Below are 72089 nucleotides of genomic sequence, written 5' to 3' on the forward strand. Positions count from 1 at the left end.
TTTGGACTCACCTGGTTTCTTGCGGACTCGTTTTAGAAGCTTAGAGCAAAGGTCCACAAAGTCCTGGTCAGAGTCATCCATGATGGAGCACTTTGTCTCATATTAGAAGTCCATCCCTGCATTTCCTGCTACCAGCTAACGTTAGCTAACTGTTTATGCTAACCCTATATCCTCACACAGGTTTGATGCATTTTCTCTTTAGTTTTAGCTTTCCGCCTTATCACTGTTTATTCACCAGTGTAGAAATAGCAATTCTGGTTTATTTAAAAAAATATCTGCAGCATTATGTGTCAATTATATTGCATTTAGAACAGTCAAAAGGCCGCTAAAGTGGTTTGTTTTCATTTCAAAAGGAGTTACTCAACCGCTTTATTCTGAGCTTCTGGTCATGTGACGGTGAACGAGCGAATGATGGGCTCTCCAGCCTCAAGTCACGTGACTGCAACAGAGTGGCGAAGTCCCTCCCTTTCCGGTGGACCTTATTTCGGCATGAGAGAGAAAGACTATCTTTCGATCCCGCTTGAATTGTGCCACGAATTACACATATGATGTTTGTCAATTTAAAATATAATTTTGCCAGTCAAAAAAATTAAAATGTGTCGTAAAACTGTGAAGTAACAATTTGTTTTGTGTGAAACACTCAATGAACTACATCTCTGGTCTTGCACAATAACACACGTCACCAAGATGGCCGGTGTAAGTACCATCATAGATATCTATAGCCGCATTCACACCGCAGGACTTGCCGTACTTTAGTGCGGTTGTCGGTACCAGATGTGTTCGGGGTACCAGATGTGTTCGGGGTCCGTCTCTTACCAGTGACGTCATGACGTCAATGATGTCACGCATTGTGATTGGCTGTACGGTAATTTACCCACGCTGTCTATAGAGGTTTCTTTTGATCATTACATTACATTGCATTTAGCTGACGCTTAAGTGCATTGACCAACAACATAAACACTTGAAGAAATACAATACAAACATAATAGATTATCAAAAAAAGTATTTATTAAGTGAGGGATAATGTGCAGCAATCACAATCGAGTATTAAACTAAGCCATGTAATATGTATATATACGACATTTTCGCGCCATAGGTAATATGTAATATGTTCTTTTGTTATGTTCAGTGCCGTTGGTACTTTAGTTCAAACAGTAACAACGGAGTATTTTTCTTAGCGGATGCATGTACATTTCAATCAATACATACAACTATTTTTAAATCAATAAAATCATTTTCTAAATCCACAAAAGCATTTCAATTAATATTGGGAGTCATATCGTGACTTTGTTGAGAATGTGTCCATGTAATAAGCGGGATAATGTGCAGCGACTTGGTCATTATTGTGAAAAGAACACCTTCATGCCGATCTCGATCCCTCCGCTTCCCCATAATGACCGCGACATTTTCGCGCCATAGGTAGTATGTAATATTTTCTTTTGTTCTTAACTTTCATGACAGAAATGGAGAGCTTTTATACTGAGATAAAGCACTACGTGCTCAATGGTGGTTACCACGATCTCACCATCACCGCTGAAAAGCCTGATACAAGGAAGGCGTTAATTCGGAGGGCATCCAAACAATACCTGATCAAAGGTAAGTAACAGAATAAGACCATGGTTAAGTCATGAACATACGTTTTTTTTATGAGGTATAAACCTCACATCCCTTTACTTTTAGGGCTCAATAAAGTATATATCTATCTATTTATCTAATGGTGTTTTTTGGTGCAAAAGTGATCATACCTCTAATGGTTTATCATATTCCAACATTTTTCAGTAAATCGCAAGGACTCCACAGCTTTTTTCTCCTTTTTCTTTTTATTAGTATACACACTATTACTGTAGTTGTTACGTCTAAACCCCATTTGCCACTGGATTTCTTGAACAGCTTTTAGTCATAATGTCATCTCTACCCATGTCTAAATGATTATTTTTTTGTTCCTGATGTGCCAGCTGGAGATTTGTACTACACGTACAAGGACAATGAGAGGGTGGTTGTGTGCAACAAGGACCAAATTATCGATGTCCTGAAGGAGTGCCATGATAACCTGGGTTCCGGATGTCATGCAGGGAGAAGGCGCACCACCGAGAAGGTTTTGGCAACGTACCACTGGTCCACTATGCGGGAAGACGTGAAGAAATGGGTGGGAGTTTTTGACTGACTGATTATTGATCTACACGCAGAGGTGCCCAGTACGTCGACCGCGGTCGACCGGTCGACCGCGGGGGCAATGCTGGTAGATCGCGAGTCATTCATAAATTAAAAAAAATCCAGCTCCGTTAAAATAGACAAAACAGGTTTTGATCCCTCCTCCCTTGGCCTCCCTGCCACTTAATTCAGGAGTTGACTTGATTGACAGAAAAAGCGACCTATTGCTTTCCAGTCTGTTAACCCAGAATGCAAAGCGATACAAAATCAGTCAAGTGCCGGGAGAGACAAATAACAAAAATGAGTGCGGGAACGAGCAAAAAGCTAAAGACATACCACTTCCACACAGAATGGGAGGGAGAATCTTTTTTTTTGATGTCACATTCAAAGGTTATTTGCCTTATTTGTAAAGCAAGCGTCGCTCTGCCAAAGAAAGGTAACGTGGAGAGGCATTATCGGAGTGTTCACAAGGCATATGACAGCGACTTCCCTCCGAGTAGCGAGTTGAGAAAGAGAAAGGTCATGTATTATTGCTACACAAACATTATCTCTTAGTCTTAGTGTCGCCAACTCGTTTCTAACATGCAAAAAGACAAACAAATGCGTCTATGGTCGGTGTATTTTCTATCTTTCCAATCCAGAAGAGATCTCTCTCTCCCCCGTCTGTTTGCAAGGGGGCGGGGCAGTTTACACACACGCATCTGCTACATGCAGCAACACACGGAGGAGATGGTGGAGAGAAGCGCTCCAAGGTGTGGTTACATGTTACCCGTCTTGAGGTGGACAATGCTCGTCACCAAAAGTGTTTAGCATGTAAGGGCGGTAACACGAGCAATTTGTCTAAACATTTAGCAAAAGTGCACCACATTCAGACGGAGGAATGCACCGGGTTTGACTGTCTTTCTAGTAGCTCTGTAGCCCCATCCACGAGTAACGTTTCCACGTCAGGTGTTATGTATGCTAGCAGCAACACACGGAGTTAACTACATTATACAAACATGGGTTAATGATTAGAGGTAACTGAGTTATTTATTTTGTTAAAGTTTCAGCTATTCTGTTTACAGTTCTGTCATCAGATTATTTAATAAGATTTGTTAAAACATTGTTGTTTCTTTTGATGTGAAATATTATTTATTTAATTCAAATAAAAAGCAATGTTAATTTTGTTCACAATTTGTTAAGTTAATTTAATAATATATGTATTTTTGAATCAAGTATTCATCTTTATTGTATTCATTGTTAGTTTCCACATGCCTAAACCAACCTCAAACTAAATCTAAAAGTTGATGGCTAAATAAGAGCGTTTGAGAAATTGTGCAAGGCACACAGTAGTAGTCCGAATAGTCGATTAATCGTTTCATTAATCTATAGATTAATCGATAATCAAATTAGTCGTTTGTTGCAGCCCTATTGTAGTTATCCCATGTAAAAATAAAACGTGTTATTCAGCAACCCTTGCAATTTGGGATTTTATTTTTGGTTGGTAGACCTCGGTTAGCTGGTCATTTCAAAAGTAGCTCACCTGCCAAAAAGGTGTGGGCACCCCTGATCTACAGAAATGTGTTGTATGTGTACATTGAAACAGAGTGAGACAGTTTGAGCTCCATCAGAGCTGTCTAAAAACATATTTCAGAACTTGAACAGTTTAATTCTGTCTCCTCTGAAAGTTTTTTCTGTTCTATCATCTTTATACCTAAAGTTTGTTTTGCTGATTGAAAATGTATGATATTTGCGAAGGTTTATGAGTGTCCCCGCTGCCAGCAACACGAGGCCATTAAAACGGTTGCACCCGTACTGCATCCGATTCATGTTCCCGAGGCATGGACTGTCCTTGATGTGGAACTCATTGGCCCACTGCTAAGGGCAAAAGGTACTATCATGATGGGCTGAAGCATGTGTAACCTCCTTTAAAGGTTATAAACGTGAAGATTCTGGTTTAAAAAGAAAGGAAATAATTGACAGTGATTCTGTATGTATTTACAACATTCTGCATTTCATATTGCAGATACATTCTAACAGCGACCGATTTATTCACGAAGTGGGTGGTAGCAAAAACTCTCTACCAGAAAACAGCTGCTGAGGTCTCAAAAAAGATCATCAACATTCTTCTCGATTTCGGGCTTGTCGAGGAGATCATTACCGACCAAGGACGGGAATTTGTGAATGAGGTACAATAATCTATCTAATACAGTGTATGTGTTATGTGTAACAATGTAATACGATCAGGGTAATTGGTGTACACTAAACCACCTGCAGGTCAACCGTGGTGTTTTCGATGCACTGGGTGTAAAACACTGCATCACTTCAGCCTACCATCCCCAGTGCAATGGCCAAGATGAGCGTACCAACCAAACCATCAAAAAAGCACTTGCCAAGTACTGCGGAGAGGACCAGAATGACTGGGATGAACACTTGAGGGGCATTGTGGCCAGCATTAACACCTCAAAGCAGGTACAATGTTGTAACAAATGCAGATGGAAACAATTTTCAACAGAGATACTAAAAGGAATTTTTATGTTTTCAGAGGTCAACCATGTGCACGCCCTATTTTGCCCAGTATGGGAGGCACCCTCGCGTCCCGCATGGTGATGTTCCAGATCGCCAGCGTTTTCTCTGGCAGAATCCCACGCAGCTCACTAAAGAACATGTGTAGGTTCTCCTTGTAGGTATCAAGCCAAATGGAATGATACTGTCTCATCATGGCATGGTGATGTTCCAGAGGGAATATGAACATTTTTCATGAAAGCAGAACCCATTGTAAATGTCATGTTTTAGTTAAGCATTTCAAGAAGGAGAAGTGCTGATGAAAGCCTGTCCAGCTCCAGTCCCTGATACTGCTGTCCCCAAGGCCTTCTGGAACCTTTTTTAACAATGTGAGTATAAAACAATACATAATAATATTGAAAAAGTAGATATAATGAACACATACAGTATATAATGTTTCTCTCTCTCTTTCTCTCAGGTGTCCATAAAAAGAGCTACGTCTACATCATCCCATAGACCACCGTCTGGATTCCCCTGTGTCCTCCCTGGCAGCTCCATTGATTCCCTCTCCCCTTTCCTACTGAAAGATGGTGAGTGTACTCAGGGACAAGGAGTAATTTAACCAGCCGCCAGTAGGTGTCAGGCTTTAGTTTATTTTATATCCATATAGACAAAGTAAATCTGTTTACAGTTGTTTCATATGGATGTTGAGAGGTATCCATATATCTCTTCATTTTGCTGTCAAAGTGCACCAGATTGATGCATTTAACTTCAATATTTTAAAAAAAATCACTCCAAAGGGAGTGCTTGTTCTTCCTTCTGTCTGTCTGTATCTGTGTATTCTCATGTTCCGATTAACCCAGCCAAATTTTTCTTCTTTTGTGTCTATATCGACGCCTGCATCTTGAGTCGAGGCTGATCCTCTTGCTGTGATCCCGCATCCTGGATCCTCTATCCTCTATCCTGAGTTCTGGATTAAGTCGTGGACTTCGGGTCGTGGCTGAACCTGTCTCTGCGGTCCTGCCTGGGTCTCGTTGTGCTGCCTCCCTGAAGGCTCCCACAGGATTGTTGACATCTTCGTGGATTCATCTTCTTATTACAGACACATGCATTTCCTAACATTCGGTCAACCTATGCTGTAAAATGTATTATCTCTTTGATTTACACACGGCATCTATTGCACGTCTGTCCGTCCTGGGAGAGGGATCCCTCTTCTGTTGCTCTCCAAGAGGTTTCTCCCATTTTTCCCTTTAAACTGTGGGTTTTCTCTGGAAGTTTTTCCTTGTACGATGTGAGGGTGTCGTTTTCTTCTCATTCTGATATTCTGAACAAACTGCTATTGTACTAGCTGTAAAATGTCTTTACTGTCGGGTATTTTTATTATTTGTACAGCACTTTGGCTCGACCAAAAATCATTTATAAATGTGCTATATAAATAAAACTTGATTTGATTGATTTGATTTGAAAGGGTGTGCGCCAAGGTTCCATATTAGGACCAATAATTTCACCATATATGTAAATAATCTTTAATAATTTTTCAAATGCTGCTTTCCATTTTTATGCAGATACTGTTATTTATTGTTCATCCTCTTCTATAGAGCAAAGTCTTGATTTCCTCCAGTCTGCCTTTGATGTTATTCCATCTAATTTATGTCAACTCAAGTTAGTATTAAATGCAGACAACTCCAAACTCATGATATTCTCAAATGGCAAAAAGTTTCAAGGGACTGACATTGACATTGAAAGGGTCACTACATACACATACCAAGGTTTTATTATTGATCAGAACTTATCTTTCAAGTCACACACTGAAAATGTTGTTTTAAAATTAGGTTTCTCCTTTCAGAAAAGGAAACATTTGATCTCTGCAACGTTTTTACCAGTATTGGATTCTGGTGATCTGCTTTACATGAATGCCTCTGACCAGTGCCTAAAGAGTTTGGATACTGTGTACCATTGTGCATTATGTTTTATTACATATATATATATATTGTGAGTTTGGAATAAATATGTACTTTATGAAAATTATTAGTTGGTTACTGTTAGTAAAAAACAGTAAGGTTAATACTGGATGTTTGTTACACTTGGATATGTTTTCTGTAACACTTGTAACATAATTATTCTCCAGTTTATGCATTTGAGCGACTTGCAGTTAATGCTCGACATTCAATTCAAAACCTTTATTTATCCAGGTAAAATCCCATTGAGATCAATGATCTATTTTTCAAGGGAGACCTGCAGCAGTAGGTTCCACATGAAGACATAAAAACATAAACAGAACAACAAAAGGACATCATACAGCAAAAATTACAGGGATTACAATTTACATATCTATCCACATGTACAGGTACCAACAGCATCTGATTGTGGAGCATCCAATCGAGCTTTAAATGGTAAATGGTAAATGGACTGTACTTATATAGCGCTTTATCCAGTCTTTAAGACCCCTCAAAGCGCTTTACATACTACATGTCATTCACCATTCACACCCATTCATACAGAGCAGTGTACCTTACTCTATAGGACCTAACATTGACACACATTCACACACCGTTGGCCATGCCATCGGGAGCAACTCAGGGTTAAGTATCTTGCCCAAGGATACATCGACATGTTGACTGCATGGGCTGGGATCGAACCCACAACCTTCTGGTTGAAAGACGACCGCACTCCCTCACAGCCACAGTCGCCCCAAAAAAAAAAAAAAACATGTAGTGGTACCAGCTTGGTAATTTTACATTCTTTTTGCAGACTGTTCCATGTTAGTGGAGCTGCACATCTAAAAGCTTTCTTCCCTAAGACAGTCCTAGCACTTGGCACATTTAATAAAACCACAGCATGAGATCTCAGGCAATAAGTACTTTCAATTTGCCGAGAAATCAGGGAGCAGATATAAGATGGTACTTTATCCAACATGGCTTTGTAAATGAAAATGTACCAGTGACTGAGCCTCCGTTCAGTAAGTGATGGCAAAACAGCCTTGGTTTAGTGTACAGTGATGCGTAAGTGCTTTACAGTTTGTCACAAATCTCAGTGCACTGTGATAGTAAAACCTTATTGTGGTGTAATTATATATCCAAAGCAGTCAGAAGTCAGAAAATCATTAGTGATGTTTAACCACTCAGAAGACAGCCCATTAAAATGAACACATTGAGACCTTTCAGAGAGGTAGTTCACAAACCACCCTACTGCATGGCAGGATAAGCCAATACTGACTAGCCTCTGCTTCCAGATGCGATGATCGACGGGATCAAACGCTTTGGAAAGGTCAACAAATAGGGCTGCACAACTCTGCTTATTGTCTAAAATACTCGTCACATCATTCACCACTTTCATTGTGGCAGTGATGGTGCTATGTTGCTTTCTGAAGCCTGACTGATGTTTAGACAGGATGTCATTTGTACATAAAAACACTCACTAGGCGTTCAAGAACCTTGGCCAGAACTGACAATTTAGAGATTGGTCTATTATTGTTTAATAAGCCTCCCCTCCTTTCAGTAGTGGCAGGACATAAGCTGACTTCCATACTTTTGGGATTTTGTTCGTGCTGAGAGAGAGATTAAAAAGAGTAGTGAGAGGTGGAGCAATAATATCTGCAGCTACCTTTAAAAAGAAAGGTTCTACATTGTCCGGACCAGCCGGCTTTTTAGGATCTAACTTGTTTAATGCTTCATGAACAACATCAACAGTAAAAGGAGTAAAACTGAAAGGGTTTTCCAGACCACATTGTTCAGAGTCACAGACTGTGGTGTTCACAGAAGCAGAATGAGAAACAGAATCAAACAGAGAGCCACAGGACACAAAATGCTCATTAAAACAATTTAGTATGGTGGCCCTGTCCGATATAGAGCCAGATGCTGTGGTAATGCACGGAGGTAGCTCATTACGGATAGTTGAAAGTAAAGGACCCCTTGCGGAGGGGAGCCTCATCTGAGGCGCACCTATGCGCTTATGTGGCGCAATTAGGGTGGCGCGGCACGGTTTCGCTGCTGCGAGGCTCCACTATCACTCATAAAATAACTGTGCGTGCAAGCCCGCCTTAACCTGCCATCAGGCCCTGGGGCTGATAGTTTTTGTAGGCCCCCTATTTAAACAACAAATCAAAGTCATTTATAGCCTGGGCAGGCTCTGTGATCGCACTTCTCCACTCTGCTCTACACGCGCCTGGTCCTCTCCTCCATATGAGTGACGTATCGGGCCTCCCTCATGTATTTGTCCGGTTGCCGTTGGCTCCCCTCCACGTAGCAAGTCCTCGTCGTCCTCTCCATCTCCTCCAACAGATAATGTCCCTCCTGTCTGTTTTTCCTCTCCCGCTACTCCATCGCTATCAGAACCAGACGGCCTACTTGTCTCCGAGGCCCCGCGGCCGGCACCGCTACCGCTCGGTACAGAACTCATCTGTCCTTCCTCCTCATCCTGGCCTACAGGTTTAAAATAACCTGTAAGCTTCGGCATTTTTTGTAACAGCTGCTTGTCTCGAAACTCCTTTTCCCTCAACAATTTCCTTTTCCGAGTGCCACTCTCAAACTTTTTCTTCACTCAATCACTCGCAATTTGAATAAGTCACATGTGAAACATATTCTCATTCTGACGTGTGTGTGTGTGTGTGTGTGTGTGTGTGTTTGTGTGTGTGTGTGTGTGTGTGTGTGTGTTTGTGTGTGTGTGTGTGTGTGTGTGTGTGGGTGTATATTTGCGTTTGTGTGTATTGTGTTTGTTTCCCGGGGAAAACACTCACGAGAAACACCGGCTGTTGTTATGCCTGCTGTGACGTCAAGTTACTCCGTTCTCCGCTTGTAATTATGCCGTTACAAGCTTCAAAGTTGTATTTATCACCTGAATTTACCGAAACAAGTTTAATATTCTGAAAGCCAAGACTTTGTTTTTTTAAAATCAGATGAAGACAAACTGTAACGGACCTTGCCGTGTTATCTATGATTACTATACGTCTTACATTCATAATTTCAGTGGAGGGAGGGGGGGCGGCGCTGTGGAACAGCAGAGTGGCGAGGGAGAGCTGTTGTCTTCCCTTTACAAGCTTCAAAAATGTATTTATCGTGTGATTTTGGAAATGAAAGTTTCATATTCTGAAAGCCAAGACTTTGTTTACTTAATATTTCTTTTAAAAACACCCGAAATAAAAAAATAAAAAAATGGAATTTTTTTTTTTTTTTTTTAATTGGCACATGATAGGCCCCCGATCTCCGTAGGGCCCTGGGCTTCAGCCCAGGTCAGCCCGTGCATTAAGGCGGCCCTGTGTGCGTGGGGCCTCAAATTGGTCCCTGGCCCTGGTTATTCTTGAAAATACTTCATCTGCAATATCTTTTTGGGCCATAAATCCAGTGGTTAATTTGAGCCGGATCCTGCCGGAACAGGATCCGGCACCTCTTCATTTTGGCCACCCTGTGTTCCGGCACCTATTTGGGCAGATCCGGTACCTCTCACAAAAAATAAAAATAAAAAATGGTTAAAATGAAATAAAATATGCAGATATTAATTTACAGAAAAAATCCCAAGAATTTCATGTCGTTTATTAAGATTAAGATTTGAAAGAGTCGGAGATCTGTGTTGACGCACTGAAAAGCTGGACCAACGGACAAACGTCTTTCACTTTTGAAATTCGCCACATGAGGAGCACGTCGCAGAGAGGAAGAAACGGTGATTCAATGCAAGCATGTCAAAAAGACAGTTACATTTACTGTCTTTCTTCAAAAAGAAAGAAGAGGTAATAGACACTTCAAAACGAGTCAGAAAAGCCTCCACAAGCAGCGACGAGGGCAGCTGCAGCGGTCATGTTGATGGTCAAAACCAGGAGGAGGTTAGCGCCGCAGCTAGCTAACCGACAGCTAGCCAAGCCCGGGCAGCGGGTCAGGTTCACCGCCAGCCGGAACAGGAGCCAGCTACCGTCAGCCAGGTGGACCACCAACAGCAACGGGTGGGTACCCTGGCATCAACTAGCCCGGTACAACAGCCGGAGCAAGAGGCGAGCGGAACCGCGACATCAGCTGGCTTACAGCAGGAAGATTCAGTAGGAGAGGAGAGCGCATTGAGCGTAGAAGAGTGTGGGACGTCCAGCGACAGGTCAGTTTTTTCTAACTGTGGCCAAGAACTTGGAGGACCGTATGTTATCTCAAGGAGGCCGGATGCCAGATAAAACTGGATATAACAAGTTCATTGAGGAGTTGAAGGTGCTTTACGCACAATACTGGTCCGAGGACGCAGGTGCGCTGTATGGAGAGACTGAGGTCGAGTCACTGTGTCAGCACTTCAACATTGCCAACCCGCGCGCAGTCATACGGGCCTACAGAACGTACAGAGACTCAGATGGTAAAGACACCCCCGATGAGCTGATGGAGTTACTTGTTGCTGTCAACAGCATTCCCATTGCAAGTGCTGAATGTGAGCGCGGATTTTCTCAAATGAACTTGATTTGCACTCCCAACCGTAGCTCTTTGCTCACATCTACCATGTCATCTTTACTCTTCCTAAATCTTGTTGGACCCCCCCTGGCTAAATTCAATCCAGTCCCGTACGTGAGGTCCTGGGTGGCCAAAGGACACAGAACTGCCACAGACACACGCAGTAAAAGCAGAAAAAAAGAGATAGAGGACAATCCGGACATGCTCGTGATGTGGGGTGTTTTAAACAACTAAATATGGTGAGCAAACATACTGTCTATTAATAGGCCGCCGTGCCAATCTTTGAATAGGCCTAATAAATATTTTTTTTACACGTTAAACCTGTTGAGAAATTAATTGCTGGCTGTATACTGAAGTCCCACCTGTGGTGATGTGGGCATTTGCCTATGTTGTGCGTACTAGCCTAAAAAATTATAAATTATCGTCATAACATTTATACCATGGATACTATTTGAAATTGAGGCTTGTAAGTCCCACAGCGTTGCAAGTGGACATTTTCATGTTGTTTTCAGCACCTTTTCTGTATACGTTCCGGGACCTGTACTTTGCGTTCCGGCACCTTATGATTTACAAATTAAGCACTGCATAAATCTATATACTTATGTTATTATAATGTAATTTTAAGTTTGCACATCTTTATCATTTTTTCAAAATGTACATCTCTTCAGTTCAAACCCTGAACGCATAGTGTCCACCTGAGTGGACATATAAAAATGTCTTTGAAAAAACTAGATAAAAAAAAAAAAAGTTCAAATCTTGTTTTTCATGCCCCAAGAGCAATAATAACACTTGGTAAAAAATCCTGACTGAGGCTTTCATAATTCAGGCATGAAAGGGTTAATAAAATACTCAGGGGAGTTTCCTGAATATTCATGCCCAAAGCCGAGCACTCGGCCCTGGGTAAATTAAGAGGCTGATCTGGGGCACTTTTGTCCACTTTCCCTAGTGCTAGAAACTCAAGTCAGGCATCCCTCGTATCGTCTCAGAGAGTAGATGATCAGTGGGGCCTTTTTTTTTTACTGAAACATGATGTTTCGATGTATATTTCCATTAAAAATGCTAACCGCTAGCCGCAAAGCTAGCATCGCAGCCACTGCTCCGTTTTCGGAGACTTTGCACACGTTATTCACAAACATTTTCACACGCTAGGAGTATGGGAGTATTAGTGTAAACATAATTATGTAAATAACCCAATTTGTGTTCTGTGAAACGGAAAAGGATTCTATGGAAACAACATCACGGAGAAAAAAGTTATATCTTCTACATATAATAACGGACAAAGTAAAGAATGAAGTGTAGGCTATGTTTAAATGTTCGGAATTTGACCGTGTATTATGGTCTTCTTGAGTTGCCGTACAGCCAATGGCGTACAGCCATTGCTCCGTTTTCATGTTTTTTTAACATGTTTTTCTCAAACATTTTCACACGCTAGGAGTATAGGAATACTTCAATTCGGTTCGTCATGATCTGTAGATGTGATTTCCCCCCGAGCACCCCTGGGTAAATTACCGTACAGCCAATCACAATGCGTACAATGCGTGACGTCATTGGTAAGAGACGGCCCCCGAACATATCTGGTACCCCGAACACATCTGGTACCGACACCGGTATCTGCCACAGAGGCCTCTACTCCGTGTATATGGAGTATATGCCAGAGATGTGGTATCTGTGGCAAGTATATGCCACAACTTGCCGTGGCAAGTATATGCCACAACCATGCCACAACTTGCCGTAGCAAGTATATGCCACAACTTAGCCTATATATGCCACAACTTGCCGTGGCAAGTATATGCCACAACTTGCCGTGGCAAGTAAATGCCACAAGTTAAGAGTTAAGAGAAGGTTTAGGTTAGCTGCCACTCGCCTTCCGTGGCAAATGCTGATATTTAAACCCGTATTTATCGCGTAAAATGTCGCTGTTTTGGCATGACTTTATCGGACTGATCTGTACACAAGACTGATGATCTGTTACTGATGGTCCGATCTCTATTTTTCAAAAAGATTAAACATTATATGTTCTATAGATTTTACTTGGAGAACGTGGTTTGTTAAAATAAATAAACGTGCTATTTTTATGATAATACTCGAGATATATTATTATAAAACATCATCCTTAAAATTATTTTTTAAAATGTATTTTTAATGTTCTAAATTTGAAAAAACTAGATAAAAAATAAACTAAAGTTAAAATCTTGTTTTTCATGCCCCAAGAGCAATAAAAACACCTGGTAAAAAAATCCTGAGTGAGGCTTTCATAATTCATGCATGAAAGGGTTAAGAAAGACAAATATATGTTTCTATTGGTTTTAGTAAGATGGTTTATTATAGTGTATTCTTACATATTCAGTAGGCTATATTGTTTATTCTTTAGATACTCTGTAGATAAATATCTACTCATAATGTGTAAATTATTTCCTGTTTCTTTTTATTATTATTATTTTATGTTTCCTATCCCTTATCACTGCTGTAACGCAAAGATTTCAACATTTTAGATAAATAAAGTAAATACAACGTATCATATCAAAATCTGTTTATGTTAATTAGCAACAGAATGATTTGATATTTGCATGCGTGACATATAACCTTTTTACTGATGCACAAAAAAAGTTTTAACAAGGGTGTAATCATATTACATTGTAACCCTCTTTCCTCAACATATTAAATCAACTTTATACGGTTAAATGAGGATTGCTTGGAGTATCATGCTTAAGAGAACATTCTTCATGTTTATTTAAGTATTTATCATTCTCATGGTGCTGCCCTAAGTCTGTAGCCAAGTCTAATAACACCATTGTACACGTTGCTGTGTCAATACAGATATATATTTTTTTATTATTTGTCTTTACTAGTAAGAATACACCTGGTTATCGTAGCAAGCAGTGGAAACTCCCCTCAAGAAGCGACAATTGCCAAGGGCTTGCGTTGCAACGCTCACTTGCCAATATTTCTTTTTTTATTACAATATAGGCCTATGTTTAGCTTGCTATCATAGATATAGCACGTTTGTTTATTTTAGCAAACCACGTAGGCTATTCCAAGTAAAATTGAATATAAATGATAATTTATTATCTTTTTGAAAAATAGAGATCGCACATCAGTCCTGTGTACAGATCAGTCCGATAAAGTCATGCCTAAACAGCGACATTTTACACGATAAATACGAGTTTAAATATCAGCATTTGCCACGGAAGGTGAGTGGCAGCTACTGTAAAACTTCTCTTAACTCTGGCATCTTGTGGCAACTCCCCTTTAGCATGCGCAAATGCCACGGCAAGTTGTGGCATATGCTTGCCACGGCAAGTTGTGGCATCTGTGGTTTATACTTGTGGGAGATGCCACAAATGCCAAGGCACATGCCACAGCGATTAGTGGCAACACTCATTGTGTTCTAGCATGATAAATAAAATAACATTGTACTGAAAATCAATGCATTCGTTAATTTGACACGTTGGTGGTTTTAGGTAGGCTATACAGCGACCCCTGGCGGTTCTAGTGTGAAGTAAAAGTAGAAGTAGCCAACCTAAATGTTGGAATACTCTGTTACAAGTAAAAGTCATGCATTAAAATGTTACTCAAGTAAAAGCGCTAAAATGATTAGCATAACAATATACTTAAAGTGCATATTACATGTTTCATTATAATGATTGATCATGAAAGTGTTCTCAAAGCTGGTAAAGGTGCATCTAGTTTTAATGACTTTGTATACTGTAGTAGGGTATCTTGTGAATTTACTCCAGGAGTAACTATAAAGTCTGATTTAAGACTTGATTATATGTATCATCATTATTCAGAATCTGTAGTAAGTAACTAAAGGTAGCGTATTAAATAAATGTAGGGGAGTAGGCTACAATTACACAATTTACCTCTGAATTGTAGTGGGGTAAGTAGCCTACTACGTAACATATCATTTACATACTCAACTAAAGTACAAGTAGGCTATTTCTAAATCACAACTACAGTACTTGAGTATACAAGTTAGCCTATTTCCCACCTCTGGTCAACAATGTTAGATCTTTATGTCAAATTACTAATAATATATCTTGAGTATTATCATAAAAATAGCACGTTTATTTATTTTAACAAACCACGTTCTCCAAGTAAAATCTATAGAACATATAATGTTTAATCTTTTTGAAAAATATGATCGGACCATCAGTAACAGATCATCAGTCTTGTGTACAGATCAGTCCGATAAAGTCATGCCAAAACAGCGACATTTTACGCGATAAATACGGGTTTAAATATCAGCATTTGCCACGGAAGGCGAGTGGCAGCTACCGTATACCTTCTCTTAACTCTTAACTTGTGGCATTTACTTGCCACGGCAAGTTGTGGCACATACTTGCCACGGCAAGTTGTGGCATATATAAGTTGTGGCATATACTTGCCACGGCAAGTTGTGGCATGGTTGTGGCATATACTTGCCACGGCAAGTTGTGGCATCTGTGGCATATACTTGCCACAGATACCACATCTGTGGCATATACTTGCCACAGATACCACGGAGTAGCGGCCTCCGTGGCAGATGCCGGAAGTACTTGCCACTGCCCGCAGATGCCACGAAATGCGCTTGCTGTCTCTCCCCTTCTGACAGCCCAGCAGCAGCAGGAGACGTGGGGAGAGGGAGGCGGGCTCTTTCATCGTTATCAGAAAATGATCATATAGGGCACACACGGAGCCGTTGGACCCCCAGAGCGTTGCGTATGCCGGTCTACCCACCTTGGGACCCGTTACCGTAGTCGTTTAGTTTCCCCCCCCCCCCGCACACACAGAGAGCGGAGCAGGGCAACGAAACTTAAAATAATAAGCAGCATTTTACGGCGCGCTATGCATGGGGCCGCCTTGTGGGGTTTCCCGACATGTCGTTTCAGTAAATTAAAGGGTGTTTCATGTTGTCGTTGCTGTGAACCTTCTTAATACCTTGCAAAATGCCAGCCGCAGACCCCATGTCGCCTCTTTATGTGCGTCGCTAAATTCCTCGTACTTTTTTGTGTACTTTAAAGCGGCACGGCATCGTTTACAATTTGCGAGCGATTTTTCAAGTTGACCATCTTTCTTGAAAAATCCGAAGTGTTTTGTCAAACACAAGTTCAACCCAAACTGTATAGCCGATGTGCACTCTTTCAACCTCTTTCAACTCGCATCTTGAACGTTTATGCCGGTGCACCGATGCGAATCGGTGAATCTTAACATCCCTACCGTACACGGTATCAAATCCAGCCTTTTCAAAGGCATTAGGCTTTCCTCACTTTTCTTGTAATGTAGCTCTTGGTCTATAGTACCCTTTAGGTAACTTCACCATCAGTGTCAAAATGTAACTTTAACTTATTTTCTGTAGACACAATGATCAGCATCATTTTACACAAACCCATTCTCTGTAAGATGATCATGCAGTTACTTGTTCCAGTTTTGCCCGGATTGCGTTTAAACCATACAATGACTTGTTAAATTTTCACACGGAGGCCCAATCCCAAACCACGCCCTACACACTACCCCTACACACTCCCCCTCCGTGACGGAGTGAACTCCGTGGAGTGACACATGAGGCTCCCTCCTGTCAGATGGAGGGAGTAAATACAGCGGCAAGCTTTGGGACAAACTCCCCTCTCTCCGGCAGAAACAGGAAATGCCATAACTGTATGTAACAACGGTTTCAAATCAGCATCTCTTTGACAAAAAAATGTAAATTAATAACTCAAATAAAACTCCAACCATCTTTCATTGAGTTACTTTTTTGTAAAGCTCTTTTAGTTTTACACCTGATGTTTATAAGCTTCTTAGTTTTTGCAACAGTCTGTAAATATACACAACTTTATAATAAAATGCACACATTTACCTTTTTCTAGACTAAACACAGACCCTAAGTTAAAAAAATATGAGGTTATCATGATGTTGTTAACATCGCAATTTATCAGTGGATGTTTGCTGGAATTGTTTGGCTGTATCCATAGATCCATGGTAACCATTAACATCAGGGGCGCCGCCAGGGATTTTGGGCCCCATGGAAATATATCACGGCCCCACCACCAGGCACTGGCCACGCAAACCAAGCACAATTGCTGTAACCACACCTCCAGAACCCAACCCACTCATTTATGCTTTAAATAACTCTACCTGTACAGGCTTGCATCTATCTTGTAGTCCAATACTAACTGCACAATATTTACTGACACTGAGCTGTGAACATATAACACTGTGCAGACTGCAAATTCTACTGCAACATTCTTCTGCAGTAGAATTCACTATTTGATATAACACTAACACTCCTGACAATAGACCTCAATAGTCATCTTTTATGGTGTACATGCCTTTTTAATAACATTTTTTAATGGAACCTTCATAAATCAAAAATAAATATAACTTAAATATACATGACCACTTAAATTAAAATAAAGTGAACATTAACACCAATATTATCTTTTATAAAAATGCTATCACAAAAAAAATAACATAAGCAGCAGATTTTCTAATTAAATATACATACCAACTACAAAATAAGCAGGTATTAAAGTGTGAACGGACAAAACGGAAATGGAAATGAAAAGGCCTGATGGTGGTGCTAAATCAGAGCAAAACTGGGTGACATACTGTCGCTCTCTCTTGTCTTTCTCTCTTTTCTTTTTTGAAAGCCTGACTTTGTTAGTCGTTGAGACATCGTACACACGTAAGTACTCGCATCCCTGCCTCACATGCTCTCACTCTGCTAGAAAGAGCGGTGCCGCACAGCGTTTGGAGACAGGACCAAACCATTACATGTAAATAGAGGGGGGTATACAGAGGCTTTGGATAATTAACTTTTCGAACAAAAAAAGTGAAATGAATCGTAAGTTTAGTGAGTATATTATCAATATAATGTTATATTAATGTTCATTATTGATGATGGATGAAAGGCTACTTAAACATTTTTTCTTAATGTTCTCCAATTTTTGGGGCCCCTGTCAGTCACGGGCCCTTAGAATCGTCCTAACTTTTCACCCCCTTACGGCGCCCCTGATTACCATCCTCTAGTCCAGGGGTGGGGAACCTTTTTCCTCTCAAGGACCATTTCAATTTTTACAACATCCTACGAGGGCCGTACAAATTATTGAACTCAACGTCTGCTTAAAAAACTCAAATCACAGCCCATTCATTTCACGTTTCTTTCATGCTGTGCACAAAAAAAGCAACCTCTTAATCCAGATATTTGACCATGACCCGCGCATTCATGCACCGTGGCATGACCACCAAAACAGAAAGATATGGACACAAGATGTGTGCAAATGTATTTAGTTTCATATCCATGTGGACATGATTTAAGTGTATCCCTCCAGTTTTAAAGGATATTGTTGGTTTACTGTCCTAAAAGCCTATTCTTGATTTATAAAGTGTTCACAACCTAATTAATAAATGAATTACAAACTATTCGTAAACCCTTTATAAGGGTAGTCTTATTGTAAAGTGGTACCGTTTTCGTTAACTCATTTTTTTAATTATTTGACTTTATCTTGAATTACTTCGGTTTAACCATACATGATGTAGCGGCCAAAATCATATAGAAATAAAACAGATAATTAACTTAAAATAATACAGCCGCTGAGGCACTAGTTAGCAGATCTTACGCAGGGCAACGATCCAGGTCCAGACAAGATTCTCCGTTGTACATTTACTATGATCCAATATCATTGACAATGAACAGGTTTCCTATGGTTTGTTCCTTAAGCCTTTCCTATGGCTTTCCTTTCCTGTGGTTGGAAAACCCTGTGGCTCGAAACACCCTGGTAAAAAACCGTTTGCCAACTAGTGCTCTGGCTTCCACTTCCACCTGTCTCCAATATATACAATTACACCAGGTGCTCTAATCACCCAGTGCCCAAAACATGCCTTCAAAATAAAAGCATAGAAACTACTTTAACTTATGAGACTAACTAAGAATACATTTACAATAAAGACTATAAAACAGCAAGAAAATAAATGTTAAACTAGTAAATAATATAAAGATATATAGCTCCAACATTCCGGCCCCTAATTGTGGCCTGTGTAAACACACAATAACTTAAATATATATAAATGGAGCTATACTCTATCTTTATCCTAACCATACAAATACTCGTCTATAGTCTTCAGGTAACAGCTTCCTGGAAAACAAAGAGAGAAAGAAAAATAGTCTAGAGAAACAGAAAGAATAAATGTTCATGATGCTACGCTGCTGCATCCAGGAGCAGGCGGATCTTCAAACAGGTCTCTCCATGACACTGGTCTTCATTTGGGGCTTGCAGAGCTGACCAGTCATTGTCCGTCCTTCCCTCATCCAGGGTCCACTTGTATTTGCAATAAAGAAAATATCTCCTGTTGGAAATTCTTTTCTGGGCCTTCTCCATTCGCTCCGTCATCCAAATCCTCTTCATAAGGAGGCTCCTCTGTGTCTCCATCACTGTTCACAACATCTATCTGGAGGTCGGATTCCATTTCTTCATCCTGTGTTTCAGTCTGAGGTTTAGGACTTTGGTGAGGCTTTGATGTCTTGGAGCTCGTCTCCTCTTTGTGATCTATTTCTTGCTCCTCACTCTCTGTGTGCTTTTCACATTGCACTGTTGATGTTTTTTCTTGTAAATCCTGATGGGTCTGAGGTTTGATGGACATCTTTTCTTGTTGTTCCAATGCAAGCTGAGAGGTAACAGGGCAGCCAGAGCTGAATCCATTGTCCTCTCCAGGTCCAACGGCCCCAGTATGAACACTTGTCTCTGACTGTCCAGATGAAACATGTGCTTTAATTAAGGATGTGCCTGAATCCTCATCTCCAATCTGAAGGGCTGACAGTTGCTTCTGGTGACACACACTGCACTTCAAAAATCTCCAATAGTCTTATATTATGTGACCAGCAGGGCAAACAAAACTAGATCCATCCACCTTTATGGAATTTGTTTCCTCATTTTCTATGTTCATATTGAAGCTTGAACATGTATCCTGTGAGTGATGGTTGTGTTGGAGAGGAAAACAGTTGTCTGGGGCAGAGGGAAACTTTATCTTTTCAGATTTCTGTTTACCATTTTCCACAGATCCTTTTGATCCACGCCTCGAGTGGATTTTCAGTATGTCAATTTTGGCATTGAGTGCAGACAGTTTTAGTTAAAAAGCAAGTTTTGTCTTTTCTTTTCTAAGCTCCTCGTCTTGGGCTTCCAATGCATGCTTCCTCTTCAATGCAGCCATGCGTTCTTTAATGACTGCTAAATGTGCTTCAGCTTTGATTATTGCAGATGAGCGGTATGATAATCTGAACGATTTCTGTGGTCTGGAATCATTGTTCTTTAAACATAACATGTGTGGTGCAATGTCCTCAGGATTTACCTCGTCAGAAGATCCACTTCTGTCCTTTGATGCGACTTCTTGCATCATCCTGAATTGTCCTTATTTAAAATTTCCACATGTGTTATTTTTATCCACAGGAGAAAACGCTGCCTGCGCATCAGATTGCTTAATCACTGTGCGCACCCGTTCCCAATGTCCGACTATTCTTTAGACTTTTTCCACTGTTCATTTATATGCGGCGAAACAATGACTCCAGCACTCCAATAGTGAGGCCGTTTTCCTATACAGCCACTGGAGAAAATGTTCACATACCGCCCATATTCCTGTGCCGTTGTTGAAGTCCGTCCAGGGCCCGGTGTGTCTTTTAAAGGGAAATCCAATACTCCACTTCAAACGCGGGCAATACAAAAATCCACAAAAAAAACCTTCAAAAAACAAGTCCGCTTTGACGGCACGGTTTTTTACTTTGTAGCGGCCAAAATCATATAGAAATAAAACAGATAATTAACTTAAAATAATACAGCCGCTGAGGCACTAGTTAGCAGATCTTACGCAGGGCAACGATCCAGGTCCAGACAAGACTCTCCGTTGTACATTTACTATGATCCAATATCATTGACAATGAACAGGTTTCCTATGGTTTGTTCCTTAAGCCTTTCCTATGGCTTTCCTTTCCTGTGGTTGCAAAACCCTGTGGCTCGAAACACCCTGGTAAAAAATAGTTTGCCAACTAGTGCTCTGGCTTCCACTTCCACCTGTCTCCAATATATACAATTACACCAGGTGCTCTAATCACCCAGTGCCCAAAACATGCCTTCAAAATAAAAGCATAGAAACTACTTTAACTTATGAGACTAACTAAGAATACATTTACAATAAAGACTATAAAACAGCAAGAAAATAAATGTAAAACTAGTAAATAATATAAAGAGATATATAGCTCCAACACATGACTTGTACTTCACCCTAAGTTTAAGTTTCACCCTGTAAGGAGTTGATTCAACTTCTTAATGTCAGTATAAATAATACAATGATGTTGGTGCATCATGTCATGTGGCTCATTAAAAAATGAGTACAGCTATTATCTACCTCTTGTTTAACTGGTCGGCCCCACCTGCATTAGCAGTTAAACACAATGGACGAAACAAATACATTAAAGTAAAACCACTTTCCAGCAGTCAAAAAAATCTTAAACTTAGAGTGAAGTACAAGTCATGTATGGTTAAACCGAAGTAATTAAAGATAAAGTCAAAGAATTAAAAAAAATGAGTTAAAGAAAACCATAATGGTACCAAGAGCTGTAAACCATACATGACTTGTACTTCACTTTAAGTTTAAGATTTTCATCTCAAATGAAATCAATATAATATTGTTGGCATCCTCATGCTCTCCATTTAATGGAAATATATGTTTCTTTCACAGCTGTAAGGAGTAGACAGACGCATGTGTGGAAGCTAGTATCCCAGGGTGAGAGAAACAGGTCTGGCCTGCTCTTTTTTCAGTTGAGGGCGTTTACCGTACACGCTGTCAAATCCAGTCGAACTTGTTACCTAGCACTCATGGGTTATGTTTGCCATCAGTACATCTCTCTCTCTCTCTCTCTCTCTCTCTCTCTCTCTCTCTCTCTCTCTCTCTCTCTCTCTCTCTCTCTCTCTCTCTATACAATTTGATTCAACATTATGCGATACGCAAGGGTGTAACTTTGGTTTGAGAAGTGGGGGGGGACACAAAACAGGGTGTCCTCCGCAATGAAACATTGTTCTCGATTTAATTCCATTTCCTGCCTTTCTACACATATATATTAGGGACTATGGTGTTAACTTCAGTAATCCAAGAAAAATGTGTAGTGTGTATAATGAGTGTGCAAACTTATCTATCCATGAACCTGTTTTATTTGTGATGACCTCACATCTTACAGAGGGGTCAAGGGGCATGCACCCCGGTAAGATTTTTTTCTTTAAATTGAAGTTAAATGCATCAATCTGGTGCACAAATTAAGAGATGTATGGATACAGCTCTCAACACTCATATGAAACAGACATGTATATATTTCAATACTCCAAAAAGCATTAAAATATTCTCACAAGCAATAACACATCATTGATATACTACTCCCTCCTATCTTTATCTTAGCTAGTCTGCATTCTTTTTTTAAATGTATGCATATTTGACTAATCACTCCCCTTTCAAACTGTGTTTTTAATTATTTACTGACATTGGAATAATTGTTTTACTTACTTTGAACAACTATATTAAATAGATGGACATATTTGTTTAGACCAAACCGTTTGAGACCCACTGAGACAACTTGGACTAAAGTTTACAATATAATCACTCAGCGAGTCCTTTACCTCCCTGAGCTGATGTTACCTCAGCCTCTCAGTCCGACAGGAGAGGACTCTCCCTCTCCTTATTGTTGAAACAGCTTCTAATCTCCGTTAGCTCCGAGCTAGCACCAGATGCTAAAAACAATCCCCGTAACTCTCTCTGTCTCTCTCTGTCTCTCTCTCTAACACAAAATGCGCTCCTGCCACGCACACACAGACGCTCCTCCATGACCACTTTTACTTGCGTAAAAAAAAAAAAACACATTTGAAAAGTGGGGGGGACACAAACTGGATTTTGAAAAGTGGGGGGGACATGTCCCCAGTGGAAATTACGCCCATGGCGATACGGGGCGATACGATGCGATTCAACACGATGCAAAATAACACATCCCATCATGCTGTTTTATTTTTGAAGTTTTTTACCTTAAAAAACTCTCCAGAGTACAGAACAATTCTATAACACCTCACAGTTAAACAATTTAAGGATGCATTGCCCATGATTAACAATGTGCAAATAACAACTACTATAGTGCAATGCCCATACAGCTACCAGCCTGATGTGCTTAACACTCATTCATAGGCTAACTCACCAGTGAGCAGAAAGCAGTGGTGTGGTTTCTATATATGAACAATAAAGAATACAAATAACCTTTCACAAACAGGTATTTCATAACTGCTTACAATTGTAAGGAAGACATTTAAACTATTATTGGCAGTCACAGGCTGCTGTAAACTAAACACCACTCTCTCTGACAGAACACCTCACTGAGTGATTGAACTCGTCAGGTTTTTCTTTTCAGCCGCACACCCCATGTCGCCTCTTTATGTGCGTCGCTAAATTCCTCGTACTACTTGTGTACTTTAAAGCGGCACAGCATCGTTTACAATTTGCGAGCGATTTTTGAAGTTGACCGTCTTTCTTGAAAAATCCGAAGTGTTTTGTCAAACGTTTGATTTGTAGGTATTTTTCGGCGCGCTTTTTTACCGATGCAAAGACGCTACAATCGATTCATCGCGAGTTCAATCCAAACTGTATAGCCGATGTGCACTCTTTCAACTCTTTCAACTCTTTCAACCTCTTTCAACCTCTTTCAACTCTTTCAACTCGCATCTTGAACGTTTATGCCGGTGCACCGATGCGAATCGGTGAATCTTAACATCCCTACCGTACACGCTATCAAATCCAGCCTTTTCAAAGGCTTTAGGCTTTCCTCACTTTTCTTGTAATGTAGCTCTTGGTCTATAGTACCCTTTAGGTACCTCAACAGTTGTTTTGCTGCAGCCCAATGTTGTTGTTGTGGTTCTGCTAAGTGTTGTGATAGTTTACTCACAATCCAGCTCAGATCAGGTCTAGTACATGTCATAAATGTATATCAAGCTACCTACTATCTCTCTGTATCCTGTTGAATCGATAACTTCACCATCAGTGTCAAAATGTAACTTTAACTTCTTTTCTGTAGACACAATGATCAGCGTCATTTTACACAAACCCATTCTCTGTAAAATGATCATGTAGTAACTTGTTCCAGTTTTGCCCGGATTGCGTTTAAACCATACAATGACTTGTTAAGCTTTCACACGGAGGCCCAATCCCAAACCACGCCCTACACACTACCCCTACACACTCCCCCTCCGTGATGGAGTGAACTCCGTGGAGTGACACATGAGGCTCCCTCCTGTCAGAAGGAGGGAGTAAATACAGCGGCAAGCTTTGGGACAAACTCCCCTCTCTCCTGCAGAAACAGGAAATGCCATAACTGTATGTAACAACGGTTTCAAATCAGCATCTCTTTGACAAAAAATGTAAATTAATAACTCAAATAAAACTCCAACCATCTTTCATTGAGTTACTTTTTTGTAAAGCTCTTTTAGTTTTAGACCTGATGTTTATAAGCTTCTTAGTTTTTGCAACAGTCTGTAAATATACACAACTTTATAATAAAATGCACACATTTACCTTTTTCTAGACTAAACACAGACCCTAAGTGAAAAAAATATGAGGTTATCATGATGTTGTTAACATCGCAATTTATCAGTGGATGTTTGCTGGAATTGTTTGGCTGTATCCATAGATCCATGGTATCCATTACCATCCTCTAGTCAAAGAATAACAAAATGAGTTAAAGGCAAGATTTTAGCTGGTTCATTTATATCTTATTTTATCAGTTAACATTTATTTATTTATCCATATTTTGTATCCCTCCAGTTTTAAAGGATATTGTTGGTTTACTGTCCTAAAAGCCTATTATTGATTTATAAAGTGTTCACAACCTAATTAATAAATAAATTACAAACTATTCGTAAACCCTTTATAAGGGTAGTCTTATTGTAAAGTGGTACCGTTTTCGTTAACTCATTTTTTAAATTATTTGACTTTATCTTGAATTACTTCGGTTTAACCATACATGACTTGTACTTCACTCTAAGTTTAAGTTTCACCCTGTAATGAGTTGATTCAACTTCTTAATGTCAGTATAAATAATACAATGATGTTGGTGCATCATGTCATGTGGCTCATTAAAAAATGAGTACAGCTATTATCTACCTCTTGTTTAACTGGTCGGCCCCACCTGCATTAGCAGGTAAACACAATGGACGAAACAAATACATTAAAGTAAAACCACTTTCCAGCAGTCAAAAAAATCTTAAACTTAGAGTGAAGTACAAGTCATGTATGGTTAAACCGAAGTAATTAAAGATAAAGTCAAAGAATTAAAAAAAATGAGTTAAAGAAAACTATAATGGTACCAAGAGCTGTAAACCATACATGACTTGTACTTCACTTTAAGTTTAAGATTTTCATCTCAAATGAAATCAATACAATATTGTTGGCATCCTCATGCTCTCCATTTAATGGAAATATATGTTTCTTTCACAGCTGTAAGGAGTAGACAGACGCATGTGTGGAAGCTAGTATCCCAGGGTGAGAGAAACAGGTCTGTCCTGCTCTTTTTTCAGTTGAGGGCGTTTACCGTACACACTGTCAAATCCAGTCGAACTTGTTACCTAGCACTCATGGGTTATGTTTGCCACCAGTACATCTCTCTCTCTCTCTCTCTCTCTCTCTCTCTCTCTCTCTCTCTCTCTCTCTCTCTCTCTATCTCTCTCTCTCTATCTCTCTTTCTATACGATTTGATTCAACATTATGCGATACGCAAGGGTGTAACTTTGGTTTGAGAAGTGGGGGGGACACAAAACAGGGTGTCCTCCGAAATGAAACATTGTTCTCGATTTAATTCCATTTCCTGCCTTTCTACACATATATATTAGGGACTATGGTGTTAACTACAGTAATCCAAGAAAAATGTGTAGTGTGTATAATGAGTGTGCAAACTTATCTATCCATGAACCTGTTTTATTTGTGATGACCTCACATCTTACAGAGGGGTCCGGGGGCATGCACCCCGGTAAGATTTTCTTCTTTAAATTGAAGTTAAATGCATCAATCTGGTGCACAAATTAAGAGATGTATGGATACAGCTCTCAACACTCATATGAAACAGACCTGTATATATTTCAATACTCCAAAAAGCATTAAAATATTCTCACAAGCAATAACACATCATTGATATACTCCTCCCTCCTATCTTTATCTTAGCTAGTCTGCATTCTTTTTTTAAATGTATGAATATTTGACGAATCACTCCCCTTTCAAACTGTGTTTTTAATTATTTACTGACATTGGAATAATTGTTTTACTTACTTTGAACAACTATATTAAATAGATGGACATATTTGTTTAGACCAAACCGTTTGAGACCCACTGAGATAACTTGGACTAAAGTTTACAATATAATCACTCAGCGAGTCCTTTACCTCCCTGAGCTGATGTTACCTCTGCCTCTCAGTCCGACAGGAGAGGACTCTCCCTCTCCTTATTGTTGAAACAGCTTCTAATCTCCGTTAGCTCCGAGCTAGCACCAGATGCTAAAAACAATCCCCGTAACTCTCTCTGTCTCTCTCTGTCTCTCTCTCTAACACAAAATGCGCTCCTGCCACGCACACACAGACGCTCCTCCATGACCACTTTTACTTTGTAAAAAAAAAAACACATTTGAAAAGTGGGGGGGACATGTCCCCAGTGGAAATTACGCCCATGGCGATACGGGGCGATACGATGCGATTCAACACGATGCAAAATAACACATCCCATCATGCTGTTTTATTTTTGAAGTTTTTTACCTTAAAAAACTCTCCAGAGTACAGAACAATTCTATAACACCTCACAGTTAAACAATTTAAGGATGCATTGCCCATGATTAACAATGTGCAAATAACAACTACTATAGTGCAATGCCCATACAACTACCAGCCTGATGTGCTTAACACTCATTCATAGGCTAACTCACCAGTGAGCAGAAAGCAGTGGTGTGGTTTCTATATATGAACAATAAAGAATACAAATAACCTTTCACAAACAGGTATTTCATAACTGCTTACAATTGTAAGGAAGACATTTAAACTATTATTGGCAGTCACAGGCTGCTGTAAACTAAACACCACTCTCTCTGACAGAACACCTCACTGAGTGATTGAAATCATATGTCAGGTTTTTCTTTCAGCCGCAGACCCCATGTCGCCTCTTTATGTGCGTCGCTAAATTCCTCGTACTACTTGTGTACTTTAAAGCGGCAAGTTATCGTTTACAATTTGCGAGCGATTTTTCAAGTTGACCGTCTTTCTTGAAAAATCCGAAGTTTTTTTTGTCAAACGTTTGATTTGTAGGTATTTTTCGGCGCGCTTTTTTACCGATGCAAAGACGCTACAATCGATGCATCGCGAGATCAACCCAAACTGTATAGCCGATGTGCACTCTTTCAACCTCTTTCAACTCTTTCAACCTCTTTCAACCTCTTTCAACTCTTTCAACTCGCATCTTGAACGTTTATGCCGGTGCACCGATGCGAATCGGTGAATCTTAACATCCCTACCGTACACGCTATCAAATCCAGCCTTTTCAAAGGCTTTAGGCTTTCCTCACTTTTCTTGTAATGTAGCTCTTGGTCTATAGTACCCTTTATGTACCTCAACAGTTGTTTTGCTGCAGCCCAATGTTGTTGTTGTGGTTTTGCTAAGTGTTGTGATAGTTTACTCACAATCCAGCTCAGATCAGGTCTAGTACATGTCATAAATGTATATCAAGCTACCTACTATGTATCCTGTTGAATCGATTAATTCACCATCAGTGTCAAAATGTAACTTTATCTTCTTTTCTGTAGACACAATGATCAGCGTCATTTTACACAAACCCATTCTCTGTAAGATGATCATGTAGTAACTTGTTCCAGTTTTGCCCGGATTGCGTTTAAACCATACAATGACTTGTTAAATTTTCACACGGAGGCCCAATCCCAAACCACGCCCTACACACTACCCCTACACACTCCCCCTCCGTGACGGAGTGAACTCCGTGGAGTGACACATGAGGCTCCCTCCTGTCAGAAGGAGGGAGTAAATACAGCGGCAAGCTTTGGGACAAACTCCCCTCTCTCCGGCAGAAACAGGAAATGCCATAACTGTATGTAACAACGGTTTCAAATCAGCATCTCTTTGACAAAAAATGTAAATTAATAACTCAAATAAAACTCCAACCATCTTTCATTGAGTTACTTTTTTGTAAAGCTCTTTTAGTTTTAGACCTGATGTTTATAAGCTTCTTAGTTTTTGCAACAGTCTGTAAATATACACAACTTTATAATAAAATGCACACATTTACCTTTTTCTAGACTAAACACAGACCCTAAGTTAAAAAAATATGAAGTTATCATGATGTTGTTAACATCGCAATTTATCAGTGGATGTTTGCTGGAATTGTTTGGCTGTATCCATAGATCCATGGTATCCATTACCATCCTCTAGTCAAAGAATAACAAAATGAGTTAAACGCAAGATTTTAGCTGGTTCATTTATATCTTATTTTACCAGTTAACATTTATTTATTTATCCATATTTTGTATCCCTCCAGTTTTAAAGGATATTGTTGGTTTACTGTCCTAAAAGCCTATTATTGATTTATAAAGTGTTCACAACCTAATTAATTAATTAATTACAAACTATTCGTAAACCCTTTATAAGGGTAGTCTTATTGTAAAGTGGTACCGTTTTCGTTAACCAGTGAGTGAAACCAGCTGCATAAGAACAAACAAAGGAGTGCTTTGAATTTGCATTTCACAAAATGGCGATTGCCCTGTGTTTGTTTTCAACATGAGGGCAAGCCAAGATGGCAACTGATTTTTCAACCTCTAACCTGAAGAACAAAGGGATTTGGAAACACACCTCGTTGCTCTCACAGGGGAGTTGAAATAATGGAGGGGTGATCTTTAGTCTAGAAAATTCAACACAAAACAACACTATAGTTTAAAACAACATTTCTATGTAGTTTACAAGGATAAATGGGCCTCATACCCTTACGTCATAGCCCTCAACCCATTCTTCGTAATTTTTGGCTTTAAGAGCCAGTATGGTCATCTCTTCTGTTTAAACACGCTATAATGGGACAAAATGGGACGCTATCCAAACACATTATTATTATACAATTATTATTGTAAAGTGGTACCGTTTTCGTTAACACATTTTTGTAATTATTTGACTTTATTCTGAATTACTTCGGTTTAACCATACATGACTTGTACTTCACTCTAAGTTTAAGTTTCACCCTGTAAGGAGTTGATTCAACTTCTTAATGTCAGTATAAATAATACAATGATGTTGGTGCATCATGGCATGTGGCTCATTAAAAAATGAGTACAGCTATTATCTACCTCTTGTTTAACTGGCCGGCCCCACCTGCATTAGCAGTTAAACACAATGGACGAAAAAAATACATTAAAGTAAAACCACTTTCCAGCAGTCAAAAAAATCTTAAACTTAGAGTGAAGTACAAGTCATGTATGGTTAAACCGAAGTAATTAAAGATAAAGTCAAAGAATTTAAAAAAATGAGTTAAAGAAAACCATAATGGTACCAAGAGCTGTAAACCATACATGACTTGTACTTCACTTTAAGTTTAAGATTTTCATCTCAAATGAAATCAATATAATATTGTTGGCATCCTCATGCTCTCCATTTAATGGAAAGATATGTTTCTTTCACAGCTGTAAGGAGTAGACAGACGCATGTGTGGAAGCTAGTATCCCAGGGTGAGAGAAACAGGTCTGGCCTGCTCTTTTTTCAGTTGAGGGCGTTTACCGTACACGCTGTCAAATCCAGTCGAACTTGTTACCTAGCACTCATGGGTTATGTTTGCCATCAGTACATCTCTCTCTCTCTCTCTCTCTCTCTTTCTCTCTCTCTCTCTCTCTCTCTCTCTCTCTCTCTCGATTTGATTCAACATTATGCGATACGGGGCGATTCAACACGATGCAAAATAACACATCCCATCATGCTGTTTTATTTTAGAAGTTTTTTAACTTTTTTACCTTTTTGCAAAGACGCTACAATCGATGCATCACGAATTCAACCCAAACTGTAACCGATGTGCACTCTTTCAACCGGTGCACTCAAATGTTGAACGTTTATGCCGGTGCACCGATGCGAATAGGTGAATCTTAACATCCGTACACGCAATCAAATCCAGCCTTTTCAAAGGCCCTTTTCACAGCAGCCATTTTGACATCAGCCAACACCCAAATCTGCCTCTGCCCACAATACAGAAACCCTCCCACATCCGGGAGGTGCAGCGCTTTAAGAACCCCGGTCACAGGCAACAACCGCCTACTTCTCGTCCTGCTCTCCACTAGACTACTACACTACTTTCACTTGTTTAGTTTTTACCTCTTTGTGGTCAAAATGCCTTTAAAGTTCGAGCTGTGTCCCGGTAGAATGATCGGAGGGAGTAACCCTTGCTTCATCATTGCTGAGATTGGACAAAACCACCAGGGAGACATTGGGATCGCCAAGACAATGATAAAAATGGCAAAGGTATGACTATTGAAATGCATGGGCGTAGGAATCATCCTCAATGTGGGTTGGACAAATTGATAGGGGGTGTGGGCAGGTGGTGTACCTCACCTCCTCTAGGGGGCTCCCCCGTGAAGATTTTTTTAAATGTTGAAGTTAAATGCATCAATCTGCTGCACTTTGAGAGCAACATTAGGGACTACATTTATGGATACATCTCTCATCAATACCCATGTGAAACAGAACTGTAAACAGATTTACTTTTTCTTTATGCATATTTTACAAATCACTCCCCTTTTAAACTGTATTTTTGTGTTACTGTCCTATAGTATGAGTTGGAATTATTTCATACCTGTTATTCTCTTATTTAGTATAACTATAATGATCATATGAAGGTGTGCCTTGGAAACACTTGTTTACATACATGATTACCAAACCGTTTGAGACCCATTAGACTAAACGCATACTTGCCAACCCTCCCGATTTTCGCGGGAGACTCCCGATTTCATAGCCCTCTCCCGGTTTCCTCCCGTTGTCATATTTCTCCCGCATTTCTCCCAATTTCGGACAAAATCAGATTTACACACGACTGTTTCCACTCGGACTGTATTACAGCTACACCATTGTTTGGTTTCCATGGTAGCGTGTCTCTTTATTAGCGTGCGCAACTAGATACTCACAGAAAAACCGAACAAAAATGGACAACTCGACTCTCTGCCCACTCCTTTCCTGGTCTGTTAAGAAAAATAGTCCATTGTTACTGTTTGAACTAACGTAGCAACGGCAGGAACTGCTTCGATAGCGTTTTTGAGGAGCTCTTTGATTACAGATTTGAAAACATCGTTGCTTGCTTTAAAAGTAGCACAATTCATTATGTCAAACCTTGGAAAGTATCTAGATATCCCTGCCCTAATGCCAAAGTAACTGGCAACTGAATATGTGTCGCCGTTTGATGTCTATGTCTGGACCGCTGCGTAAAAAGGAGGGTTTCTGCCCCATCACTTCTCTTCTTACTTCTATAAGAATAAAACACGGAGGGCGGAGATCTCTTTTTCTCCCCCTCTTCTGACAGCCCAGCAGCTGATCTCAGAGCACACTCCCCTCTCCTGCAAGGGGGCGTGGTCAACTGCAGCTCACAGAATCAGCCCCCTGCAAAAACAGCACTGTAAAGAGCAAATTGAGCGAAATGAGGCATGGCTAAAATGCAGGATCTGTTTGGTGTTTTGAAAAAAACAACATATTTATATACTTTATATAGGTATGGCCCTACAATATATTGTTCAAATATAGCATGATAGCTCACCTTTAAGGAGTCATGGTAGAAGCCGTCATTTATTCATTATTTCCTCAACATTTCCTTAAAATAACTACAAATTTTTACAGCACTGACAGAGGAAATAGAGACACGGTTGTGAGTTATTGTGTTGAGTTCATAAGCTTTTCTTTATTGCTTGACAATTTTTTTATTAAAAAACTGTTCCTTTTCAAACCTATTTATTCATTATTAATATATTGGGATTTGTATTCAACTTTGATGTAAATTGGAATACTATGCTTTATTTTAGAAAGACACATTACCGTAATTTTTGCATGTTTATCTCGTTGTTACACCAGCAATTGATTAAAAAGGATTAAATAATGAAAGTGTATTAATTGAACACGATTGTATCAACCTTCACAGGACTGTGGTGCTGATTGTGCCAAATTCCAGAAGAGTGAATTGGAGCACAAATTCAACAAGCAAGCCTTGGAGCGCCTTTATACTTCCAAAAACTCCTGGGGAAGAACTTATGGTGATCACAAGCGCCACCTGGAGTTCAGCCACGAGCAGTACAGGGAGCTGCAGAAGTATGCAGAGGAGGTGGGGATCTTTTTCACCGCCTCTGGGATGGACGAGGTAAGAAAGACAGTTTTGATGAAGCCTTTAAGACATTTTAATCAGGTTTAAGTTTAATAATGACTTTTATTTTCTTTAGATGGCAGTGGAGTTCCTCGATGAGATCAATGTGCCTTTCTTCAAAGTTGCCTCTTTCGACGCCAACAACTTCCCCTATCTGGAGAAGTGTGCCAAGAAAGGTGAGACTGGACCTTTACATCTGGGGAAATGAATACATGTGAGATGCAGTGGCGGCTGGTGGAAAATATTTTTGGTGGGGCTGTTGATATAGTGAGTACAATTTTTTTTTGTGGGAGAAATTACCCCTTAAATTGGGACTTCTGGTGATGTAATGGCCCCATAAAATCGTGGTTCTAGGGCCAGGAACAACCAGACTGAGTCGGGCTGAGTATGCTAAACTAGAGAGAGAATCGCTGTCAAGGGGGCTACAACTACAACAAGATTAACATATTCGACCGTGATTTAATTGTAATACACGTTTCAAAATGATGCCGAAGTAACAACATACTGATACCGGATAGTAAAAACCATGAATTAAGGCTTTGACAAGTCTGCAGACAGACGGCAGGCGAAAAACCTTTTAAAATGCGTGTTTTCTAATGGAGATTTGTCTAAGCTAACGTTGTAAATGCTCCGACCGTCCACACTCACAACAACGGCCTATACAGACATAAATAAACCAGCGACTGTATTCGCCAAGACACAGACAGTATGTGGTTTGTACTTGTTTAACTTTTGTCTAGTTTCTGAACAGATATGAAGAGCTGTGAGCTCTGAGTGCTAAGAGCTAACGGCTGTGTTGTTTTTCTGGGGAGCTCATTGAAGATGACGTCACGGCTCCGCCTACACTGCGTTACTATAGATCAGGGGTAGCCAACGCGGTGTCCGCGGACACAAAATCGCCCGCAGGGGGGAAATTGTTCGCCCGCGTGCATGTTCTAAAAATAGCACAAGTCACCATGGAGCTCCGTCTAAAACAATTATTGAATACATTTTTAATTTTTATAATGACAATATTGAATATAAAAATTTAAAAGCACACATTTTGTATGTACATATGTAAGTGAAATGGAGATTTGGTGCGTGAAATTGAACTCTGACCCCAGATAGGTTCAGAGTTGAACTCCACGCACCAAATCTCCGTTCCACCTCTAGCTGAGACAAGCTAGCATGACCAGCTATGATCATGGGCCTCATCGCCACACCGCAAACAGACACACACACACACACACACACACACACACACACACACACACACACACACACACACACACACACACACACACACACACACACACACACACACACACACACACACACACACACACACATAGCAGTGGTGAGGATCTCAGCCTGCCAGTGACGTTCAACCAGAAAACATCAGCAGTTAGCTGTTAGCAGTTAGCAAACAGAGATCACAGCTCCTCATATCTTTTCAGAAACTGGACAAAAGTTAAACAAGTACAAAACACAGACTGTCTGTGTCATGGCGAATACAGTCGCTGGTTAATTTATGTCTGTAGGCCGTTGTTATGAGTGTGGAATGAGCATATACAACGTTAGCTTAGCCTGGTCGACCCAATCTCCATTCAGAAAACAAGCATTTTAAAAGGTTTTTCGCCTGCCGTCTTGTCTGCAGACTTGTCAAGCATTAATTCATGGTTTTTACTAAACGGTATCAGTATGTTGTTATTTCGGCATCATTTAGAAACGTTTATTACAATTTAATCACGGTAAAATATGTTCATTTTGTTGTAGTTGTAGCTCCCGAGCCAGCGCGTCTTGTTTGAATGATGCGAATGACAGCTGGCAGCAGCGGTGAAACTCAAGCGATTAGAGCGAAGTCGCGTCCGGTGTGAACGCAGCATTACAACGACCCCTGATAGATGTCGCGAGAATGTGTATAAATATAGATACATTTTCATAACAAAACAGTGGGGTTGCTATAGCAATGGTGAATCATTGTTAATAATTATTGTGAGTGAGGAATAATTAACATTAACATGTGATCAGACAGTCCTTCACATAGAGTAAATTAATATGTATTCTGATTATTATTAATAATAATATTATCATTAAAGGTGAACCGTGCAATTATGTTATTCAGGAAGTTTGTATCAAACAAGTAGCCCTTCCTATTACTCAGTACCCTTGAAGTAGCACTCGGTGACAAAAAGGTTGGTGACCCCTGCTATAGATAGTACCCCAGTTCCTAAACTGTAATGGAAATGCGCCATAAGGTGAGCCAGTCCTAACGAGGGGGAAGGAGAAATTGAGGCTTAAAAATATGAGAAGACTGATCAATACCTCCATAATCTTCAGTGTGGAAAATATTATTTATCAACCTGAATATCTACCACTGTGCTAGGAATTTGTATTCTCAGAACTGGTCTTTGTTTTTTTCCTTTCTTAAAACTGTTCATGGTTTATGACCCAACACCTCCACCAAGTGTCTTTATAGTGAACTGCATGTGGGATATAAAAACTGTAGATAATGTGTTTCTGGTCATTAATAGCATCTTTTCAGTAGCATTAATTATAAATATTTAAGTGGTTCAATGCAAGTCACTACAGCATTTCAAACTGAACTGTGAATAAATGCAATATAAAAAAAAAAAACACAGCACAAAACGTAGAGCTTTACATTTGTATAAGACTTATAAAAAAAGAAAAAACAACACATTAACCAAGGCATGTCATACATTGTGTTTTTTCTGTTTCTCTGAGGATTATTTACAAACAGGCCGATTGACATATAGCATAGCAATAACTCTGAAATGAAAAAGCTACATCATCTAACACGATCAACCAGTTAGCATAATGATAATATATTTGTACAATGTAACTGGCAAGGCTAGAGCAAGAAAGAACATAAAGAAGTTTGCAAAAGGTTTAAATAACTTCAAGTATCTGTCTTCAGATTTCGTGGAGGTTTTAGTCCGATGGGAAGCAGATTTAAAGCGACACCGAAAATAAACCAAAAATGTGGTGAAGCTGCAAACCGTGTATTGCAAGCATGGAAAACAGAAGACAGCATTTACCTTGTTGCATCCAGCTAGCCAAGCCTTTCTGGTGTACCAGCTACGTGTGAAACTTCGCGTATATGATTTGCTTTTCTCACGAGCATTCTGTGATATGCACAAATCGGGTTGGTCCGGTCCAAGGTCTTTAAGTATAAAAGACCCTGTGCATTTAATAACTATTACATGAAAGGCATATCTAAAAAGATTAGATAAGCTAAATATTTGTACAAATGCCTATCTTTGCAGAAATTAGTTAAAACTGGGATTAAAGTGAAACAAGCTTAGTTCTGAACTACAGGGATTCCTGAAGGCATTTAGCCTTCTGCCCATGTTGGCTAAGATGTTTACCAAGCTTATGTTGTCTGTGTCAGGACGGCCCATGGTAGTGTCCAGTGGGATGCAGAGCATGGAGACGATGCGTCGGGTCTACCAAACAGTGAAGGAGCACAACCCTAACTTTACCTTCCTGCAGTGCACCAGCGCCTACCCTCTGGACCCTGAAGATGTCAACCTCAGAGTTCTAGAGGTGAGAAGAATTTATTTTTACTATTAATAGTATTACTTTTATGAAACGGTTGGCACAAAACAACACATTATTAAATATATTTAAATCAGATCAGATAGTATTACTGCATTAAGAACTACTTTAAAAATGATCTATTTTCCCAAAAGATAGATTCCTCAAGATCTCTCTCATATCTATATTTGGTTTTTGTATTGACAAAATGGGTATAAAGTGTTGATTATTGACCTTGAGTTGATGGTAAGCAGATGTTTTTACTTTTATTGTCACTGTCATGCTATTTGTACACAATTGTTTCCAGTCTTAATGCTAAGCTAACCATTTTTGTTAACCAAAATCAAAGATCAAAGATTTATGAGTCACATTTGTACCATTCACCACAGGAATACAAGAAGGAATTTCCAGATATTCCCATTGGATATTCTGGCCACGAGACTGGGATCAGTATATCAGTTGCGGCCGTAGCTATGGGGGCAAAGGTCATCGAGCGACATGTTACTTTGGATAAGAAGTGGAAAGGAAATGACCATGAAGCCTCGCTGGTGCCCAGTGAGCTGACCGAGTTGGTGCGCTCCATCCGACTGGTGGAGAGGGCCATGGGGACCGGCATCAAGACTATGTTACCCTGTGAGAAGGCGTGCCACGACAAGGTGAGTTATCATCAAGAAAAGCATGCATAATACACATTAAGGTGTTTATTTGACTAACTTTGTCTATTTGCAACCATAGATTTCACTTACATTAGCCACAGGCTGGCATGAGATAAGGACATAATTGCATACATAACATTTCATCAAGTGATACAACATTTTTTGTCCTCTTATCGTCCTTGTGTGGCCGAACCGTCTATATGATAGAGAACTGTAGCGGATATGACCATTATCGTCCTTGTGTGGCTGTGGTCTAATATACACCAAACTTAACAGTGTCAGTGTATTTCAATCCTCATGGTTTTTTAAAGACTGTTGTCTTCATATACTGTTTAAAGCCTGATTTATGTAACATAATTTATTCCAGATAAAACAGTGAAAATTGAAGTATTTTCGGATTTATGGAGCAATAACAAGACATATCCCAAATTTCCTCCGTTAAAAAAAACATCTTATATGTCGACAAAATGAAAGGGGCTATTTTCGCCTGGCTATATTATATTTTTTAGATTTGTGCTCTGGAAATGTATGCAAATTGGTAAATTCTTGAAAAAATAATTCCTAATTTGCATATTTAAAAATAACATATCAGAAAACTTAATTTGGTAAAAAATAGGTGAGAGGTGTCTCCATGTAGAAAAACATTGGAGATGTTGCTTTTCATATTTTTCGTTCAACCTTGGCCATGATAACAATAAGAGTGTTGTTCCTTGTCTTCCAGCTTGGTAAGTCTGTGGTGGCGAAGGTAAAGATCCCCAGGGGAACTGTCCTGACTCTGGACATGTTGACGGTGAAAGTGGCCGAGCCTATGGGCGTCGCTGCCGAGGACATCTTCCAGCTGGTCGGTAAGACCGTGACGGAGGACATGAAGGAGGACGACAGCGTCTTGCCAGAGGTGGTGGTGGGTTACTGCAAAAAGTGCTAAGGATGGAAGATTTGAAGTGGGTTGAAAATGGCAATATAATCAATTTGATCTGGGGCTAATTCAGAAGGAGCTTGTGCAATGGTCAATTAGCTTATTGCTGCTTAGGTTCCTGACATTAAAGTGATGGAGGATCAGTAACTACCTGCATAATTACACAGTTTTAAAGCTTTTACATTTTCTAAAAGCTGCATTTATATAATATACTATCTATCTGGATCAACAGGCTGTTATTTTACAAATGTTGCACTATAGTTTTAGCCCTCACTGAAGACATCAAATTAAGATCGAACACACGAAGCTCCCCATTTCACAACAGTATGAACAAAGACCCAGTTTGCCAAACATTAGGTGTATTTTTTCTCGTAACAACTCAGTCATTTTAATTGTGTGATGTCAAGCAAAGTTTGTATTTGGAAACATTTTTTAAAGTAAGACTACTGGAGCCAGACACTAAACAAAACCAAAAGAAGAAATATGTACACATCCGGGACACGGCTGAATTTCTTCTCTCAATATGAACCTTCTTTTGCTTCTTTCGTCTTTATGCTGACACCAACAACTCCTCTAATCACAGTTGCAAGATGTAGGATGTTTACACTTTACTTGACAAAATCTGAGATCTATGATGTGCAGAAAATAAATAAATGTTGCCAGAGCTTCCACCTTTTCCGCTTTGGTTGTCTTTAATGTTGCTTTGATGCTCAGATCAGCTCTGTGCGTTCCACATTCATGGTGTACTCTCTTTGACATGATTTTGTTGTTTGTTTTTATAGATGTGAAGTAATTATCTGGAGATTGGCACAGCATGCTATAATTTGTGTATTGCGAAAAGTGTTTTAAAATCTAGACTGCAGATGGAAATGAGCCTCTATGGCTACTCTGGCACATTTAAATGATGGACTCCGGTGCTCATGTTGATTAATGTGCATTGTTCCTCGTTAAATAAATAAATACAAATGTATAAATATAAACGCAACACTTTTGTTTTTGCTCCCATTTTTCATGAGATGAACTCAAAGATCTAAAACATTTTCTATATACACAAAATAACCATTTCTCTCAAATATTGTTCACAAATCTGAAAAAAACTGTGATAGTGAGCACTTCTCCTTTGCCGAGATAATCCATCCCACCTCACAGGTGTGGCATATCAAGATGCTGATTGGACAGCATGATTATTGCACAGGTGTGCCTTAGGCTGGCCACAATAAAAGGCCACTCTGAAACGTGCATTTTTGCTTTATTGTGGGGGTCTGGGGGGGGGTCCGAAAACCAGTCAGTATCTGGTGTGAGGGTTAGGGTTAGGGTTAGGGTAAAGTTGTGAATCGAGTGGCCTGTGTTCATCGTCCATAACACACGCCTGCCCATACCATAACCCCACCACCACCATGGGCCACTCTTTTCGTAGTTTTCACAACAAAGAGAAGTTTGGAGATTTGGCCACTCTTTTTTTGGCATAAATAGTAGTTTCGGCCCCAATACTGACCCCTGGGGGACAACGCATGTAATGTCCAAATATGAAGAACAACACTCTCCCAGCTTCACAAACTGTTGCCTGTTGGTTACATAATTCCTTACCCATTCCAAAACTATTAGTAGAATATCGTCTATCTAACGCACGAATGCCGCATTTCTTTCCGTAATTCACACACAATGATTAAAGAGTATACTCCGGACTTCCACAGAATCTTATCACCAATTAATAACTATTAGTCCTAAACGATAGCTGGGGATTCTGGGTAGTGTAATGTCTTCTGCCATCCTTTACTCCGAAAAAATATTTGTTTCTCCGAATCAAAGGGGAAAAATACAAAAGCATTGGACACAATTTAAACCAATCAATGTTGTGTAATTAACAAGGATAATCTAGTGTTTTTTAGTCGATGAGTAGTGCAGATATCACTGAAAAATCAATCGACAGTAAGGGGAATACTTACTTCTGGGTGTACAATTCTCCGTTATCCAATGGGAATGGACGCTCAGATTGCCTTTAAGGGCAGCCGACACAAACGAATGCCGTGCTTCCATGAGCGTCAAATCCCGCAGCAGATGGGAATACATTGCAATCATTTGAAAGCTATTTGTGTCCCTTTATGAAGCTGAAGGAGCCTAGGAGCGTCACAACTGCACGCCACGGGACCCTGACCAAACGTCGCTCCTGGACTATTATGGAGTGAGAGTGTGTTGTATGGATACATGCGATTTTCACCCATTTAGTAATTACATGTTTTAAATTTGTACACACCAATGTGTTTCCTATCGCCTAAACCCCAAGGGCTGTACACAGTTTAATACTGTCAACTTCTAATTTTGGGAAAAACGAAAACGTCTTTTAAAACTACGATTCCCAGTAGAGACGTGCCATAGAGAACATGTTGCAAAACACCCAGCATGTGTATTTCTGGGGGGGCGTTCAAGTCCAGTTTTGAATAGTCTGCCGTGGTTTCGTTCCATTTCAAAGAGCTTGACGCTATGCGTAACCTTGTCAACGGGACTGTAGTCCCAAACGATAGCTGGGGATTATGTGTAGTGTAGTGTCTGCGGCCATCCTAAACTGCATTTGTTTTTCGGATATCATATCGCATTAACAATACCACATCTGGCGTCACAGAGATCTTCTGTTACTGTCCTTTGTTCTTAGAGGAAGTACAGAAACACGTAACTCTGGATTTTTTAAATGTTTGAGGTGCAATAAAAGACACAGCAGCTTTTTGGCATGTTAAAACTATTATTTTCTGCCTCGCTCATGAGCTGGCGAAATTACAGCCTCGCCTACTGATTTCAAATGTGTGCTCTAAAATGATATTTATAAATGACTATTATCATTATTATAAGCAAGACAATAAATGGCAAAGATATGTAGAAAATAAATGTATTTAAGATACGTTCATAAGAAACGTAACGTGGGAGAAAATATGTTTCTAGTGTTAACTATGTTCGTTATTCTCGCGTCCAGGAGAGAAGCTTTAAAATGAGACTAATGGAGTCTCTGGCTTAAGGTTCAAATGGGTACTTTAATTAAAATGGCGCGGTAGTGTTACAAGCAGAATATTGTTCAGGTGAGGAGAGAAAAGCTGCAGTCCCCTCTCGCAGTCCTGGCCGTGAAGAAGAGACCCCACAAAGCTCCGTTACCTGACTATATATCTAATTTGGCTCCTCCTCTTCAATGGCGGCTGTGGCGTAATCTTCCGTCCTCCTTTCACCAATGTCCGATATCGCACATAACAGAGGATTTTGACATTGTACATTGAATACATAACTAAACACGCCTTTTCCCCTCATATTCTCTTTAATTACTTTTCATTCATTGCATTTTAACGGCTACAATCGTTACTTTTCCTTAAAACCTGAAGTCAAGCTACTGTTGGTATTTCGGAGATCTTTTCCGGAATAGCTTTTCAAAATAAACTTTAACCACAGGCGGAAACTAACCGGAAGTATTTTCACAATAAAACTGTTATAACATTACTGGTGTTTAATCTATGTTATATCATTAAATATTGATTTGAAATTCTAACAATCCCTCTTTACAGACCCTTTAGGGCAGGGGTTCCCAAAGTGTGAGGCGCGCCTCCCCTGGGGGGCGCCAGAGAGCTTCAAGGGAGGCGCAGCTGCCAAAAAGAAGAAGAAGTGAAATGTATGCGAGCGGCAAAATATGGATATATTTTTTTGTGAAGTTACCTAAAGTGAGAGAGGAGACAGCGTCTGTCAGAAAACGGATGAAGTATGACAATGATTATTTGAAGCTAGGATTTTCATGGACCGGTCCTGATGACACTCCACTGCTACAGTGTGTTATCTGCAACGAGGTACCTGCTAATGACAGTATGAGACCATGTAAACTCCGGCGTCATATTGAGACGAAACACCCATGTTTGGTGACCAAGCCACAGGAGTTTTTTGACCGGAAGCTCAAGGAATTGCAGTCACAGAAAAATGTCATTGACACATTTAGCACTGTGAATACAAAGGCAACAGAAGCATCATACCGACAGGCGTTAAGGATAGCTAAGGCAGGTAAACCTCACAACATTGGTGAAACGTTACTCCTCCCTGCTGCTAAAGACATCTCCGTCGAACCTATTTCTCTCCGAGTGCAACGTATGAGGAAGCTGCCATCCTTAACCTCAACATGTTTAAAACATAAAGATAAAGAGGTTTTAAAAAGCTATTGTTTAATGTTTTAAGGAGGTGACGCTCAGCCAATCAAAAAAAAGAAAGGTAGCGAAAACAGAGCATTTTATGACACTTTCTCTTACTGGAGTGGACCTCTTTGAAATGCAATTGAATACCCCTGCATTATAGCAACAACAATAATAATAATAATAATAATAATAATAGCAATAATAATTGGGAGGGGGGGCACGGCTGTGATTATGTTCTCTGAGGGGAGGCTCACCTTCCCACACTTTGGGAACCCCTGCTTTAGGGTATGTAGATAATACTGAAATCAATGAGTTCTTCATCGGAACTTTGGATAGTACATAACTCATATCATATCAATACTTTGACTGGTTCAAACATAAAAGTTTTCCCTTGTGCATGACTTCTAGTGTTAACATTCAATATCATTCTTCAAAATAGCAGCAATGACTTGGTATTAGAACATTTCTTTCTCCCTCCTTTCACAGAAACCGTTCTCATACCACGCTCAGTGTTAAGGCACTTGTTTTTACAAAGTGAAAAGAAACAAATCATTTTAGAATAGGAATGATTTATAAAACATGAGATCCACCATATTAGAATAGTAGACAATAATAAAGAATAAAATAAAATACCTTGGATGGTGTAAAGTAAATTGAAAAATTAAAATAAACTATCTTGGATTAGTGTAAAATAAATTGAAATGCACTCCATTTTTAGCATTTTAGTTTGCTCACTTTTTCACATGATTTCATCATTTAAAGAATCACATCGGCTGGACATTCATTGAACAATCTCATCTCTGAACATCCATATCATTTAAACTAACTCATCATTTTCATCAACATCTGTATACGGGGGTGGGTCGTTTTGTTCTGCTAGCATTTGTAACTGTCTCCTCATGAGAAATGTACCCTCCCTCCTTTCATACCATTTAATCTATGAAAGTAATATGTTCTAATAAGAGGCCGTCGTGATCAATCGGTACGTTAGAACAGGGGTTCCCAAAGTGGGGGTCCCACTCGGGTTCGCAAGATGATTACAAAATAAAAATGGAAAATGAAAAAAAAAAAATTATAAAAAAAAATTGATTAATTTTTTTAATTATTATTAATAATAACGTTTGCATAGAATTTTTTTTCTTTGACAATCTACTAGCACTGGGAGAAGATTTTGGTCAGTTACAACAGTTGTAGAATTTCATCACTTAAAAGTTCCTACTCGGTACCTTTGGGTGGTCTGTTCTAATGTAGTGATAAAGTCCCTGAAATGGTGTGAAAACCGGTGGAATATCAATAACTCATTATACCAATTTATCTTCAATTCTGGTCTAGTTAAATAACTATGCTAACCCCTTTAACAGTGTGTGGAACTTTGGGTGCCGAGCATTTGATAATTACTCCCTGCTTTAACAAGGATTTTAGAAACAGAAATCATTTCATTTGATGGTTTGTAGTTCAATTCAGGAATTTTCCCCTATGGCAGATATGTTTCTCCTTTAAATAACATCTCTAAATGTCAGGTCATCACTGATTAAATGGATGACCTTTAGGAGCTGGTGGCACTTGTCTTTTAAAACTCATACTCTGGTGCCGTGCGCTCCCTGTGAAGCTGCAAGATTTAAAACATCTGCAGGGTGGGTCGAGCGACCCCTTCTCCCTGAACGATATTTGTTTTAAAAAATATGCACCATCACAATGAGTGATCCAAGCATGTATTACTCCCAATTATATTAGTTTTTTTTGGACGACAAACAAATGTTATTTCCACCTTTAACAGTTCTCCTGTGGTAATAACAATGCTACAATGGAGAAATCAATACTTTAGATTGGAATACTATCTTTGGCTTGGTACTAGCTCTACCTTTAACATTTTCCATACACATAAAGCTTTGTCTGCTTTTATAGAGTGGTTACTAAAAAACTGTAGATATATATTGTAACAAATTAAATCTTCCCCAAATTCACACATGAATAAAAATATCTTAAAGAATAATTTGTTCGTATGATGAAAAGATTGAATAATATGTTCTACCCTCAGTGTGTTTTTAGGGTTATCTAATAGTTTCCTCTTTCTTTCTTTATAAATTCACCAATTGATTACCGTAATATATGGCTAATAAATCTTTTTCTTTACGTATTTCTCGTTGGAGAATAAGTGTGTTTATGTGTAAACTCACTCACTCCCGTTTTCCTTCTCTCCCCCTCTGGTTGTCAAGCCACGACCCCCTCACGTTCTGCCGGACCATGCCAACTCCTCCGCCCTGTCTTCTCCTCCGTCCACCTTCTCCTCAGTCCATCCGCTCTTGGATCCTCCCGCTGTAACTCTTTTCAGTGGCCCAACTGCTTTGCATTTCATCTCCTCCTTTACAGTCTCTACTGGTTGCATGGAGGGCGTATTCTGCTCTCATGTCCCACACTCTGCTCTTGTGCCCAATCCCGTGGCTCAGCTTGGAACTTCATGTCCTGTTGGGGACCGATGAGAGTGTGCCTTTTATATCACCTGTAGTTCTGGATTCCTCAGGTGGACATGGTTCTGGATAAAGTCTTGTCATTGTTGGTTCAGCTCTGGTTCTCTGTCTGTTCGATGGAGAAGGAGGAGTCTGTGGGGTCGGAGAGATAGAGAGAGAGAGAGATCTCGGGACGCATTACCTATAGTTAATTTTAACACACTGAGGTAAAATAAATCCAACCTTTTCCACTCTATTTTCCTAATCTTACTATCTATCTTAGTTGTTAAATGTCATCTAAACACAATTCATGTCTACTAATAATTTTACCATATCCCTAAACATTGCTTTCACCCACTGTAACATGTTTACTCCAATTAACTCTTTCAGGAAACCATTTTCTTCTATAAATTGAAATACCTACATGTTTCAAGCACCACATATTTCACACACTATAAAAGAACGTCTCCATATTTTCTCCATCATTTTAAATCTCACTGTTATTTAGAACATAAGTAACTTTTGTGACTGGACATATCTGCAATGTCGCCACTATCTGCTGGGAAATTTTGTTCATAGAGTTTGTACGCACAAAGCTGTACTTGTGGGTTAGTAGCCTGTTTCAACTGTAATCATTTTCAATAATTTTGCTCAGGTCACCGGTCGGTTGTTCATAAACTTAACAGGGGGTGTTTCTGGTACAGACTAAAACATGGATCCAGTGTATTTAGAGATTCCCCTAATCTGTAAATCCCCATCACTTACATATCCCGATCACTTAAACCCATCTCATCATTTGATACAAGAACTGCATATAGGGGGGGTGAATCATCTTGATTATAACCGCCTCACCTTTGGGAACGAGTATTTCTAACTCCTCCTCTTGTTGCTCAGCTGATCTTTTGGCTCTGGGGATAAGTGAAAGTCTCTGAAACACAGCTGGAGTTTTGTTAGTGATGTGGGCATTCTCTATGAGTGAACTAATGGTTCCATGTCTTACTTGATATTGTACTCCCCATCCAACCAGAAAGGTGCCAAGTGTACTGAGCACAATCAACAATGCTATTCTAACTCTTATCCCTAGGGGACCCCACAATTGGTTTGGCTTTGTTCTTGACATCATCTCTATTTTATCCCTGGTTGTGTCAGTTACAGAATTTAAATAATGAGTACAAAAATAACGTATACAAAAATTGGACTATTTTTCAGATGTAAAACAAAAAAATAGGTTTTCACATTAATGTACAATCTATACAAATCTAGAGACAATTCGTCTTTCTATTTATTGTTTTGTTCCAGCTCTGCCAAATCAGCCCTAACTCCCAATCATTTTCTGGAAGTTGCCAGTGAAGGGTGACAATGTGTGAGGTGGTGTCAATTTGCTCCTTTTTCTTTACCTTTAAACCGGAGCGCGTGTGAAGTTTGTTACAACTTTTCACGGTTCCGTCCACCGGGATCAGCGCACTGTCTTTTATGAACTTTCACCCTCACCCAATCACCTGGCCGAACAGGAGTCTCTTCTGGTGTCTCGTCTGGTATCGCTGTAGATTTCCTAGCCTGCGTAGACAAAACTTGGATAATATTACTCAGAGTTCTGACATATTCATGCACTTCTATTCGTCTAATATCTAAAAATGGACCACTCCCTGCTTGGAGAAGGCCCAAGCTTCGGCATACCGCTTGTTGTTATGAGACCTATTGTTGTTATCATTTATTAACTACAACGTCACTTAAATCAACATATCTGTATAATCATGACACCCCCTCCTTTGAGCATAAAATGCTCAATTAATATTGCAATATGCAGACTTCACCACAGCCGAATCAAGTTTCTGTTTTCAGGTCTCAACAGCTCCCCGTCAGGTGTATCGCCGCCCCTTTAACTGCAGTCGGTGTAAACAGGAGGACTTGGTAAGGATCCTCCTTCTTGGGCGAGTACCAGGTTCCCGTTGTCTTATTTTGGGCGGAAACCCATCGTCTTGACCTCACCAGCTGGTTGGACACAATAGTTTTCTGTGTAGGGGAACAACATCACTTGTAATCTCTTTCCTTCTCATAATTACAAAAATAGTCTGCTAAATGTTCTAATCTGTGGATGCTTTATATGTAAATGAAATATTCTACTCTCGATTTTTTAAATAACATTAAACCTCTCCCTCCTGTGGTGACAGATATGGCTCAATGTAACTGGTTTTCTAAATACCCTTGTGCTGAAGATGCATCACCTGGTGGTCTGGCCCTCTGAGCTTCCTCATTGTTGTGGTTGCTACCAGGCTGTCAGTGGCATTTGGTTTATGTTTGGCACCCCTGTTCGTCTTTGACATCTCTGGGACCCCCTGCCTCCGTCGTCATCATGGAAACCTCCCCTGGGGTAACTGCATGGTGGGCCGTTGTTTGGTGCAATGTTCTGCTGACACTCTCTGGACCAATGTGTCAGCCGACCACATTTGTAGCAGCCTTCATCTCTTCTTCCTCTTAATTTTTGCTCTCCTCTCCATTGTCCCTTTTGTTGATGCTGTATGGGAGTGTATACCTGTGCTTGCGGCTGTACTTGGGTAGGAGAATATGCAGGTGTTTGCTGTTGCCGAAATTGTGTGGGAAGATATTCTGGTACCTGCAGCATCCTTGCGGACAATATCTGGCCCAATGTGAGAACTGACCACATATGGAGCATCCTCCACCTTGGAAACCTTGTCCTGTTGATCGATTATGTCCTTGGAAACGTCCTCTTCCTCTGCTACATTGTCTTCCTCTGAAAACTCCTCCCCCTCTTTGTTGATTCTGCACCTGAATCTCTGGCGTGTCGGGAGGAGAGTCTTCGGTCAGGCTTGGATACTGCCTTGGTGTTTGAATAACTGGAGCGTCTTCTGTTATTTCTGCTATGTCTTCCCTCATTGGCAGGTCTGCTTCTTGGAACACATCCATGCTGTCTGCCGGTCCAATACTGACATATTTTAGATGATGTAACAGACCTATGACTCTTGATTTCCTTTGGTTGGCTTTCACCCGTGCACTTTGTTGTTGTTGGAGTTCTTCATGTTCACAGTCAAACACTGCTATTACATGGGCTTCTGTTGGTCCAGGCTTATCATCAGCTGGAAACAGTCCTCTCATTTGCCACTGTTCCAACAGTTTCTCAATTTGGTTCCATGTCTTCTGTCTAAGATTTGGAACTGTTGTAGCATCTGATCTGATTTTCATCCTTTCCTTGATATCTGCAGTTGAGCCTGGCTCTGCGTCTGGTCTCAACTTAGTTTGTTTCGGTGGCATGTTCACTAACTATTCAAATGAAATTATTAAGTTATCAAAGATTGAAGTACTAATCCTCCGACTCGCACCTTCGTTTCTGATAAATAATATCCTATGTCATCCGAACTTAACTTTAAATCTGGTTTTGTTTGTTTTTTTAGTTGCTAAAGGTTTTTGTATTTATTTTAAATATATTAAATATTTTTTTAAGTTATAGATTATTTATTTTTAAAGTTTTTTGTAAAATATTAATAAAGTAAATTAAAATATAAAAATTATGCACATTTTAAAATATGAAATGTTAAAAATAAAAATTGTACAGTGTATGGTTTTGACTTTGAAATATGAAAATTAGAAATCTGGTGAAAATCTACTGTGTACAGTACATACCGAAGTGTATGGAATTATGTAAATGTCATAACTTGTGTTAGCTTCAATGCATTTGTTTGAATATTCTATAGTCTTATTTTAAAGACTATTATGTAAAGTTTCTTATCTTATAATTAGAAACCACTTGCAATTCTATCTTGGCGATGAAGCATGTGTTTATTTAATACACTCAAATTAAACTTCAAATGTTATTGAGTGTTTCCTCTATCTGTGTAATAATTCTGTACTACCAGCAGAGTGCGCTATTGTAATTTCCAGCTCAATCCACTAGGATAGCTGTTGCAAAACTTACTTCTATTTACATTACATTACATTGCATTTAGCTGACGCTTTTATCCAAAGCGGCTTACAATAAGTGCATTCGACCAGGAAGATACAACCTTGAAGAAAACAGAATCATATAAGTACATCAGGTTTTAAAGAGCCAAACATTTCAAGTGCTACTCAACTGGCTTTAGAAAAGCCAGCCCTTTATTAGTATATAAGTGCTTTGTTAGTAATTCAATCGCTCGAAAGTGGAGTCGAAAGAGATGAGTTTTCAGTCGTAGCCGGAAGATGTGTAAGCTTTCTGCTGTCCTGATGTCAATGGGGAGCTCATTCCACCATTTTGGAGCCAGGATAGCAAACCCACGTGTTTTTGCTGACGGGAACTTGGGTCCCCCTCGCAGTGCGGGTGCAGCGAGCTGTTTGGCTGATGCAGAGCGGAGTGCACGTGCTGGGGTGTACGGTTTAACCATGTCCTGGATGTAGGAAGGGCCAGATCCATTCGCAGCATGGTACGCAAGTACCAGTGTCTTGAAGTGGATTCTAGCAGTTACTGGAAGCCAGTGAAGGGAGCGGAGGAGCGGCGTGGTGTGGGTGAATTTTGGAAGGTTGAAGACCAGACGAGCCGCTGCATTCTGGATGAGCTGCAGAGGTCGGATGGCACATGCAGGTAGACCAGCCAGGAGGGAGTTGCAGTAGTCTAGGCGCGAGATGACGAGAGCCTGGACCAGAACCTGCGCTGATTTCTCGGTCAGCTGGGGACGTATCCTCCTGATGTTGTAAAGCGTGTATCTGCAGCAGCGGGTTGTAGCAGCAATGTTTGCAGTGAAGGACAGTTTGTTATCTAGGATCACACCCATATTCCTTGCAGTCTGAGTCGGGGAAACAACAGAGGTGCCGATGTTGATTGTTAGGTCAAGAGTGGGACAATCTTTTCCCGGAAGGAAAAGCAGTTCAGTCTTGTCGAGGTTGAGCTTGAGGTGATGAGCAGACATCCACCGAGAGATGTCTGCTAGGCAATCAGAGATGCGTGCGACGACCTGGGTCTCTGAGCGGGGAAAGGACAGAATTAATTGTGTGTCCTCAGCGTAGCAGTGGTATGAAAAATCATGCGGGCTAATGACAGACCCGAGCGAGTTTGTGTACAAGGAGAAGAGGAGGGGACCAACAACAGAGCCCTGAGGGACCCCTGTAGTTAATTGACAAGGGTCGGACTCGGACCCTCTCCAAGTAACCCTGTATGTGCGGTCTTTGAGGTATGAGGTGAGGAGGGAAAGTGCAGTGCCTGAAACTCCAAGTTCTTGGAGAGTGCGAAGGAGGATCTGATGATTCACCGTGTCGAATGCAGCAGACAGGTCCAGAAGGATGATGACAGAGGAGAGGGAGGCTGCTCTAGGAGTGTGCAGTTAATCAGAGACAGCAAGGAGAGCAGTTTCTGTTGAGTGACCTGCCTTGAAACCAGACTGGTGCGGATCCAGAAGGTTGTTCTGATGGAGATAACAGGAGAGTTGTTTAAAGACAGCGCGTTCAAGTGTTTTAGACAGGAACGGGAGGAGAGAGACAGGCCTGTAGTTTATAACATCAGACGGGTTGAGAGTGGGTTTCTTTAGGAGAGGGTTTACTCTTGCCTCCTTGAGACTGTTTGGAAAGTGACCAGAAGTTAGAGAAGTGTTGATGAAATGGGTGAGAAACGGTAGAATATCAGGAGCGATAGTCTGAAGGAGGTTTGAGGGGATAGGGTCCAGAGGACAGGTGGTAGGACGGGCAGAGGTAATGAGGGTAAGAACCTCACTTGGAGAGAGAGGGGAGAAGGAGGTTAGTGTGTGGGTGAAAGGTGGGTCTGGTGACCCAGCGGTGAGTCAAGGTGAGTCAGAAAAAGAAGAGCGAATATCATCAACCTTTTTTTCAAAGTGGTTAACAAAGTCGCTTGACAGAAGGGAGGAGGGGCTTTGGGGGGGTCCAAGAGGGTGGAGAAGATAGAAAATAGATTTTTGGGGATTGGAATAGAAAGATTGGATCTTATCTTGAAAGAAAGGGCTTTTTGCCTGAGAGATGGAAGCAGAGAAAGAGGAGAGGAGAGCCTGATAGGTTAGGAGGTCGTCATGGTGTTTGGATTTCCACCATTTCCGCTCTGCTGCCCGAAGGATGGTTCTATTAGCACGCAGTGCGTCATTTAGCCAGGGAGCAGGAGGGGACTGACGAGCCGGCCGAGATGTGAGAGGACAGAGAGAGTCCAGAGAGGATGAGAGAGTAGAGAGGAGAGTTTCTGCAGCAGAGTTTGGAGGCAGGAATTGGAACGAATCAGAGGAATGGAGGGCTGAGAGCACCGATGAGGCAAAGGTAGAGGGGGAGAGGGAACGAAGGTTGCGGCGGACAGGTGCAGAATTAGAAGAGATTAGGTTGTTATGTTTGGAAAGGGGTAGAGAGAATGAAATGAAGAAGTGATCGGATGTGTGAAGCGGGTTTACAGAGAGGTTAGAAGTAGTGCAGTTCCTTGAGAATATGAGATCAAGGACATTGCCAGCGTTATGAGTTGGTGGGGATAGAGACAGTGAGAAAGCAAAGGTGGTTAACAGAGATGTTAGTTCGTCTATCTTCCCTGTCTGGAGGTTGAAGTCTCCGAGAAGTACAGCGGGAGGGCCAGTTTCAGGGATGTGTGAGAGGAGATTATCTAATTATCTAATTTAACAAGAAGAATGGTATTTTCCTTCTTATGGTGGGAAGAAAATTACACTATGGTTAAACAACACAGCACATAACCGCCAAAACACATTTGCAAACAGGAATACTTAAAAAACCGCCAAAACACATTTGCCAGCAGAATTACTTCAAAAATCAGCCTGGAGTTTTTTGAAAATCCAACAATCCTTCCCTTTAATATCCAAAACCTGATTCAGCCTTCTAGTTCCAACTGTGACAAGAAGTATGATTCGTTCTTCAGAAGATGGAGGTCAGGAAAATGCCTCATTGGAGTGAAACCAGCTGCATAAGAACAAACAAAGGAGTGCTTTGAATTTGCATTTTACGAAATGGCGATTGCCCTGTGTTTGTTTTCAACATGAGGGCAAGCCAAGATGGCAACTGATTTTTCAAACTCTAACCTGAAGAACAAAGGGATTTAGAAACACACCTCGTGGCTCTCACAGGGGGGTTGAAATAATGGAGGGGTGATCTTTAGTCTAGAAAATTCAACACAAAACAACACTGTAGTTTAAAATAATATTTCTATGTAGTTTACAATGATAAATGGGCCTCATACCCTTACGTCATAGCCCTCAACCCATTCTTCGTAATTTTTGGCTTTAAGAGCCAGTATGGTCATCTCTTCTGTTTAAACACGCTATAATGGGAAAAAATTGGACGCTATCCAAACACAATCAGAAGAATATCGTCTATCTGACGCACGAATGTCGCATTTCTCGTCGTAATCCACACGCAATGTCTAGTGGAAAACCGAAAAGAATAACCACTGAAAGCTTTAAACTTTTCAGGCCTTTTCCTCGAAAAGGACTTTTTTAAAACAGCCTCACACTGTCGTTTAAACAATCACTCCTATATCCTCAGCTTCCAACTGTGGCTGTGTTCTTGCCTCAAACAGTCCCAACTGTTTAATGGCCTAAAACCATTCACGTTAACTTAAAACGTAACAAGAGACACTTATTGAAGTGATTGGCCTCATCACACAAAGGACTTTTTTTAAAACAGCCTCACACTGTCGTTAACACAAACACTCACTCCAATAACCTCAGCTTCCAACTGTGGCTGTGTCTTTGCCTCAAGCAGTCCCAACTGCTTAATAGCCTAAAACCATTCACGTTAACTTAAAACGTAACAAGAGACACTTATTGAAGTAATTGGCCTCATCAAACAAAGGACTTTTTTAAAAACAGCCTCACACTGTCGTTAACACAAACACTCACTCCAATAACCTCAGCTTCCAACTGTGGCTGTGTCTTTGCCTCAAGCAGTCCCAACTGCTTAATAGCCTAAAACCATTCACGTTAACTTAAAACGTAACAAGAGACACTTATTGAAGTGATTGGCCTCTGGCCGACATGTAATAACAGACAAACGAATAGCATGCAAGGTTAAATTTAAGAAAAAAAGAAAGTGAACTCACTCTGCCTGTGACAAAGCAACGCCACGTGTTATAGGATACCAATGTTTATCATTTATTTAGGCTTGTTTTAACATTAGTTTAGGCAGTCTTTCTCAGGAGTCCAACTATAGAGGAATGTTAAGCCCTCCCACTATTTTCCAAGAGGGCGTTGCCAGATTTTCAATTTCAGGTTTTAACCTGAGGTTTCTCCCATTTTCCCCTTTAAACTGTTGGTTTTCTCTGGAAGTTAATCCATGTACAATGTGAGGGTCTAAGGACAGAGGGTGTCGTATTGTCATACTGATATTCTGTACAAACTGTGAAGTCCACTGAGACAAATGTAACATTTGTTATATTGGGCTATATAAATAAACATTGATTGATTGATTGAGATGGCGCTTCATTCACAAATACAGAAAGACAAGTTTCATGGACTTTCAGTTGTGTTTTGAAGAGCATTTGAACACATCAATATTTTAGATAAACTAAAGTATATCTAATCTTGTAATTCAATAATATGTAGTCTTTATATATTAAATAATCATAATAATAATGTAAATGTTTACATTACACTTCTTTATTTGTTATGCTCATACTTTTACCTTTACAATCGTTTGCTTTAATATGCAGTATATTTTTTGTATATTTTTGTGTTTGCTTTCTCCTGCTCCCTTTCGGACACATACTGTATGATTTATTATTATTATTAATATGAAGATATTATTAAGATAAGATAAGATGTTACTTTATTTATTGAACATTTTAGTTTAGAATGTGCTGTCCCACGGTAATTCAGAAGGCTCACAGGTTATGGGATTAGTTTTGTATCATAAAGATAAAGCAACACTTTCTCAGAATAAAGCAAAACTATGAGATTAAAAGAAGAAAAAAACGAAGTCAAGCAAAATAAAATAAATTTCAAAAATAAAACTATAAGTTGCAAACAAATCATTTGTTTAATCATGTAAACTATAAGTATTTTTTCTTTGTTTTAACATAGGTTTTTGTTTGCAGTTCTTGTTTCTTCTTTCTCAATGATCAGACTTTTGCTCTCTCTGCAGCTCTTCTCGTTTACGCTCCCTCATTTTTTGTTAGAGATTTTGACACAAACATCCCAGGTGGGCGGGACTTTCAGGGGTGCGTCCCCATTGGCTACTCACTTTTTGAGTGACAGCCCACTACACCACAGATCAAACTCGGGAGTCCACTCGTCCACGTTAGTGTCGGTGCCTCCTTTGGAGTTTTCATGAACATATCGGACTTCTCTTATGGATTGCTGTGCATTATACTTGTAATGTGTAGTTCATACTTTATTCCAACTTTACATATTTTAATACCTGAACACACTGCTGCTGTTAAATAATTTCCCAATTTGGGATTGATAAAGTGTCTGTCTGTCTATTTATTAGATTAAAAAAACACATCTATGTATTTTCAAGCTAAAGGTGATACACAATATAAACTGTATACTATTATTTTTCAAAGACATGTTACATTTCAAAAGCATATATTGCTATGTTTAGACAAACAATTAAAGACTGCTTTAATTTAACAAATTCTGCAATATAAAAGTGGCAGATTTGCTTTATTAAACAGACCAGTTGCATACCAACACAATTAGGAACATGCTCACATATCACTATATTGGTCTGAAGAGCTGAAGCATTCATACACAATGGATAAAACCGGTGTTGTTTCATTCTATATCTTGTGAGAAAATGATATACATTTAGCATTAAAAACTCAACATACTATTCCTAGCCTGAGGAAGATATGAATAATCAACAGATTTGAATGGAATCTCTAACATTTTCATGTGGAATAAAGACAAAAGAATGATTATACAAATTAGATTTATTGAAATTTGAACCAGAAGATGAAGTCTTAAAAAATGTTTTAAATAAAAGGACATAAAACAAAAAGGTGGATAATAATCCAATCTATTAAATGTATATGTAAAGACATTTTGTCAAATGAAATGACACTGAGCAGGTGATAACAGTAACGCCAGCGTGGATGAAGCTGGTGCAGTTCTTTCTAAAACTAATCCAATAACAGGTCACATTCCGACCATTATTTAAAACAATACTGTAGGTGCTTTCCCCCCGTCTACAGTTTGATGCAGTGGTCGCCAACCAGTCGATCGCGATTCAGAAGGCTCACAGGTCACATTCCGACCATTAAACCATTAAAACAATAGGTGCTTTCACACCGTCAGTTTGATTTGCATAGAGGGATCTCTGTGGCTGAATAGCCAGCGATTAGGTGTGGCGCATTTATCATAGGTGATCAGAGCTAACTGCCTGCCGTCAGATTTCATTTAAAAAACAGATCTGATTTTAAGACTATTTCTGCGCTCATAAAGAATGATAAGAATAAGAATAATGCGTATTAAACTGGTTTCATTCATTAGTGAGTTTATTTAACACTAGAACCGCCAATCGGGTTAATTTGTGTGATGTGTGTTGTGTTTGTGCAATGTAACTTTTTTTCAATAAAATATTAAAGTCTCCCAGTCCGTGACTTTTTCTGAAAGTGTGTTATGTAGCACCCTATGTTGTTAAAAATTGCATTCTAATAGCGGGATTTGGCAGTTTTTGGTAGGCCTATACAAAAACCTCTGGCGGTCTAGTGTTAAGGTAATTAGGTACAGTAGAAGCCCTTTTTTATCAGTAAAAGTTGAATATATAAATATTATTATGAATATGGATAAATACTAGGCTATTTATTATTATAAACGTTAGTCCTTAACATCTATCACTGTGTATATCACCATTCTTTAATTAAATGTTTGATAAGTGCATGCAAATAAGTACAGTAAAACACGTACACAGATACATTATTTTGTATTTTATTGAACAATGACAATTTCAATTTCCACTATGTCCACCTTTATTCTGCACAACCAATGGCAGAACTTTATTGAGGCTTGTAATCAGTCGACTACAGGTGTCTTGGGTCAGCCTTGTCTTCCAAAAATCCTCTATTGCTTGCATCAGCTCCTGCTTCGAGCCTGGTTTAGCCTCCTTCCGAATGTAGTCTTTCATCAAGTGCCAGACCAACTCGATGGGATTCAAATCCGGAGATTCGCGTGGAGTTTTAACCCAGTTCATTCCCTCCACCGCAATTCCAGCTGCAGTCGCGCTGTGTTTCGGTTCATTGTCTTGGAAGAAGCGATGATCCGACCCAAAATGTTCCCTGATGTATGGACCTGCAGCACTCCTTGATGATACTGTTTTCAAAGTAGATTCTGTCCATGATTCCTTCAAAGATAACCAAAGGGCCTGGACCGTGGCACAAAATCAATCCCCAGACATCCGTAAAAATCACATCATGCCACGTTTCCCCAGACTCGATCCACTGGAGGGCTTGTCTCAGCCTTGCTTCTTTGTTGTGATCTCTGATCATTGGAGAGAAACGGGTCCGGCCATATTTCCAGCCAAGTTTTCTCCTGGCCTTGCGTATGCTGCTCAGTCCTAGCGAAACCCCAAAGTCCGCCCAAATTTTCCGCTTTACATCATGAGCCGTGAGCTCGTCGTCAAACTTTGTCGCATTCTCGATCGCAGTCACGATATTGCTGTAAAAGAAAAAGACAAAAGCCATCAGGGAAATGCAGAACTGTCACATGTCAGCTGTCAGCTGTTTACGATACGTGCTATACTGTAGCCTACTATTAAATAAGGTAGGCTACTTACTGTTGGAGTTTTCTTGGACCTGAGCAGCGGGGTTGTTTCTCCTGAAAGTGGTTTCGCTGAGTGCTTTGTGAAACTTCTATGCCAAGGCTTGCAAAAAGTTCTTGGATTTCTCTTGTTGATTTTCCATTTGCCCGCATGACACGAACCTCCTGGGACCTCTCTCGGTTGATGCGCATCATCCTTGCTGTAATAGTAATAAGTAATAAGCCGGTTACGCAAATTAGTAGTCGACAAAAGTAGGTGCGGCTGTATACAGCTATCCTATTGGTGCGTCTATAGACGCACCAATAGCAATCCAGGTGCACGAACACCATGTACGATTCACAGATAAATAGAGTGCATAACTTGCTTTTGGCACAACGAATCAAGGAAAAACGCACAACCTCTTTTTCTGAAGAATGGATTCCAGCAATTTTTACCGGACCCGGAGAAAAGGTCTTGCACAGGTGAGCTGACAGATTGTAAATAGGCCTAACGTATACTCTGCCCTTTAGACCTACTGTATGTGTGATTATTTGTTAATTTCACTTGTGCTTATGTCTAATTGTGTTATATTCTTTATTCCTAATTCCTATAGTCCGCCCCGCAGGTGGCTGCAAAAAAAGTGAAGCCGTCTCCTTCGCCAAAAAAACCAAGCACAGTCAGACTTGTTAAAAAGAAAGCGGTACGTACTATTGGCCCTCATTGTCAATCATTAATACTTACACCATCTCTCTGCTATATTATATATTGTTTATTTCCATGTGACCACTGGTATTCATATATTTTTTCTGTTTCCTATCAGGCCATCACACTTGCTCTGCTCCCGGCGTCTGGTTCGTGCACGGCTAGATTGGGTGACGCAGAAATTCGTGCACTTAAAATCCGGTTGACCGCCACGGAGGCACAAATGTCCGACCTGACTCAAGAGCGGGATGGCATGAGGATTATGCAGCAGACTGCAGAGTCGGAGCGGGCTGCCATTACGTTGGCACAGAAGACTGCAGAGTCGGAGCGGGCTGCCATTACGTTGGCACAGAAGACTGCAGAGTCGGAGCGGGCTGCCATGAGGTTGGAACTTCAGCAGCTGAACACGAACGCCTACCAACCCAGGCGACTGTTTGGGTTCCATGTGGAAGACGCAGACCCACAGCCTATGCAGCCAGATGTGCCAATTCCGGCCGCTCCCATACGGACAGTGCCAGCGGCCAATCCAGCGGTCACTCCGGGGTCGGCAGCAACACCACGACCGTCGGCCACACCTGATGCGCCCACCACCACCAGGGCAGTTTCCTCGGATCGCGAGGACATGTTCTTCGAGGACTGCTTCCAAAAGGGACAGCGTTGCCCTGAGAAATTTGCGGGGGATATGTTAATGGCCATGTTGCCATTTGAAACATATGAGAACACGGTCAGAATAACTAACTGGAGCGGGAGGAAAGGGAAAATGCCCCTTCCCCTCAATGTAAGGCAGACACTTGAGTCCAGTGTCTCCCGTCGGTTCCCAGGCCTGACCACGGACAAGTGGCATAAAATTAGGAACCGGGTAAACGAGAGACTGAGGAGCCCACCGAAAACGGATCCAGAAACACCTCGCCTTGGTTTCCGCCGCAGATAGGCATAGATAGGCCGCAGATAGCCTATGTATATGTTTATATATATTATAAGATTCAGATTTTTTACGATATAATATTTTGTTAAATAAAAACATGGTGATGTTATTTAAATGTATGATCCTATCTGTGACATATCTTAATAATATTACACTCGTAAAAATAAATGGTAGACATATACAATTGTTTCCTCTTTTTATTTCTTCAGTATGTACTGTATGGTGAATTGCCCTAATGTGGGACATTTTTTGCATTTCAGACTTCTGGAATATAGGCTATTGCGATATGAAGCTAATACAATAAATCAAAATCCAGTACCATTCTGAAATCCCCAGTATGTGTCCTAATCAGGGTTGGGTTGTAACGGAATACATAAATCAGAATACTAAAATCAAGTAGGGTAACTGTATTCAGCTCGCGTTACATTTGAAAAACGAGTAATCTGATTACAGTTACTTTCGTAAACCTGAAGTGAATACATTTTGGATTACTTATTGGAATTATTGGTGGAAAGATTTCCTCACAACATTTAATATTCATTACTAAAGGAACAGCCAAATCATCACAGCGCACAAAACCTAATAATTACAAGCCTGAATTATATAATATATAATTTTATACCTAAAACATAAAAGCCACAATAAATAAATCACAATTATTCTAGTTATTTTTTACCTCCCGTATTGCTTTCAACCCACCAGCTTTTATGGTGTTGTTACGTCACTAACTGTAAGCTTGACACTCAGATTAACCTACAGTTAATTTAGCTGCTGGAGAAGAAAGATCAGGGGGGGATGGGGGGAGAGAGCTGTGGTTGATGGGCCATTAGTTGTGTAAATACACAGCTGAGAGCTGCCGTTTCATTCAGACTGTTTAAAAGATGGTAACAACGGACTATTTTTCTTAGCGGATGCATGTCAATTTAAATCAATACATACAACTATTTTTTAAATCAATAAAAACATTTTCTAAATCCATAAAAGCATTTCAATTAATATTGGGAGTCATGTCGTTACTTTGTTGAGAATGTGGCAATGTAATAAGCGGGATAATTTGCAGCGACTTGTTCCTTATGGGGAAAATAACACCCTTCATGCTCAAGATCCCTTGGCTACGCGTCGGCATCCTGATCTGCCGACGAGGCTCCATTAAAATAAAAAATATTTTTAGTAAATTACTGAGTTTAGGCACGTTAATAACGTTTTAATGAAGTTGAATACAGTATATTAATATGTGTCATTGATTTCATGTAAATTCGGCGAACATAAACATAAATGATCGTGGTGAAGATGATGATTAAATTAGGATTAAAAATCAAGAGCCGGGCTGCATTTCCTCCCGTTCGTTTTTTCGACTAAACAACATTATTTTGTTAAATAACAACATGGTGATCTTTGTAAATGATTATATGTCTCTTATTTAGCACAGAGTATGACATCCGTGACCATATTTGTCAACCCTCCCGATTTTCGCGGGAGACTCCCGATTTCATTGCCCTCTCCCGGTTTCCTCCCGGGGTCATATTTCTCCCGCATTTCTCCCGATTTCTGACAAAGTCAGATTTACTCAGGACTGTTTCCACTCGGACTTTAATACAGCTACACCATTGTTTGGTTTCCATGGTAACACATCTCTTTAGTAGCGCGCGCGACAGAAAGTCTGAGAGGGTGAGGCAGATAGTCACAGAAAACAGAACAAAAATCGAAAACTACTCTACTCTCTGCCCACTCCTTTCCTGCCCACACATATGCTCCATCAAGGATGGTGCTACAGGCCGCAAGGCATTGCACTTAGAACTAAAATATAAGCATGTTAATGTTAATCTAACAGCTCCGGCGATCCACTAGCAACCCCCCCCCCCCCCCCATTTTGCATTTTGAAATCCTACGGATTTCTGAGGTCCCAAGGTTGGCAAGTATGTCCGTGACATATGGATTTTAACAAAGTTCCGCTGTACATCCAGCGTACTGTATCTGACTTTATTTCACATGAGCTCCAGTGTGGAACCCCACTGCACCTCCTTCTGGATCAATGATCCATTTCAGTGGCTTCATTATAATTACATTTATGTATCACGGGGGAGGTCTCAAGTCAAGCTGGAGGTTTTCCCTTGAGCGAGGGCAGATCACGTACCAATCACGGCCCTCGCGTTTCAAACTGTCCGAAATGAAGCTCTATATCTGTATGTAATCTATTGAAGATTTTTAATAAACAGGTACTTCTTTACCTTTCTGTATGGGCCCGAGCGTATGTCTGCCAGCATTGTTCAAGCTCCTTTGAAAACTGCAACTGCTCTCCCGGTGGAACGAGATCACGTCGGGGTCATTCCAATTGTTAACTATGTTCATTATTCTCGCGTCCAGGAGAGAAGCTTTAAAATGAGACTAATGGAGTCTCTGGCTTAAGGTTCAAATGGGTACTTTAATTAAAATGGTGCGGTAGTGTTACAAGCAGAATATTGTTCAGGTGAGGAGAGAAAAGCTGCAGTCCCCTCTCGCAGTCCTGGCCGTGAAGAAGAGACCCCACAAAGCTCCGTCACCTGACTATACATCTCATTTGGCTCCTCCTCTTCAATGGCGGCTGTTGCATAATCTTCCGCCCTCCTTTCACCAATGTCCGATATCGCACATAACAGAGGATTTTGACATTGTATATTCAATACATAACTAAACACGCCTTTTCCCATCATATTCTCTTTCATGACTTTTCATTCATTGCATTTTAACAGCTACAATCGTTACTTTTCCTTAAAACCTGAAGTCAAGCTACTGTTGGTATTTCGGAGATCTTTTCCGGAATAGCTTTTCAAAATAAACTTTAACCACAGGCGGAAATTAACAGGAAGTATTTTCATGCATTCAAACGTCCCACCACGAACTTCCGGGGAACTATTGAGTCTCCCTGAACCACGTGACGATCAAGCATTTTGGACTTCCGTTGTCGTAACTCTCTCTATGGCGCTGGAACCAGCGCCGTATCGATGTGTATGTAGTTACATCAATATTTGAAAAAGTTAAATTTGCTAATATTTGAGGATTAAAATAAAATAAGAAGCACTTTATTGATACCAATTTGGGAAATGTTTGCTTTGCAGCAGTAAAAGACAAGGCATTGTACATAAGACAGTTAACAGACTAGAATTAAACAATCAAAAATGTAAACATCTCAAATAGAAATAAAATAGCAGAAAATATACATAGTGTGAACAGCTATCTTACCTGTTAACATATACATGTTAGGCTACCGTTGCCTTGGTTAGAGAGCCTGTTGCTGTTGTTTATTGCTTTGAATTGTTTAAAACAAATATTATCTTCTTAAACTTGAATGGTACTCAGGAGCATCTCTTCCTAATGTTTGATATATTTAGAGGGAGGTGATGGGAAGGAAGGCTTCAAAATTCAGATTAGATTAATTTCTACCATTTCTTTAATTCTGTTACGGTTGAGTGAAGGAAGTAGGACCTAAATGCAGATTACACTGATATTGCCTTTATTTCAAGGATAAAATAATAACTTGGACAAAACAGAACACTCACCGGTGAACTCAGTCACAAACAAAAGACGAACCAACACTGAACACAGGAAGAGACAAGACTAACTACAGGGAGGGGTAATCACAAGACGAGAAAAAGCCGGGCAGGGGAGGAGAAACACAAGGTCCACAGGTGAACACAATCAGACAACTAGACACACCAGGGAAACTAACAACATGAGGAAAAACACAGGGAAAGGACCAGACAATATACCAAGAGGTAAACATGACAGGGAGAAGAGCAAAATACCCAAAACAAGACATACAAAACGTGACATAACACAATAATCGTAACAGAACCCCCCCCCCTCAAGGGACGGATTCCAGACGTCCCTAAAAAAAAAAACCCCACAAAAGTCCAAAACCTCAAGCACGGTGGGTGGAGGGGGTCCGGAGGAGGGACGCATCACTAGGCCACCAGGGTGGGTGGAGGGGGTCAGGAGGATGGGATTTTGGGCTGACAGCCCAGGAGCACAGCGGAGGACTCGGAAGAAATCTCGGGCGGACGGCCCGGGGGCAAGGCAGAAGCCGAGAAGGGGGACTCGGGCGGACGGCCCGGGGGCACGGCAGAGTCCAAGGTGGGGGACTTGGACGGACAGCCCGGGGGCAAGGCAGAGTCCATGGTGGGGCGAAGGCCACAGCGGGCGAACTCAGAGGGCCGAGCATGAGGGCGAAGGCAGCGGCAGGAAGAGTAAGGGGGCCGGGCCCGAGGGCGAGGACCGCGGCAGGAAGACTCAGGGGGCTGGGCCCGAGGGCGAAGACCGCGGCACTCAGGGGGCCGGGCTCGAGGGCGAAGACCGCGGCTCTCAGGGGGCCGGGCTCTCAGGGGGCCGGGCTCGAGGGCGAAGACCAGACTGCTCTGGAGGCCGGGCAGGACCCGGTGCTGGCCGAACAGGAACCGGAGCCGGTGGGACAGGTTTCGGCAGGATCCCCCACGGAAGAGGACCGGGAATTGTCAGGACCCCCGGCGAGACAGGTGATGGCGGGGCCTCCAACGGAACAGGACAAGGGGTTGGCAGGACCCCCGGCAGAAGAGTTGTCGGCGGGACCCCAGAGGAACAGGACATGGGATTGGCAGGACACCCGGCAGGAGACTGGTCGGCGGGACCTCCAACGGCACAGGACATAGGGTTGGCAGGACCCCCGGCAGAAGAGTAGTCGGCGGGACCCCCAACGGGACAGGACATGGGATTGGCAGGACCCCCGGCAGGAGACTAGTCGGCGGGACCTCCAACGGCACAGGACATAGGGTTGGCAGGACCCCCGGCAGAAGACTAGTCGGCGGGACCTCCAACGGCACAGGACATAGGGTTGGCAGGACCCCCGGCAGAAGAGTAGTCAGCGGGACCCCCAACGGGACAGGACATGGGATTGGCAGGACCCCCGGCAGGAGACTAGTCGGCGGGACTCCCAACGGGACAGGACATAGGATTGGCAGGACCCCCGACCGGAGAGTAGTTAGCGGGACCTCCAACGGAACTGGACATGGAGCTGGCAGGACCCCCAGCGGAACCTCCAACGGAACAGGACATAGGATTGGCAGGACCCCCGGCAAAAGAGTAGTCGGCGGGACCCCCAACGGGACAGGGCATAGGGTTGGCAGGACCCCCGGCAGCAGAGTAGTTGGCGGGACCCCCAATGGGACAGGACATGGAGTTGGCAGGACCCCCGGCAGGAGACTAGTCGGCGGGACCCCCAACGGGACAGAACATAGGGTTGGCAGGACCCCCCGGCAGGAGAGTAGTCGGCGGGACCCCCAACGGCACAGGACATAGGGTTGGCAGGACCCCCGGCAGAGGAACAGTCGGCGGGACCCCCAACGGGACAGGGCATGGAGTTGGCAGGACCCCCAGCGGAACCTCCTATGGGACTTGAGTTGGGACTTGAGTAGGAACTTGAGTAGGGACTGGAGAAGGGACTAGAGAAGGGACTAGAGATGGGACTAGAGTTGGTACTTGAGAAGTGACTAGAGAAGTGACTAGAGGTGGGACTGGAGAAGGGACTAGAGAAGGGACTAGGGAAGTGCCTGAGGAGGGACTAGGGAAGGGACTTGGGAAGGGACTAGAAGAGAGACTAGAGAGGGGACTCGAGAAGAGACTAGAGAGGGGACCAGAGAAGGGACTAGCGAAGGGACTTGAGTTAGGACTCGAGAAGAGACTAGAGAAGGGACCAGAGATTGGACTAGAGATGGAACCATGGCTGCTGGGGCCGGAACTGGGGCCGGGACCATGGCTGCTGGGGCCAGAACTGGGTCTGGAACCATGGCTGCTGGGGCCAGAACTGGGTCTGGAGCCATGGCTGCTGGGGCCAGAACTTGGGCCAGAACCATGGCTCTTGGGGCTCGGGCTGCTAGCATGGCCTTGCGACTCCTTCTTTTAGGAGCAGTTTGGAGGCTTCGTGGACCTCCAAAAGCCAGACAAGTTCCAGAGAACGGCTCCTGGACAGGAGCAGGAGCTGGGGCAGAAGCAAGGGTTGACTCCAAACGGACCACACCGATGCGTGTGGTGTCATAAAGGGAATTGGGAGGCAGAGAGCTAGCATGCCTGAGGCTAGCAGGCAGGGGATAACACACCGAGAGGAACTCCAAAATCCAGCCAGGTAAGAATCTCACCAAGCCTGGTTTCTCCATAGTTACAGTTGCAAGAAAAATGTAAACCCTTTGGAATTACCTGGATTTCTGCATAAGTTGGTCATAAAATGGAGGAAGCCACTGCTGTCCAGAAAAAACATTGCTGCACGTTTGAAGTTTGCAAAAGAGCACCTGGATGTTCCACAGCACTACTGGCAAAATATTCTGTGGACAGATGAAACCAAAGTTGAGTTGTTTGGAAGGAACACACAACGCTATGTGTGGAGAAAAAAAGGCACAGCACACCAACATCAAAACCTCATCCCAACTGTGAAGTATGGTGGAGGGAGCATCATGATTTGGGGCTGTTTTGCTGCCTCAGGGCCTGGACAGATTGCCATCATTGACGGAAAAAATGAATTCTCAAGTTTATCAAGACATTTGGCTGGAGAACTTAAAGAGCAACTTCCAGGTTAAAGACACCTGTGAATAAATGTGTAGGAAAATGATGAATACACTAGATTTTCAAAAAGATATAAAGAAATATACACTACAGTGACATCTGGCGTCGTTTTTGTAAGAAATGTTCACTTCCGCATAAAAAAGCCTCGGCACGTGACCTCCCGCGTGTGACGTAACACGGGGGACACAAGGGGGAGAGCGGCCGGTTTAACGTATTAATAAACATGGATCCCAATGCTAGTTTCGACACAGAAGACACAGAAGAAGTTGAACATGAATATTCGAATGCATATGACGGACCACAACCTTATAATTATGAGCCCACTAGGCGTCCAAGAGACCAGGAGCAGCCAAGGATTAGAATAAATAACGGCCATCAGAGAGAAATTGAGCTGTGGTGTGAGGAGAACCAGTGGAGAACTGGGCAGCTATCTTGGTGAGTGACCGGCGTTAGCTACAGAATGTTAGCTAACAACATCCCAACATTGTAAAGTTAGCTATCATATATCAGGCTATAACTAAAGTAGCATTGATAATATAGTAACGTTACTGGCAGGACTGTTGATACTGATCCATAACAGAAACTAATGCGCAAGTACAGTATCAGCCGTATCTCGCGTTACCTAATGCAACTCCACACTATGGTGCTGTGTACCGGAGGGGAGACGCAAGATACGGCTGATACTTGACGATCTGGCGGAGAAAGGTTGTGGAGCCTCCGTTGATATGTCGTTGTAAATGGCTTGATGGAAAGCAGGTGTGTAGTAGGGGAGGGTGCACAGCTGATTGCAGCAGGTGAGTGGAGGTTGAGCCGGGAGCACGGAGTGACAGCCACCACTCACACACAAACAACACAGTACCGGAGGGGAGAGAGAGAGAGCAGCGGAGGGGGGGGGGGGGGGGGGGGGAGATAGAAGTAATACGGTTTCCTGATAAAGCTGTGGAGAGTATGTGCTGCAGGGAGGTGGATGCACAACGCACCCAGGAACGAACGCTAGCTCCGGTCCTTTTTACTGTGGACTCGATGTCCTGACAGGCTGGTATTTGTGCAACCTTGTACAAACACAATACTGCACCATGATTACAAATGGTGAAATGCAATGTAAAACTACCGAAAAATACCAGCTCCTTAAAACACAACTGCTCTACTCAACGCAACTCCACTATACCCGCGGTCAGAGAGCGGAGATGTGTCCCCTATGTGATGTAATATGACGCGTTTGACGTATGACCTTAAAAAAAAGCCGTTTTAAAGAGCAGAGCTCAAAATTGCTGCTTTCCCTCTGAATTCCTGCCCTTATGTCTCGTAAAACATATCAAATCCTGCATTCACTTTTTTAAGTGTAATTTTCAAACAAGTTTAAGCATAAATGTAGAAAAAATAAAAACCTGCAAGATGCTCTTTAAGGCCATCTGTCCACCACTTGAAACTCAACAGAAGATGGGTGATGCAACAGGAGAACGACCCAAAGCACAGAAGTAAATCAACAACAGAATGGCTTCAACAGAAGAAAATACGCCTTCTGGAGTGGCCCAGTCAGAGTCCTGGCCTCAACCCAATTGAGATGCTTTGGCATGACCTCAAGAGAGCGATTCACACCAGACATCCCAAGAATATTGCTGAACTGAAACAGTTTTGTAAAGAGGAATGGTCCAAAATTCCTCCTGACCGTTGTGCAGGTCTGATATGCAACTATAGGAAACGTTTGATTGGGGTTATTGCTGCCAAAGGAGGGTCAACCAGTTATTAAATCCAAGGGTTCACATACTTTTTCCACCCTGCACTGTGAATGTTTACATGGTGTGTTCAATAAAAACATAAAAACATATAATTGTTTGTGTGGTTTTAGCTTAAGCAGACTGTGTTTGTCTATTGTTGTGACTTAGATGAATATCAGAACACATTTTATGACCAATTTATGCAGAAATCCAGGTAGTTCCAAAGGGTTCACATACTTTTTCTTGCAACTGTATCTGGCCCGCCTCTGCCAGAGCAGCCTCTCGCTGCTGAACCCCCGACGCTCCCATCCATCGATCAGAGCAGGTAGCCAAAGAAAAGGTAAAATCCAACAATTCCCGCTCAAAAGGATCTGCTGGGCCCATATTTGGTTGGTTCTTACTGTTACGGTTGAGTGAAGGAAGCAGGACCCAAATGCAGATTACACTGATATTGCCTTTATTTCAAGGATAAAATAATAACTTGGACAAAACAGAACACTCACCGGTGAACTCAGTCACAAACAAAAGACGAACCAACACTGAACACAGGAAGAGACAAGACTAAATCACAAGACGAGAAACAGCCGGGCAGGGGAGGAGAAACACAAGGGCCACAGGTGAACACAATCAGACAACTAGACACACCAGGGAAACTAACGACATGAGGAAAAACACAGGGAAAAGGACCAGACAATATACCAAGAGGTAAACATGACAGGGAGAAGAGCAAAACACCCAAAACAAGACATACAAAACGTGACATAACACAATAATCGTAACAAATTCATGTTGGTTTCAGTAATCCCCTGGTAATTGAGGACATAAGTAATCTAAATGAGAAATGTCATCTTTATGACTTTCAGAAAGGACAGGAGACCGACAGGTGCCTATCAATGATTGTCAACTGACAGTAAATAAATGGAATTCAATAAACATTGAATAGCATGTCATGCAGTTTGTCTGTGCCTTTTCCTCCGTGATGTCCTGGCATATCGTCTCCCCCATGGTTTGCTGTGCTGCCGGGGGATGCTCCAAGCGCTCAGAGAAAGGAGTATGCATGTAAGGTTTCCCCACTGACACAGAGAGGAGGAAAGAATGTCAGACTCAAGTCAGCAGGAGCAATTTAACTATCACAAAAGACAACAACAGCAACAACATATGTGAGGTAATCTTATTCTTCACAAAACGAAGACCACACCATTGGGAAGCTTAAGGTCTGTTTAATCAAAAATAAGGAACAGGGAGAGGCTTTCAAAACTCTGGGAGGTGAGACTCAGGTGCAGGGTAAGGGTCTCATTGCAGGTCTTCAGGCTCCATTGAATCCCACTGGGGTTCTTGTGCTGAAAGAGGGAGACATAGACAGGAGAAAGGGTTAGATAAAGCAACCTAGGATGGGAAATTGATGAACTATTTTAAACTTACCTTGTGTTTTCACTCTCACTTAAGTCCCTCTCCCTTTGCCATCCATCCATCCATCTTCTCCCGCTTATCTGTGGTCGGGTCGCGGAGGTAGCAGTTCCGGCAGAGAGCCCCAAACTTTCTTTTCCCTGGCCACATCAACCAGCTCTGACTGGGGGATCCCAAGGCGCTCCCAGGCCAGCGAAGAGATATAATCCCTCCACCTGGTTCTAGGTCTACCCCTTGGTCTCTTCCCAGCTGGACGTGCCTGGAACACCTCCCTAGGGAGGCGCCCAGGTGGCATCCTAACTAGGTGCCCGAACCACCTCAACTGGCTCCTTTCGACGCGAAGGAGGAGCGGTTCAACTCCGAGTCCCTCCCGGATGACCGAACTTCTCACCTTATCCCTAAGGGAGGCACCAGCCACCCTGCGGAGAAAACCCATCTCGGCCGCTTGTACCTGCGATCTCGTTCTTTCGGTCGGTTCTCTCCCTTTGCCATCAATCCAAAATCAGCTGAGCTGCAACATAATACAGACAGGTAATAATCAACAGAATCACAAGGACATAATATGACTCTGCTAAAAACACTCACCCATAAGTTAAGTTTTTGTTTACTGTTTAGAAGTCTCAAATATGCACTCTAAATCCATATCAATAGCGATGTATCACAAAAATAGTTCTCTTCCTTATTATTGTGTAACGTTAACTATATTATACTAGCTTGAACTCCAAGATGGATATCCTCATTTCACCACCTCCACCCACTACAATCACATGCCCATAAACTACAAGCCTTGGGTTTCACAATTACAATATTATCCCTGAATTCATATGATAAAGACTTAAGCAGTGCTTCATTTAAATAAATAAACAACTTGAAATGTTCATCTTTGATTGATGGGATATGATGAGGCATATTCAGTCTAATAAATTCATGGGATGCATGTAATAATAACAGGGAAAGGTTAGTGTGCATCCACATAGAGCATTTTTGTGTCTACGTGCATGCCAAATATATCATTTTTGTAAGTCGCTTTGGATAAAAGCGTCAGCTAAATGCAATGTACTGTAATGTAATCCATTTTTTAAATACCAAACTTTAAAGAAATTGCACAATGGTTGTAATTGTTGATTATTTGCTTGCACTTATTTTCAATAGACTATTCAGTGGATTATTATTGTTTTTTAGAAATATCTTGACTACCTCTGAAAGCACAAGTTTAGGAAAAAGTATTGTTCATGTATAAATATTATTTATTTTATTATAATATAAATATCTAAGAACTACAACCATTGCACATCTTATTTATTATTGTGGGTGAACAGTAACCTTTCCCTGTGTTATGACATACATCCCATTAATTTATTAGATTAAATAACAATAATCTCATCAATCAAAGATCAACATTTTTAAGTGCCTTGAGCACCGACTGTTCCCGCTGCTAGAAACGGCTGATATCAAGACCAGTGGCGTCAATTCAGCCAAAGCTAAGGTATGGCAAGGTTACTAGTCACATGACTTAACTACAGTATCAATCAATATACATGCCCAGCAAATAATCATAACAAAAGTGACAAGTCTGCTATGTAGCTTTTCTGTGTGGTTAGGAAAATTTGAACTTTTTCAAATGCAGCCTCACTCACATCCCGCTAGCGCAAGTAACTATGGACACAAACACTTAACTACGCACGTCAATCAATCAATTCAGTCAAATGCGCCGTTACGCATCCGTTTTCAGCACCATGGATAGCAAGCGGCAGGGTTAGACAGCAGTAATAGCCTTTCTGACACAATTTCACTCTTTCTGTTCACTTCATTCACTATGTAATTGCAACAATATCACGTGAACATACCAGGTAAACTGCTGTAAACTGTTAAAGTCCAAATATAAAGAGGAGAGGGAGGGAGGGAGGGAGGGAGAGAGGAGAGGGAGGGAGGGAGAAGAAAAGAGAAAGAGAAATCATATTAATAAGATGTTTGGGTATCTTACTTTGAGATGAACTTTATTAATTATTCCACAAGTGGATAACGGCGGGTCCTCAAAGCAGCAAAGTTATTGACGAGTTCATCTGCGTCCAGGGATTTTACGACAGCAGGCTCAACAGCCATCAACATGAGGTTTGTGAGCCTGTCATCGCTCATGGTGGTCCGCAGGTAAGTCTTGACTCTTTTTAAAACGGAAAATAATCTTTCGTTGGATGCAGTGGAGACAGGAATTGTTGCTGCGATCTTGAATAGCTTGATGACCTCTGAAAAAGCGACAGACATGGTCTTCAGTCGTGTCAAAGCCAGCATTATGTTTTTCTCCTCCTCCACGTCCTCCTTCATCTCAAGTTCAAGGAAAGCTTTTGCTGTGTGACACTGGGAACTGAGAAGGGTGGTGTCGATCAGTTCATCATAGAGTTGTGCAAACTGTTCCATTTTAACTACATCCATGAAATGGGGAGATGAACAATCAAATGCCTGGATAGCATTAAGTAGCTCATCATTATCTGTAAATCGGCGATCTAACTCAGAGATGAAGCGGTCCAGTGTTTCAAAGTATAGTCTTTTTTCTTGGTCATCTCCTGTTTGTCTCTGGCCACTGGATGATCCGACAATAAACCCTGCCAAGGCTTTGGACACACTCCGTGCTCTTGCTGGTCGCAGAGGGGCAGTGTCGCTGCTTGGGAGGCCGAGCTCTGTGGAAAATGCCTTGGCTCTGCTCAGTGTGTCCTGGTACTCTTTATCTGACCTCATCTTTTCCAGCTGGGCCTTAGTACTCCGTATGAGGTTGGAAGCCATCGTGATTGCAATGTCTTTTGTCTGAAGCTGTTCAGACAGTCCATAAGTGAGATTTAAGATTTTTTCTAGGACATGAAGACGCACAACAAAAGTGACTGTCAGCATATTTGTCCGAAGTCCAGCAGCTTCAGTTGAACCCTCTGCATGAGCGTCAATAGTGGCATCTAACACAGCTAGTATAGCCTCGTAGCGCAGTTTTATCTTCTGTAGAGCCCTATACCAATACAGCCACCGAGTGGGACAGGTGCGCTCCAAGTGCAGTATTTTGTTGTGTCCCAACTTCTTTTGAGCCTCAATGAAAAGCATGTGTCTGGTATTGCTATTTGCAATACAAGTATATAGTGTTTGAACAACACCAAAAAACTCTGCCATCTCTGGTATTTCAGTTATCGAGCTCACAAGCACAAGATTTAGTCTATGTGCATGACAGTGTATATACGCTGCATGCGGCACTTTTTCACGTATTAAAGCCTGCACTCCACGCACATTACCCCGCATAACACTTGCACCATCGTAGCATTGTGCAACACACAGCTGAATATCTAAACTCGATAATTCCTTTATTATTTTCTGGGCCAGGGATTCAGCTGTCAGGTCCTTCATGTGATAGGTTCCAATGGCTCTTTCCTTTATAATCCCGTCATGTACATAACGGATCAAAATGGCCAGCTGCTCCTTCTTAGACAGGTCTTTCGTTTCATCCACTAACACTGAAAAGTACCGTGCTTCTCCTACTTCATTTATGATTATACTTCTGATATTTTCCCCAATAACTCTCACCATATCATTCTGGGCTTCTGGGGAAGAATAGTGCGCATACCTGCGTTCCTGTTTGCTTTTCACGTTCCTGTCATCTGTTGCAATAACGTCCAAAAGTTCAAGGAAATTTCCTTTATTTTCATCCTCATCTCTCTCGTTGTGGCCACGGAGAGGGAGGGCCTGTCTTCCCAGAAATGACGTGATTTTGAACAAGGATTTGACGTGAGCCCGGTTCTCCTGCACCTCATCTGTCCTGTTTGCGTCAATCCGACTTGCGATGGATTCCTTATGTCCGCTGATCACAGCCTTAAAGTTAGACCACGCTAATGCAGCACAATTGTGTCTACTGCTCCCTTGATGATCCCGGAGATTTTTTTTCATGTTCTTCCAACATGTGTATCCAGTGTCTATGAACACACGCAGTCCATGCCTGTCACCTGTTAAAGTTGAGGCTCCTCCAAAATGACGGCATGCAAAGCAATAAACTGCATCTTCTTGCGCAGAATATTCAACCCAGTCATATTCCTGATACACACTGACATTAAAGCGTCTTCCATTTCTAGTTGGGAAGTGGGTCAAACGAGGACGCCTGAGTCCGTCTGTTTTACATCCACTAATATCCTTCTTCTCTGCTCCAGTTGACCCAGAGGCTGCTACTGCTGCTGCACCCGGGCCTTGACCTTCCTTATCGCTGTCCACGTCTGATCCAGCTCTTTCAATCTGAGAAATTGGTTGGGACTCAGACTCGGATTCAATTCGAGAAGTCGGTGTGGACGAGTTCTCAGCCTCCATGCATGTAGTCTCCGTCTCCCTGTTAGCATCTGCATCCCCGGCGCAGGTGCTGGAGTGGCTAACAGCCTCGTTAACAGCTTGAATCCCACCTTCACTACCTGGTCCTTCTCCCTCTGCTGCTGGGGCAACATTGGAGCCATCACCTTCACCTGCCTTTTTTTTGATAAAAAAAGATTCTAAAGTTCTTTGCTTTCTTTTCATTTTAGTTAATTAGCTTAGCCGAAAAATAAAAAAAACCGCGATAACATGACCCGCTCTGACCTCCGGCGGCTTCTCGTCAGGAGATACCACATTTCAAGATAGGGAGGGGGGATACGTTACGATAAGTATTGGGAAAGATAATATCTAGACTAGAGAAATCGATTGTGTTGTTCTGATTTTCATTTGTATTTAATTTATATGTATTAAATAATAGAATAATCAATACAAATTGACACAGAGTAATTCCATAAATTTATTTTTTTAAAACGAACATTTACATTTTCCCCTGGAGCCAAGGTGTGGCAGCTGCCATACCTTGCCATACCCAATTGACGCCTCTGATCAAGACACTTCAGTGCGCAAATCACAGAACAAAATGCATTGTGGGACATGTAGTTTATGGGCACCAT

General features: G+C 41.2%; 3 protein-coding genes and 1 long non-coding RNA gene across 5 annotated transcripts in view; 2 read left to right on the top strand and 2 right to left on the bottom strand.

Annotated features, from left to right (window-relative positions):
• slx4 (SLX4 structure-specific endonuclease subunit homolog) overlaps positions 1 to 373 on the bottom strand; it is an 18376-nt gene extending 18003 nt beyond the window's left edge. Inside the window, exon 1 of the mRNA XM_079670276.1 lies at positions 1 to 373. This exon is cut by the window's left edge and continues 346 nt beyond it. Coding sequence (XP_079526402.1) covers positions 1 to 81 — 81 coding nt within the window. The 5' untranslated portion in view covers positions 82 to 373.
• A 10549-nt stretch (positions 374 to 10922) lies between these two features.
• On the top strand, positions 10923 to 38240 carry LOC307032467 (N-acetylneuraminate-9-phosphate synthase-like). Of its 2 annotated transcripts, none has more exons than XM_079670447.1 (6): positions 10923 to 11290; positions 32244 to 32459; positions 32539 to 32638; positions 35854 to 36008; positions 36389 to 36655; positions 37377 to 38240. In XM_079670447.1, exons 1-6 carry the CDS (start codon positions 11288 to 11290, stop codon positions 37578 to 37580), a joined length of 945 nt encoding a protein of 314 aa, XP_079526573.1. In that variant the 5' UTR covers positions 10923 to 11287; the 3' UTR covers positions 37581 to 38240. The 2 variants fall into 2 exon arrangements, with proteins under 2 accessions (XP_079526573.1, XP_079526572.1); XM_079670446.1 differs by lacking the exon at positions 10923 to 11290 and adding an exon at positions 30363 to 30583.
• A 16376-nt stretch (positions 38241 to 54616) lies between these two features.
• LOC307032659 lies at positions 54617 to 59985 on the bottom strand. The gene is made up of 3 exons (XR_013806337.1): positions 59689 to 59985; positions 55870 to 56053; positions 54617 to 55751 (listed from the first exon to the last, which is right to left on the bottom strand). It is a non-coding gene; the product is annotated as an uncharacterized lncRNA (long non-coding RNA).
• Positions 56249 to 57655, top strand: LOC307032567 (uncharacterized protein). The gene is made up of 2 exons (XM_079670643.1): positions 56249 to 56533; positions 56654 to 57655. The coding sequence occupies exon 2, from the start codon at positions 56759 to 56761 to the stop codon at positions 57464 to 57466; it is 708 nt and encodes a 235-aa protein (XP_079526769.1). The 5' UTR covers positions 56249 to 56533; positions 56654 to 56758; the 3' UTR covers positions 57467 to 57655.
• Positions 59986 to 72089: the final 12104 nt, after the last annotated feature.

Source organism: Notothenia rossii (assembly GCF_949606895.1).
Source record: "Notothenia rossii genome assembly, chromosome: 1".
NCBI classification, from domain to species: Eukaryota; Metazoa; Chordata; class Actinopteri; order Perciformes; family Nototheniidae; genus Notothenia; species Notothenia rossii.

Bases quoted from the DNA above. Each gene is read 5' to 3' on its own strand.
- LOC307032467 (XM_079670446.1), top strand. From the start codon at position 30,452: ATGCCTTTAAAGTTCGAGCTGTGTCCCGGTAGAATGATCGGAGGGAGT. The intron at 30,584-32,243 runs GTATGACTATTG...CAACCTTCACAG, and splicing joins CAATGATAAAAATGGCAAAG to GACTGTGGTGCTGATTGTGC. The intron at 32,639-35,853 runs GTGAGACTGGAC...TGTCTGTGTCAG, and splicing joins GGAGAAGTGTGCCAAGAAAG to GACGGCCCATGGTAGTGTCC.
- LOC307032567 (XM_079670643.1), top strand. From the start codon at position 56,759: ATGTCCGACCTGACTCAAGAGCGGGATGGCATGAGGATTATGCAGCAG.